At 43.5% G+C, this 72,089-nt stretch overlaps 2 long non-coding RNA genes across 2 annotated transcripts; both read left to right on the top strand.

Moving 5' to 3' along the window:
- Positions 1–3,166: 3,166 nt before the first annotated feature.
- LOC125617195 lies at positions 3,167–34,995 on the top strand. The gene is made up of 2 exons (XR_007348104.1): positions 3,167–4,496; positions 33,887–34,995. It is a non-coding gene; the product is annotated as an uncharacterized LOC125617195 (long non-coding RNA).
- Positions 34,996–39,884: 4,889 nt separating this feature from the next.
- LOC107137332 lies at positions 39,885–49,028 on the top strand. Its single transcript, XR_001502844.2, has 3 exons — positions 39,885–40,597; positions 47,797–47,909; positions 48,458–49,028. It is a non-coding gene; the product is annotated as an uncharacterized LOC107137332 (long non-coding RNA).
- The last annotated feature ends 23,061 nt before the right edge of the window (positions 49,029–72,089 follow it).

Below are 72,089 nucleotides of genomic sequence, written 5' to 3' on the forward strand. Positions count from 1 at the left end.
TTTGGGTTCTCTGCAGGCCACATCTTGTTCCGTGTGTCACCACAACTCCATTTCAAAGGGATGAGGCAGGAGTGGGGAGAGGTCGTATGTTAACTGGCTTGGGAACTGCTAGGTAATGAAGAGGGTTCAATGCCTTTGATTGATGGCACCCTGTTGAGCAGTTTCTGTACTTTGTGTGTGACTGTTGGTGACGTTTGCTTTTCTGTGGCTCATGGCTCCTCTGATAGTCCTGTCATTAGAGAAGACCCTTGAGCAAGGGAAACAGTTGGTGATCAGATCAAGGCAGGATGGGCAGGTTTGGACCAGTCTGAGTAACTTCACCATCATCTCTCTTCTGCAACTGGGCTGTGAATTAGAGACTTCACTTAGCCCAAAATGGGAAAAATGAAATTTTTTACAAGTGGGCATGGCCTTTTGAGGCAGGGGGTGGGGGGGAAGTGTCTTCTGCCAGCTGGGGCAGGGAATAGAGGTAAGTCAGAAAGGCTTGGGGGAAATGGTATTCCCCACTGAGGGTCTCAAGGCCACTTGTAAAATGACTCCTAGGTGTTAGTCTGCAGCCAAGGTTCCCAGCCTTGGCTGCACTTTGGAATCTCCTGGGGAGACATCCAGGTCCCATCTCACACCAATTACTTCAGAATCTCTGGAGGGGTGGGGTTCGGGGTCCCCAGGCTGAGGTAGATTTAAAGGCTCCCTGGGGTAATTCCAATGGACAGCCAGGCTTGAGACCCAGTGATCTTGGACCTTACTAATCATAAGTGTTGTCTGGGGGCAGTGGCACCAGTATGGCCTGGGACTTTAGGCATGCCCAGCCCCAGACCTACTGAGTCAACCTCAGCATTTTAGCAAGATCCATGGGAGATTCAAAGTTTATTAAAGTGTGAGAAGCTATGCTTCTCAAACTTTGCTTCACATTATAATCATCTGGAGAACTTTTAAAAACAAAAAATCCCAATGCCCAGGCCATACCTCATACGGATTAAATCAGAATTTCTGAGGGTGGGATGCAAGCATCAGTAGTTTTTTATAGGTTTTTCAGGTGATTCCAATGTGCATGGGTTCTCAGCCATGGCTACATATTAGAATCAACTGGGGACCTTTTAAATATCCTGATACCTGAGCCCTACCCTTAGAAATTCCAATTTAATTGGTCTAGGATAGGCAGCAAAAAAAATTCCTAGGTGATTTGAATGTGCAGCCAGCTAGAGCCTCTGTTCCAGAATGTTGGTCTAGCTTCGTTGAAGGGAAAATTGGCTTAAAAAAACTTCCTACAAGTCAATGGATCAAGAACAGTTGAAGGAAATAAACATACCTAGTATCAGGACTTTGATATCTGATCTCCTTACATATGATTACTACTATACTTTTATATTTTTATATGAATTCAAATATTCATATGCTCTTTTAGTTTTCTAATAAAGTTCCTTTTGAAAAATTTAACCTCAGTACAGCTGACTTAAGGGACAAAAGCAGTGGTATAACACTTAGTTCACTCACAGGAACTCAGAGCAGTTAAGCGGTGAGGTGGGATGGAGGCAAGTTGAAGGTAGAGAGCTTGGGAAGCTGGATTGAGGTGAGAAAAATAGGAAGGGAGAAGAAAGTGAGCTGATTGCAACTTCTTGTCCCTTTACCCTGTAATACTCTCACCATTTCCAACATAACTGTGGAGTCAAGAAGTTCTATAGTAGGATTGTTGGATTTAGCAAATAAAATCACAAAGTGCCCATTTAAACTTGGATTTTAGATAAACAATGAATAATTTTTTAGTATAAGCATGGACTATGAAATATTTGGGACATATTTTAATTTTTTTTTTTTTTAGTTGTAGATGGACACAGTACCTTTATTTTATTTTTATGTGGTGTTCAGGATCGAACCCAGTGCCTTCCACACGTAAGGCGAGCACTCTACCACTGAGCTACAATCCCAGCCCTTGGGACATATTTATATTAGAAAATCTGAAATTCTATTTTAACTGTTTGTCTTATATTTTATCTTCTATAGGCAATTCTAAATTCTCATTGTTGGAAATATCTTCCCTCTGCATGGGGCTTTCTCCAGGCTTTGAGTTGGCTCTTGCCAACTGAGGTGAGGTCCATGTGCGTTTGTTGGAACCCTGTCCTCAAGAGATCCACCATCCTGTCTTCCACAGAGGCTCCTCCAGTCCTCCAGTGTGTGTGTGTGTATGAGACTCTGCCTATGGACTCTGTCCTTGAACTTCACTTCTTCCAGGTTCTCTTGCAGTCCTTGGTGTTGAGGTATTTCCAGGGAGCTCCTCAGAAGTAACCTCTTCTCTGGCTGTTGCTTGCCTGGTGCAGGCTGTGTGGACCCAAGAGAAAGGGAGCTTGATGGTCTCAGGGGTGACAGTGTTGAGCAGATGGTGACTCAGAAATATATAGCAAGGGAGGGGGAAAGGCAAGCTCAGCTCACCAATTGCAGCCATAGCGTCTCCCTGAAGCGGCTGTTCCATGTCTGAGATCACATGTCTGGCTTTCAGCAGAGGCTGCTTCATTGAAACATGGTCAGAGTCAAAAGCACAGTTTCCTATTCCATTCTGCTCAGAAGAGCTTATCCTGGCTGGCTCAGAGTGGGGAGGAGCTTGCAGGAGGAGTAAAGGGAGGCTGAGAGTGGGAAGAGACAGCTGCCAGCCAGAGAAGCACAGATACAGCTGGAGAGATGTCCAAGATGAGATCGATCTATCTATCTATCTATCTATCTATCTATCTATCTATCTATCTATCTATCTATCTATCAGGGATACCCTGCTGGTTACATGGCTAGGGATATGCAGGGAGAAGGAAGGGTAGCTGGGATTATCTTTCCAGCCTGCCTTTAAAAAGACCCAAGCTGATGCTGGCTTGTTCTCTGGGTAGGATCTTTAAGTCAATGAGCCTCACAAGAAGTCCAGGAGGGTGAGCAAGGTTGGAGCACTGGCTGGTCAGGCTCCAAGGCTATGACTCCTTTTCTCTGGTGCTGTGGAGGCTGAGTGTCCCTGTACGTGGCTCCTCCAGTATCAGACTCTGCAGGCACTGATGGGGCTTGGAGAGCAGCACCTTCTTGGAAGAATCTTGTGTGAACTACCTCTTGTTGGAAATCTCCCTTTTCCCTCTGACATCACCATCTTTCTAGAGTAATAAATCACTGCAGTTTAAAAGAAGGTTGCAGACTTGGCTTTGTGGTTTTTTTCTGGGATTCTGGGCTTGGGAAAGCCAGGCTCTTCTGTCTCCTTTTCTGTGTCCTGTCCTCTCTTGTCCCATTCCTGATGGGCTGCAGTGTGGAATGTCTTTCCAGAACATCTACCCCAGGTACCCTAAAAGCGAAACGGGGGAAGATTTTCAAAAGAAACATCAATATCTCATGGCTAAATAAAATGATGAATGGGCTTTTGCCTCCCTGACATCTTAGTTGAGGGCAAGAGCAGCCAGAGGCTCTGGAAAAGTTTGGAAGAAAAACCAGGCAAAGGGAAGGGACAGCTTCAGAACAAGGAAACCTCCTAAGCTCTCCCTTGCAGGGACTTGAGTCCAACAGCCTCATTCAGATTGTGCTGAGGCAGGGGCAGCTGAGGAACTATACTGACTGGTCAGTAGAGCAGGCCTGGCCTGTCTGGCTCTCTGGGGTTTGACCAGTGTCTGGCCATGAGCTCCAAGTCTGTACTTTAGGACCAGGCTGCTCCTTCCTGAAGGAGGAGTTGGACTGGCCCTCCAAGCTTGCAGCCCACTCTGGAATCCGATCTAGGAATAGCCTGTTGGGGAAGTGACATGGATCGTGTGTAACTGTCACATAGGCAATGTATCAGGTCCTGGCAACTGTGGAATGTGGACTTCGGTGGCCTCTGGGGCCAGGGTCACTGTAACCCAGCTCCAGGAAAGAACTGTTTACTTCATAGAATTCCCCCAGGCTGGCACACAGAGCCTGGTTGGGAGATGGCCTGATGTGGACCTCACTGCCCAGATCCTGGCTGCCTCTTTTCTGTCTACCTCTGACCAGACCCAGGCCTGACCTGACAGCCCTGACTCTCTGCCTGGTAGAGCTGTCAGTGTGTCTAGTGCCTGGGAGAAACTCCCTGGCAAATCTGTCTGGGGGTGGTGATGTGCATTTTTTTTTTTTTTTTGCTGTGGAGCTGGGGGTCTGAACACCTGGCCAGTGTTGGTGGAGGGGACCGGGGGCAAGCTCAGGAGTGAGGCATGGCTGGGATGGCTGGAAAAGAAGGCAGCCAGCTCCTGGAAAGGCCCCACTCTTCATCCTTTCCTGGCCTCTCTATTCCTTACTGGCATTTCTCATGTTCTGGGATAAGGTCTAAATTGGGCACTTGGATGAGACATTCCCTGGGAGCTGCCAACCTTCTGGGTCCAGGGTGGTCACAGGACTGGCTGGCTCCACATGTCCTCCTCTGGGTTTGGCACTTGTCCTAATCCCCATGGTGTCTGATGCCAGTACCTGCTGCCTGCTAAAGTCCTCTTTTACTGTGCCCGTTTCCAGCACGATTTGGAGCTGCCAAGGTGAGTGTGTGTGTGTGTGTGTGTGTGTCTACACATCCTCCTTGGATATTTAACTAAATATTGTTGGCCCCAAGTGAGGCACAAATTCCACAGTCCTTTTCAGCCTTGGACTTGTGATTGGAGAAAGTGCCTGAGTACAATTTGTTAGACGTGTATAATTCTCCCCACCCTTAAGGCCCTGGAGCATGTGTCTTCTCCCTTGGGAAGTCCTTCATTGGGACTCAGGCCTGTGTCTCCCACCCTCTCTGGGCTACTAGGACAGAATGTGCCTTGTGCAGCCAGCTCTGAGCTCTTCTGCTTTTGTGCCATTTTTGAAAGATTCATCTTGTTACCTCACAGAGGGCAAGAACCCATGTTTAAGAATCGGCCAGACACTGGTTCGAAGCCTGATTCTTGCTTACAAGCTGATAGTTAATTCTCTAAGACTCAGTTTCCTCGCTGTGCCTCCCTCTCAGGGAGGATTCATGAGCTCACACACAGGAAGCCCATGGCACGGGGCAGGCACTTCATGCATCTCAATTCCTGTTCTCTGCTTGTCTCTCCTCACCGTAGCTGGAACAGGGCCGGGCTTGTGGTCAGCACCCAGAAAAGTAGTGGTGACTGATTAATGATTATGGAGCCTGCAATTATTGGGAAGAAGTCCCTAAACAGGGAAATAGCTCTAAGCAAACCCATTAATTAGGGGCCTGTTTGCAGTTCTTTTGTGAGGGCTTGTCATGTGTGAGCTCAAGGAGGTCTTTGTAGCCCCAGCCCCCACCTCCCCCCAGAGGTCATTCTGGGAAAATAATGATCAGGGAGAGGCTCAGGCCTGAGGTGTGCAATTCCCACCTACTTGTGACCTTCACGCCCATCCTCCCTCCCACCCCCAGGACCGGTCCAATAAACAAGTTAACAGGTGACAAACACAGCCCTAATAAAGAAGGCCACTGGCTTTAGGATAGCAGTCAGCCTGAGCTAATGGACTTTTACCAGGGAGGAGAAACTCCCCGAGGCTCCGACTGCTGACCTGGAGTGACCTCTCAGGCCAGGGGAGGCCCAGGCTAGCTCCCAGCTACCTCTCTCTCAGTCTTTTCTTTCTTTAACCTTCCGAGTACATTTAAATAAAGGAGGAGGAGGAAGAATACCAAAATAAAATAAAACATTAAAAAATCATGTTATAATTTATGTGTTTATATTTATCAGGTTAACAAACTTAAACCCTAAATGTAATAGGATTTGGTATTTCATGAAATTATAATTATATGAATGGTGTTCTGCAAGCAGGTGCTAGAGAAACTACTGGGATAACATTTGAAGTGGCATGGTAGATGTCCATTTCTCGTGGGTTAGCCCTCATCCCACTCCATGGGAATGGTTCCATGGGGCAGTTCCGAGCTCTAGCTCTGGCCTCTGCTGGTTGCTGAGATCCTCTTAGGGACACCTAGAGATGACCTCATGCACAAGAGGTGGGTCTGGCTTCCTTCTAAGGCTTATGGCTTATGGCTCTTGTCAGGAGGGCATCCCTGCTGGCCTCTGGCTCTAGCATCTGAGGGTCGTGGATGCTGAGTAAATTCTTTAAAATACTTGGTGGTGTAGGCATAGCCAACCCGCTTTCATTCACTTATCTGATGACTTCTGTTTTCCCAGTTAGTTGGGACTCACTTTCCCTCTTTTTCATCCTTAGCACATAAGTGCTTCAAATACATGCTGACATAAACGGTGTTAAATCTTCTCAAGCACCCTGAGCCAGGCTCCTTCTCCTGGAGCTGTCCTTCCTCCATTTCAGAGCATCACACATTGTGCTGTGATTACATTGGTTCTCTTGCCTTTGTCCTGAACAGGTTATGAGCATCTATGAGCATCTTTGTGTGACTGGCACAAAGAAAACTGCCCCAAATCTATAACTGAAGAGTGGCTCAGAGACTGAGTTCACCCTGTCCAGGCTGCCAGAGACAGGCTCCCTCCCAACCCCAGTGTGCTTGGAAGCTACATTTCTTGATGAGTGTTTTCCTGTTTTACGTATCTCTGTCGCTAGAAGCCGATGTTCTTTTTTTCCGGGTATCAGGGCACATCTGGTTGTTGGTACATGTTGCTTAGTTAGAAAGTCTTAAAACAGCATGAAATTGTTAGCACGTTGCTCGGGCCTGCCAAGCTGTTCTTGAAACTCAGGCTTTGGTGGATTTAGTTTTCTGTTTGTTTTCTGTTTTCATGCAGTTTAGAAAATTGGTCTGTGACAACCTTGGGGGAAATAAGCCTGTTTTGAGCTCCGCCAAGAAGAGGCAAGCCTGCAGATGAGGGCTGAGGGAGGAGGGAGAAAGAGCTCAGATTGGAGGGGCTCTGGATTCCTTGCTTGCATAGCCTTTCCTTGTGTTTTTGATTGACACTCAGGCTAATTTGATGTGTGTGGAGAAGGATTGCCCAAAGGAGGCGGGGTGAGCTGGGGAGAGGGTGGTCTCTGTATGGGTCCTCACAGGGAGACCAGCAGGGACCAGTACAACACCTTTGAGTTCCAGAGGAGGCAGTCATTCTTTCTCCAAATAAATGCATGGTGGTGGGGGATGTGAAGGAAGACACCCCTTCCTCTTACATTTGATTCCTCTGCTATCTTTGAGTGTGGGCAGTGCCAGAAATCAACTTTCCCCACATGGCCCCAATATGCCATCTCCCCTCCCTGTTCTCGGTAGCTCTTGTCTCTTGGCAGATTTCCTTTCTGGAAATAATCTCATATGGGGAAAGTCTGGGCTGATCTGTTTCACTTTGGGTGGTAGTTGCTTTCCTTGCTGGGTATGTGGGGCTGGCCAACGCTGCTTCTGGGCAGTGGAACTGGGCATGGAGAAGGACTGGTTGGAAAGTTTTCCGTTACCTCCAGACAGGACTCAGTTTGACTTGACTCCTGGCAGTACAGACAGCACTCAGACATTACTTTCTGGTCAAAATGTCAACAGCAGCATCCTTCCTCCCCCTTTCTGGAAACACTAGGGCTTATCTTTGGTGCTCTCTGTTCCATCTCTGACGGCTATTTAAAAATCTTTCCTTTCATGTTTTTCCACAAAAGGATGATCTACATTTTTGCCTTAAATCTGTCCTCAGATGATGGTTGTCAGCTGTGCTCTGTTCTGCATCTTTATGAGCAATTCTGAAGTTTCTACTCTGGCCCTTAGTGTCCCAAATGGGACCTCACAGCTCATCCTTGAGGACTCCTAGGTTGGGCCTTCTGCCTCCTTAACACCCCCCTGCCACCACAGGGGTTGAGATAACTGCACCCCTAAACATCGAAATTCTTGAAAGGAATGCTTTTTTATTTGATGTCTACACTGTGCCCCACATTGAACATGTGACTTAGATACAATGATTTGCCTACACAGTATAGGCCACTAAGTGACCTCCTCACAAGGAGACATCCAAATGCCTATTTGTCTAATATCAAAGACCCTCCTCAGTCCTCCACACTAGGGGTCCATGAGCTCAGGAAGATCAAAGATGAGAGGGCTTTGATTCTGAATTTTGGTCACCCCACCCCTGATCTAGTACTTCTCTCACATTCTTGGTCTTTTATGCCCCATTCTAAGCCCACAGGAGTGCCCTGTCAGCATCTAAATCAAGGCAGAACTCCCTTTGCCACCACCTTTAGTTTTAGTTAAATATATGAAATGGGCCTTTTATTTTCAATGTGGGAAATGAAGAGAATTAAAAAGGAATTAAAAAAAAGCATTGAAAGAGTTTATAAATTTCAATTTTGAACGTTTGGCAAGGCTTAAAGGCATGAAATGGTGTCATATTCTAATCCAGCCAAATCTCAGGGATCCTTGCCCATTCTTAGGAAATCGTCTTTTCTTTCTCCCATCTCTGCCTCTTCCTCTCCTGAAAGGGTTTAGGGCAAGTCCCTCTCACATAACCTACAATGGGGTTCTGGGGGAATCCATGGATATGCTTCTGGAGCCTGTGAATTTTCAGAAATTGAATGAAAAATCTATTGAATTTTCATATTACTTTCTGCTGGGGAGTGGATTTAATAAGATTCACAGAGATGTCGGAGACTTCAAACAGTCCAAGAAGCACTGGAGGGGAACAGGGAACTTCCAAGTGAGAATTTTATTTTAAAGCCAAGTGCTAGGACAAGTTTCAGTTTGACTGAATGAGCTTGTTTGCTTTTTCCTCCAAAATTAATTTTTTAATGTGTGACACCATTAAAATATTTCCATTTTAATTTTACCAAAATTTTTTTTTCCACTACTGGGGCTTGAACCCAGGGCTGCTCTACTACTGAGGTACATCCCAGCCCTTTTTATTTTGAGACAGGATCTCCCTAAATTGCCCAGGCTAGGCTTGAGCTTGGGATCTTCCTGCCCCATCCTCTCAATTAGCTTGATCACAGGCATGCACTACTGTGCTTAATACTGAAATGATTCCACCTGAATCAATTCAACGTAGTGTAAATGATACAGGAAACGTTAATTAGTTTATCAGTTTTTCCCCCCCTTCCCACAACAGAAGATCTTAGCAAGTGTTTCAGCCGTGGGAAGTTTCTACAGTAGCTATGATGCGGAGTGACAGAGGGAAGAGAAACAAAGGCTGAGGGACATTTTTACTGAGTGTGTTCAGATGTCTCTGTGAGGCAAAAATGTTCCTGGGGTCAAAACATCCTGCTTCAGTGTCTCTACCAGGAGAAAGTAGGTAGGAGGAAGGAAGCCCCTGACAGAGCAGAGCAGAGTAGTTACCATCTGTGGCCTGTTGTGGCTCACTGGGCAGGACAGAGTTAATAGGAAAGTGAAGACATCAGCGACTTAGAGAGACCCCTGTGAGCAGTCCTGTTCTTCTCATCACCACGTGTGACTCATCATGAAGTCATCCTGTCTGTCAGATCTTGTGGCTTCCCTCCATCACTGAGTGACTTAGAACACTAGCTTTCACAGCGGGGCAGGTGGCTCCTAGCTGGGGTGGAAGGGACCCTTGGAGCCATTGCCTAGCTTTAGAAACATCTGTGTTACTTAAACCTCATGGGCCCCATGTATTTATCTGAATAACTGTTAGGAGGATGGGGGGGAGGGCCTGGGGGAGATGGATGGTATGCTGGAAAGTACATAGGATTTGGAATCAATCAGCCAGGTTCAAATCCAACCCCAGCTATGCCACCTTTGCTAAAAGACACATTTAAACTCTGGGGGAGTAGGAGGGGTGGTGTGTTTGGGCTCTTGAGTTAGGGACATTTCCTCTCTCTGTTTTCCATCCCTTCCAAAGATTACTCTATTTTCTCATGTAGCACTTATGGCAAGACAGACCTCATAGAAAGGGGCCAGGGACCACCAATCTAGGTGTTAAGCCTGGTTGTTCTGGGTTCATGCTTGGTCTAACCCATGAGGGTTGGGCTGAAGGCTTCAATGGAATTCAGTTTTTTAAGCTCAGTATTGGTGGTTTTAGAAAGCATCCTTTAAAAGATCAGTGATGTTTGATTACTTGCTAATTACCTGCACATCTTGCTAATGCAGATGTGATGGCTTGAGCTATATAGCAGTCATCTTAGCACAGGAGGGTATAGGACCTCCTTTAGCCATGGCAGAGTTATAAACTAGATCCAGAGGATGGAGGAAATGCCAGATAGCCTTGGACCATCAGTTTCTAGCATTCTTTGAATTCAGAAAGAAAGAAACTTCTGTCTTGTTCAAGTCACTGTTATACTGGGCTTTCCTGTCATATCAGATCTAACCCTAACTAACCCAGGGGTCACACATTTGGATTCTGGAGTCATATAATCTGGATTGAAACGCCACATCTTTCATTTTTAGACCTTAATTTGGGCAAATCTGATAATCTCTGTAAGCCTTCAGTTTTCCTGATTGGGAAGTGGAGGTCACTATTGTACTTACATATTTGTAATGTATATTAACATGATATAATGGATATGAAGTACATGGTGCATGTTCAGTACTCAATAAATATTTGTTGCTATGTTGTTGTTATTATCACCATCCTCCTCCTCTTGCAGCATCTATCACCTTGGAGGACCACCTAGGAGCAGCTATGGAGGACTAGGAGTCATATGTTCTGGAGCCCAGATCCTCTGTCTCTCAATATCTCTCCAAAAGAGAATTAGCTCATAAATTTAGGGAAGTCACTCACCTTCCCTTTACACATCTAAAATGGAGCTAATAATACCTCGAAGGCTTATTGGGAAGATTAAGTGAGAAAGGACCTGCAAGCAGCCAATAGGATGCACAGAGTGTAATTTCACAAACACTGGTTCCATTTCTTTGTCCTACTGGTAGGTGCTTTCACACCTTGGAGATGAATGTGGGTGTCTCCCTAGCCTTACGTTATCCATTTTCTTCTAACCCGGGTAAATTGCAAGTTGACGCAGGCAGCTTGGTGGCTGCAGTTAGATAACCCTTGGTAGAGGGCCAGAGGCCTTACCTGGGCAGAGTTGTGCAACCCAACTAGGAAGATCAGGCCTGCAGGCCAGATGGCAGTGGTGGCAGGATGTCACCAGGGTCAAGGCTATAGGGCAGAGGTTTTGAGGAGTGGAAGGAAAACAGGCATAGTTTAACAGCAGTGTTGGGGACCTTAGCGAGAGGGGGTAGGGAAGCAAGGACTCTCTTCTCCTCTCCTCAAGAGAAACTATTTTCTTTGTGCCAGATCTAACTTTAGAATTTTTCAGGGGAGAGGCAACATCTAAAGAGTAGTAGAACTATGACATGCCCATCTTTCTTCCTCCCTCCCTCCCTTCCTTCCTTCCTTCCTTTTTCTTTTTTTTCTTCCTTCTTTCCTCCCTCCATTTCTTCCTTTTCTTTTCTTTCCTCTCCTCCCTCCCCTGCCCTTCCATACTGGAGATTGAACCCCGAGGCTCTCTACCACTGGGTACATCCCCAGTCTCTCTCTCTTTTTTTGGACACAGGGTCTCTGTAGGTTGCTCAGGCTGATTTAGAACTTGCCATCTTCCTGCCTCAGCCTCCTGAGTCCGGGCTTACAGGCATGGGCCACTACAATCAGCTTATAATGTCATTTTAAAGAGCTGTTTTAGGCCTTTAACTAAATGAGATGATTTATGTTAAGTGTGTGGCACATAGTGTAGTAGTAGCCTTTCTTCGATCCATCCTCCATCCACACCAGCTGGTCCTCACCTTGTGAGTGTACTGTTCTTGGGTACCATCTTCAGGGGCCTGGGCCAGGGCCTTCAAATAGCCCTGTGGGACTGGATGGTTTCATGCCAGGTGAGCACAAGCTGTTGTAGGAAGTTGTGAGACACCAAGGCATGGTGAGGATGGCACCTGGGAGTGCTACACCAGCAGCCTAAGCTTCTCTCCTCTGTGCATCATCTGGATGCCTCCCACTGGCCATCATCCTTTCTGCACAGCGTGGGCGATGGACAGAAAAGAGGCCTTTTCTCTACTCCCTCCTCCATCATCTCTTGAGCAAAAACAAAGTCCTTTTGGATTGACATCCACTTCTTTTAAAACTTTTTAATTGAATAAGAAGTTTAAATTACATCAAGGTATAGAATAAACAGCAGTATTTCACTGTTAGGTGAATAAATGTTAAACCCTGGACATTTGGCCCAGATTTTATTTTTCATTAAAAGAAAAAGCAGGACTGGGGATGTGGCTCAAGCGGTAGCGCGCTCGCCTGGCATGTGTGCGGCCCGGGTTCGATCCTCAGCACCACATACAAACAAAGATGTTGTGTCCGCCGAAAATTAAAAAATAAATATTAGAAAATTCTCTCTCTCTCTCTCTCTCTCTCTCTCTCACACACACACACACACACTCTCTCTCTCTCTCTCTCTTTAAAAAAAATAAAAATAAAAAAATAAAAATAAAAGAAAAAGCCACTACTGATAATGCTGAAATCTTCTATGAATGACTTTCTAATGTCACATGGAGGCAATCTCACAATTTTCATGTGTTTTTTTATACTTATTCCATGAACGTGTATCCTATTGAGATCGTGTTATTTCTTCCTCTGCTTTTAGAAGTTATTCATAGTATTTCTGCGCTTTTGGAAGTTTCTTTTCTTTCTTTCTTTTTTTAAACATCTGTATTCCTAAACACCTTCCCCTGAAGATATACACCTTCTCCTAAAGATGCAGGATTCAGAATGCTTTAGCTTTGTCCCATTTTTCCTGCTACCATGGTCTAGGATTTCCTTGAACCAGTTTTATCCCCCATTTGTCATCATTATTATTATTAGAATCTAGATTTACCAAAGTGTGTGTGTGTGTGTGTGTGTGTGTGTGTGTATGAATCTATACTGTACCTCTCTCTCTCTCTCTGTATGTGTGTGTGTGTGTGTGTGTAGGTACATATGTGTATATATATATACACACAATTGCTTCTTGCATTCCTATTTCTCTCTTTGTTTTTCTGCAGGAATCTTTTAGTAATTATTTCAATGAAAAGCTGTGTTTTGTTAACTTGTAATCTTCTTCTGAAAATATCTTCATCCCTAGTCTTAGATGTGGGCCAGCTGACTTTCTCTAGAGTAACTTCTTTCTTCCCAGCACTTATAAGATATTATTCTCTCATTTTTTTTTGGCAGCTATTGCTACCAGTAAGAACACTGATATCAATCTGATACACAGTTCTTTGAAGATAATCTCTTTCTCTTCTCCAGTATCTCTAAAAATATAATCATTTTCTTTGATATTCTGTGGTTTCACAATCTGTGTTTAAGTATGTATTGGTTTTACTTTTCTATGGACTTTTTCAATCCAAGGCTCACAAGTTTTTCTCAAATCTGGATAATCCGTAACCATCTTTCTTCTAAATATTCCCTTTCACCCCTACTCTTGCTGGCCTCTCTTTCTGCACACCTATTGATATTGGTATTGATTTTGTTATTATCAATATGGATCAACACCTATTGATTCAGGACCATTGAAACATATCCTCCAAGTTTCTCAGTTTCTTTTTCATATTTTAAAAATGTCCCTATTAACCATGTATTGCATTCTGGATGATTTCCTAAGATCTTTTTCAAGTTGCCATTTTTTTTTTAGCCAAATTATTGAGGATTTAGGGGAAAAATTATTTTGGATGATTGTTTTTCTTTTTAGCACTTTATTTTAGTTCTTTTGCGAGCCAAATCTTCTAGCATTCTATGCTTGCTATCCAGGCAACATGCTTCTAGTTTTAAGGCAGGAAAGGTATACTCAAATTCCTTTTCAGATTTTCCATTACTGGAGACTCCTTGGGAGTGAATTCCCCCATTTGTAACACTTGCTGACGTTGCTGGTATCATCTCCTTATGTGCTCGGTGACTTTCGTCTCATCCTCAGCAGGAATCATCTCATGCAGAGTCCTGGGCATTTTCTAGGACATGGGGACAGCCTGCTGGGCTTGTTTCTGAACTTGGAATTTTCTTTTCTAAACCAGTTTCTCTTCAAGCTATTGGCTGAGTCCTTCGATTCTCAGGAAGGAGTATAAGAATTTGGGTTTTATACTAACATTTGTAGAACAAGTGCTCCAATTTCTTTCATGAACTCTTCTTGTTGGCTACCTGTACCTTGAGGTAGAGCTTCTCTGTTATCATCTTGAGCATGGGGAGGGTTTTTCTGATGGAATCGTCCTTTATGAATGATTGCTGCCTAGTTTCAGCTCCCAGTGGTGAACAGAAACTGTGGCTTTGACTTTTGTCTTTTTTTTTTTTAAATTCTCTCTCTCTTTATTTATTTATTTTAGTTTTTTTCGGCAGACACAACATCTTTGTTTGTATGTGGTGCTGAGGATCGAACCTGGGCCGCACGCATGCCAGGCGGTCGTGCTACCGCTTGAGCCACATCCCCAGCCCCTGACTTTTGTCTTTGTAGTCTTATACTAGTCAGCTTTCTGTCTCTGTGACAAAATATTAAAGAAAATCAAGTTAAGGGAGGAGAAGATTTATTTTGACTCATGGTTTCAGAAGGTTTCAGTCCATGGTTGATTGGCTGCATGGCTTTGGGCCTGAGGTGAGGGAGAACATCATGGTGGTGGAAGAGCATGGCCCGTGTCAGCCTGGAAGGAGAGAGAGAGAAAGTGAAGGAGGAAGAGGAGGAGGAAGAGGAAAAAAAGGCGAAAGAAGAAAGAAGAGGAGGAGGAACCATTGCCAGAGACAAGATATAGTCTCCAAGAGCACGCTTCCAAGGACCCATTCCTTCAACGAGGCCCCACTTCCTACAGTTTCTACCACCTCTGTGTAGTTCACTTAGCTATGTATCCATATAATGGATTAGCCCGTTGATGGGGTCAGAGTGCTTGTGATCAAATTACTTTGCAAAAAGCTCCACTTCTGAACATTGCTGCACTGGGGACAAAGCCTTCAACACACAAGCCTTGTGGGGACATTGCAGATCCAAACCATACTATTAAGGCTGCCCTAAAGCAGTGTTTCTCGCATTTCAGTATGAGCATAATTCATCTGGGGAACATGTTAAAATGAAGTTTGTGATTCAGTAGTTCTGGGTGTGGCCTGAGATTCTGCATTTTTTTTTTTTTTGGGACCGTGGATTGATTGAACTCAGGGGCACTTAACCACTGAAAAACATCCCCAGCTTTTTAATTTTTTTTTTTTAATTTTGAGATAAGTTCTCACTAAGTTGCTTAGGGTTTCACTAAGTTGCTGATGCTGGCTTTGAACTTGCAATCATCCTGCCTCAACCTCCTGAGCTGTTGGGATTACAGGTGTGGGCCACCATACCGGGCCAAGATTCTGCATTTCTAACAAAGTCTCAGGAGCCCCACCCACCCATCCACCCAGCGATGCTGATGCAGGTCCTGTGTATGGAGCAGCCAGGGGCTCTACTTCCCACTCTCTGTTCAATATTTTGTTTTTGTTTGTTTATTCTGTGGTATTGGGGATTGAACCCAGGGCCTTGTGCATGCAAGGCAAGCACTCTACCAACTGAGCTATATCCCCAACCCAATACTTTGTTTTTGACAGCTGAAAATTTCCCTCTCTTGAGGATCCCTAGAACCTTACACTCTGAATCCCATCTCTTCTCAGTTCCATCGAAACCCCATTTACCCATTATTTGAATTGGGACAAAGAATGTGTGAATTATAGAAAAGCCCAAAATAACAGAGGCTTAAACAAAGAGTCACAGAGAAGGGTTCATTCAGAGTTAGGAAGGCTAGGGTCTGTGTTTCTTACGTTTCACTGCTTTGTCATTCTTGGTGTGTCACCTCATGGTTTAAAATGAGTACAAGAGCTCCAAATATCACATTCATGTTCTGATCAGTAGAAAGTACCCTGGAGGTTGCAAATGTTCCACTCCCATCTCACTGGCTGAACTTAGTCACATGTTGGCTTCTGGTTGCAAGAGTCTGGGAAATGCAGTATTTATTCTGGAAGGCCGGATGGGTGCCTGCTAAAACCTGGGGCTTCTATTGCTAAGGAAGTAGGGAAATGATACACAGCCGCATGCTATAATTAGAATGCGGTTTTCTAGAATGTTAAGGTATTCATGTTAGCCTTGGATCTAGAAGATGGTAGCGTGGTGCAAACCAGCAACCAAGGAACACACACACACACACACATTCCAAGACAATATTATGCCCTCTGATTAGTCTAATCCTTGCACAGAAGGAAAGCAGATTCTTGACTACTTAGTGATGTGCATAAATGCCAGCATTTCCCCCTAAAGTCTTGAGAGAAATTTGCCAGAAACAGTCAGGCAAGATAAAAGAAAAGAGAGGAATGAAGAGACCCTGGGTAGCAAGAGCAGTGGAAAATGAGTCAGTGGCAGACCTTGTGTGAGTTGAGAGCAAAGCCAGGCTGTGAAGATGGAGAGACCCAGCAGCCACACAGGTCAGGCAGGAGCTGCTAAAGATCCAGACATTCTCCTGCGTGTGTGCCTGGGTGTGTGCACCTGGGCAGGGCAGACCTAGATGTGAGAGGAGTGAGGTGGGAACCAGAGGGAGACCTGCTGTAACTGGACTGTGTCAGTCCAGTCACATTCTAGGACCTCTGAGTCCCAGAGTGGGTTAAAGAGAAGCTGGTCAGTATAAGGCAGAGGTCTAAGGGTGGGCAAAGAAGGACATTTTCACAAATAGACACCTACATCAACTTTTATGTTTAGTACCCAACACAAAAATGGCCTATTATGAACCTCCCCAGACCACAGTAAATGTTATACTTGGTAACATTATATAATGCATATTAACTGCTCAGAGAAATTTTGTAGTAAGTAACAAAACAACAACTGGTGTTGCCATGTATAAATATGTGTACACACACACACACACACACACATACACACACACCCCTTTACCTATGAAATACTTTTTTCACAGAAGACCTATTAACTGCCTTTGGTCCTGGTGTTTCTCAGAGCACCCTCTGGGAAAGCCATGCCACAGATGGATAAACCAATTGCCTGGAAGAAGGATTACTATGTTTAGCATTAAATTCAGACAGAAGTAGCCCTGACAGCACTAAATAAAGAGAACGCTATGTGATGTAGTGACAATGTCTTCAACGACCTTAGTCCAAATATAATGATGCAGTTCATGGGACTGTTTCTTGTAATGACATTTTAAAAAATGCTGATGGCATCACACCAAAAACAGTGTAGCAAAAGTAATCCTGCTGGGGCCGGTGTGATGCACTCCAGGTATCTGTGTTTTAGCTGCTCTGGCGGCATCCAGGGATTGGTGTTAGAAAATCTGGAAGAGTGGGTGAACTGCTTATCCTTCAAGCAATCTTCTCTGAATAGTGTTATTTCTCAGCGGGGCTCTTATATAAATATTTAGTAGTAGGACATTCAAACTGTACTCCCTAGATGGCTTGAAGACAGTGTTCTATGTTATCTTTTGAGGACCTATTCATGTACCTTCACTGAGTAGCTAGCAGGAGCCCTCCATCACTGTCCACCAGCAACACCAGGACTCTCTTCTGAAGTTGCCTTGAGTCTGTTCCAGTGTGTCAATGAATATGCAAACCAGCCCCTCACCCCCCCACCCAAGTCAACTTCATTCAACATGGCTGAGGTAATGCCCGTGGCTAAGAATGTTTAAGATTGGTATAGCCAGACCCTTGCCATGGCCAAATAAAATCTTGGCAACACCCCTGAGAAAGCCTGGCTTTGAGCAATGCTACTGTCAGGACCCCATCCAAGACAAACTCTATGTTAGTGCCAAGGTAACTGAATGAAGTCACTTGTACTGGGTCATTATTCATAAGTCAGTTAAAATGTGGAATGCCTATCAGAGATAATATATTGACTTTTAGGACAGTTGACTTGTGGGCTTGCTTTCTGGAAATAATTGGCTAGCATGGCAAATTTATTTTCAGGTCACATCTAATTTGTGATAATAAAATGTCATCTCTCTATAAAAGAATGTCTGTCATTTTGCTCTGCATGGGGAGTTGGGATTGACATCCAGGATGTCTGAAAGATCATTAGGAAACAAGCTAGAAAACAGCTAGGGAGAAAAAATTAAGAACACATCTTTAAAATACTTGTCTGGATGCTTTTTACAGTCGAAAGCCAAATCCCACTGATGTGGACCATCTTTTGGAGCTGCTTCTAGACTGGTATCAACAGCCCACGTTCTAAGGAGAAGCCAAGGTCAGGGTCCATGTCGGGTCATTTGATATGCTCCTGGGTTCAAGTGTTATGGTAGAATGGGATGGAGTAGCTGTATGTAAAGCCTGAATGCTCCCTGACATGTAAGAATTTGATATTTTGCTGAAACAGAAATTTTATTTGCTGACGGTGCAAAGCTGGAGTGGAGAAGGAAACCCCTTACCAATGGCCTCAAGTGTTTGTCTTTCATCATGGAAATGCGAAGAATCCTGTCTCTTTCTCTCTCTCTCACTCTCTCTCTGTAGGTGTGTGTGTGTGTGTGTGTATGAGAGAGAGAGAGAGAGAGAGAGAGAGAGAGAGAGAGAGAGATCCATCTTCTCCCAAAGCTGATTCCTGGTGCTAGTGAAAGAACTGAAGAAGTTTAAGAAAAGGGACATTTTATGTTCTACACACACACACACAGTATTTTAGTATGTGATAAATATGGTATTGCCAATAAAAGGGGAAAAGGATAGATTACTCAATAAATGAGATTGGGTTTATTGAAAATTTAGGAAAAAAGTTGGCTCCCCCTTTTTCTTTCTGTAAAAATTCATTCCAGATGGAATAAAGAGTCAAATTTAAAAAGCAACTTCAAAATATTTGAAGAAAATACAGCTGAATATTTTATTAATCTTGGAAGTAGCAAAGAAAGCCACAAAGAAAACATTTGTTATATTTGACTACATAAAAATAAAAAACTTCTGTACAAAACAAAAGGCAACAATGAACAAAACCCCAAGACAAATGAGAGCCTGGGAGAGGATTGGTAACATACAGTAACAGACACAGGATTGATAACTACAAAATAGAGTTTCTAGAAGCTAACATCTAGGCAACAAATAACCAAATGGAAAAAATATGCCCAGAAGAGAAAAGACAAATAATTAGATGGAAAAATACACAGAAAACAGAACCAGATCATTGGTAGAAGAAATAGATAACTTGATTGGTAACCAAGGGAACTAAAAGTTAATGAGATTTTTCTATTATCAGATTGATGAAAGTTTGGGACGGCTTAAAATATCTTATGGGGTGGGGAATAATCTTGGTAGTGCATAAACTGACTCTGTCATTCAGTCCCCAATAAAGACATATCCCCAGAGTGTTAAAAATTGGACAAGACAGTGAGATACAATAGTTGTGAAATTACAAGGTTAAATCATCACTGGCAGAATGTTTAAAGGAGAAAGGATTCTTGACATGCCTTATCCACCTTGAGAATATGGAATGGGCGAAGCAGAGGAGAGGGAGACTAGATCAGGAAAGAGACTTCTCTGGTGAGAGCTGTCGCACTGCTGTGACTTCCTCCCATGGTGTGTGTGTGTGTGTGTGTGTGTATGCGTGGTGTGGGATGGGGAGGTAAAAGATACATGTGGCAAATAGAGGCCAGCCTGCCCTCCCTTGCCTCCACAGGCTTCTAGCCTGAAGCAAACTGGAGCAGGAGCAGGGTGGAGGACATGCTGTTAAATCAAATTAGAAAGTTTAATTATTGCACAGAAATGGCATTCAAGGCACCACATTGGGACTGTTGTTTGTCACTTCAAGTGACTTAGTGTGTCAACCACACAAGGCAGAAGTGAAAAGTTGTGGACCTGCCAGAGCTTTTAGTCAGCAGTAGAGAAAGAGTAGCCACGTGGAACCGGTTTAAAGGGATAATGGGAGACCAACAAAACAAAAAAGCCCACAAAAAGACAAAACACTATGCTTAGACTACATCAGAAGTCATGCGTGATCAATATACTGGTTACATATAATTGCTCATTAAGCAAGAGGCAAAATGGAGAGTCCCTGGGAAGGGAGGTGGTGTATGGTGCAGGGCTTCACAGTAGATGACTGTGGCTTTTCTTGTAAATGTGATCCTGGAGCAAGCCAGGAGTCTGTCCAGGCCTGGCTGAATTTGTGAATTTGGAGATTCACCAAGACCCCCTGGTGTGCCCCTTGCAGATGCCAAGGGTTTACTATGGTATATTTTGGAAGGTTTTCCACTTTAAAATATCCAATTAAAATGATGCCTTGGCACCTAAAGGATTAGTCTCCATTTGTCCAGAAAATGAAGCTGTCTTGTTGGAATTTATAGTATAGTGTTTTGAGGTTTTGCTAACCCATCATAGTCCCTGGAGATGCATGCATGCTTCTGAGGGTATGGAGAAGGCTTGTAGAAGACCTGCTGACCCTGCTTCTCAGCAGAACTTCTCTTCCTCTTTCAAAATTCAGCTCAATTTTACTTTGTGATGCTTCTCCCCTTCCCAAGGCCAGGCTGATTACCTCTTCCTAGATGAACTATCTAACACCTGCTAAAGTATTTGTATTGTAATATATATATATATATATAGTTTGCTTATCTGCCTCTCCTGGAAGATCTTCAGCTTTCTGAAGTTAAGAATATTGTATTTCATCATTTTTAAAAAATCTTTACTATTTTTATGTGCTGCTGAGGATCGAACTCAGTGTTTCACATGTGCGAGGCAAGCGCTCTGCCACTGAGCCTCAGCCCCAGCCCCTGTATTTCATCATTTTTAACACACATTTTTATATTTCTGAAATTAGGATTGCTTTTGATGTCAAGCCATCACATAATTAGCAATATATTTTCTCAGTGTTACATACTTTTTATTTTAGAGGTACATATAATATGTCTCTGTTATGGTTTGGATGTGAGTGTCCCCCAAAAGCTCACATGTAAGACAATGCAAGAAGATTTAGAGGAGTATAACCTTAACCTAATTAGTGAATTAATCCCTGATGGAATTAACTGAATGGTAACTGGAGGCAGATGGGATGTGGCTGGAGGAAGTTGTTAACTGGGAAGCGTGGCTATGAGGAATATATATTGTATCTGGAGAGCAGAGTCTCTCTCTCTCTGCCTCTCTCCCTCTCTCCCCCTCCCTCTCTCCCTCTCCNCCCTCTCTCCTCTCCTCTCTCTCCTCTCCTCTCCTCCCTCTCATCCTCTCCCCTCTATCCCTACCTCCCCTCCTATCCCTCTCCCCTCTACCTCCCTTTCCCTCTCCCCCTCCCTCTTCCCTCCTCCTCCCTCCCTCCCTCCTTCTCTCTCTTTCTCTCCTTTCTGATCATCATGTGAACTGCTTACCTCTGCCATTCTTTTCTGCCATGATGTTCTGCCTCACCTTGAGCCCTGAGGAATGGAGTTGGCCTTCTATGGACTAAGACCTCTGAAACACTGAGCCCTTAAATAAACTTTTCCTCCTCTACAGTTGTTCTGGTTGGGTCTTTAAGTCCTAGCAGCGAACAAAATCTCACTAAAACAGTCTCACAATTGATAGCGACTTAGAATTAGTAAAAATGCAACATATTTAATTCACCCATTGTATTCCTATTCACCTGTACATGACCAGGTATGCAGCAGGTACTCAACAATGAAATGAACAGATTTTATGGAAGTGTGTTTTACCAGTAGGCATCACTTATCTAACTCTGGAAAAGGAGAGCAAGGCAATAGGTAGTAGTCTTTTGGAACTGTAAGCAAATTCCTGAATGGTGGGGGGAATGTATTAGTGGGGATGGCCTCAGCTGCTGTAACAACTAGATCCCTAAACTGCATTAACGGCATTAATGGTTCAAACTCAAGTTCATTCCTTGCCAATGTTAGCTGTCCAGAGCAGGTGCCCTTCTTTGATGGTGGCATCATCCTCAGTGTGATGTTTGTGGGATATAGGCTCCTACACTGAGTCCATCATCCCCTAGGACCACAATCCAGGCCGAGGGTATAGAGAGTGTGGAGAAGGCAGGCCCGTTTTGAAGTCTTGTTTGGTAATGACTTGTATTGCTTCTACTCATGTTCCACTGGTGCTAGGAAGTATAATCCTTGACTGGATGTCCATTTTCCAGTTACAACCCTGAATGATGGAGAAGGGAGCATATATCTGAGTGAGCTCCTGGCTCGCTTTATATTAGGGAGCCACTGGGCTCTTGCATATGACAGGTAGAGTTGTCTGCTTCTTATTGCAAGTTCAATTTTAGCTTCAGTTGACTTCAGTGGTAAATGAGGCAAAACTCCAACTCTGACCAGTTTTAGTAAAAATGGAAATATTCTGGTTAGGTAGAGCTGAGCCTAGGAATGCAACTAATGTCAGTCTTCTTTCTCCTGTCTGTTTTTCCTGTGCTGCTCTTGATTCACAAGCAGTGACTCTCCAAAGAAAAAGATGACTTACTGGGTCCTTTCAGCCCAGGATCTCAGAAGGAAAGGGTTAGCTCTTTCTCACAGAACCTCATTAATCTCCCCACAAAGTACTCTGCATGTCTCTAACCAGGTCATGTGACCACTCTGGGGCTGATGGCTGTGTCTGAGGATGAGGGGAGTACTCTGAAGGGAGAGCTGGACAGCCCAGACAGTCTAGATGAACGAATTCCCTGGAATGAATGGAGGAGGGGCGCTTCCTAAGAGGAAGGAATGAAGAAGGACAAGGGTGAAAGTTGTCCCATGTTTGCAGCCACCACTACAGCTTTCTCTCCAGTCTCTCTCCATCGTGTGTCCTGTTCTGCAGTCACCTGAACTTGATGCCATTCTCCAGTTATCCCAGATCCCTTCACAGTTCCATGCTGGTCCATCTTTCTGGAATGGTCTTTCCATATCTTTTCCTTGTTTACCCACCAATTCCAGCTCATCATTATCTCCTTTGGGAAGCTTTCCTCAACCCTGATTCCCACCACCTAAAGGGGATTTACATTCAAATTGACTGAGCCATGAGGCCATAGCAGAGGCTCAAATAAAAGCAGGCTCTGTGGTTCTGCCACATTAGCAGCATGGTGTCTGAGGGCGCATCTGGGCTGGCCTTGGAGGTGTAAAGTGCCATCTGTCCAAAACAAAACACGAGTGCTGGGGAACTCCTCATCCCCATCAAGCAGGGACTGCATGGGGGGAGAGGGCTGCGAGGAGTTGGCTGCCCACAAAGCTCCAATTAGCCCCCAAATTATCTCCTGCGTCACGTGTGCAAGGATTTCTAACCAAAATTTGCTGGAAAATGGATTCTCAATGCTTCTGTCTATTTACCTAATACTTAACCCAAGGATAACAACACACATACAAATTTAAAATAAAACACATGTTGGTTTTTTTTTTAAATAAAAATTTGAAACAGATGGTCTCTTTTAAGACAAATATTTATTCCCCTGACATTTTTTTTCACTTACATGTTTATATTTTTAAATATAGGCTTTATGCAGAGACCTTAGCGATGTCACGATAATAAAATCCATGTTGTTCATAATTGTCTATTTCCTAGAAATGCGGGGCTGGGAGCAACCTCAAGAAGCTATCCCTGGCATCCCCTCCTCCAGGCAGGCCGACGTGCGACCGACCAGCTGAGACCAACTGGTGTTTATTCTGTTTATCTTGGAGCCTTTTGAGGAAAGAGGCTGTAAACTCTTTCTTACTGACTCATGGACTCTCCACCGAGTTGCGGATCCCTGGGCTGGGTGAAGAGTTCCTGGATCGGGCAGAGTTCAGGGCAAAGTTACCCAGGGTGTTTTCTTTCCCAGTGTCTCCCTTGTTACCTTCTTATTACTCCTTGGCCAGGGTTTGCAATGCAGCCACTCTGGCTTTGTTACTGTGTCCTGTTGTGACCCGTTTCCATCCTTTATACCAACCTCCTATAGGCTTAGCTCTCATCTTGGTGGGGGCCATCAATTTTTCTTCCCCCTAAGGTAGGTGAGTATTCAAAGGAAGAATCAACAGGAGTATGAGATGTTAGGCAGGAAAAGATGGATACTTGTCATTGACAAGAAGGAGCTAATCTTTAGTCTGAGGGAGCTTTCCTTTGTGAGAGGTAAAGTGACCTTTTCTGTATTTTTGTATCAGTTAGCTTTTGCTGTGCAACAAATCACCCTTAAAATGTACTGACTCAAAAATAACAAAATATTATTTTGTGCTATTTTACTGTGGGTAGGGTGGGCAGATTGCCCAGTCTGGACTGGCTTGGCTGGGGTTGAATGGTCTAAAAAGCTCACATTCCTGTCTGGTGTTTGGTCCTATGTCAGCTGGAGTGACAGAGAACACTCAGCCACGTGTTTCTCAGCGTGCAGCAGGCTAGCATGTGTTTGTTCTCAGGATGGCAGTTGCAAGGTTCTCGAGAGTATCAAAAGGGAGCAAGTCCTAATGTGTAAGTACTTTTCAAATCTCTGTGTTATGGTAGTCATTGTCCCATTAGCCAAAGCAAGTCACAGGGCTAGCACAGAGTCAGAGAAGAAGGGATAGCAGGAGGCCATCTTTGTAATCTTCTTGAAGACAGAAGGGAGATGTCCCCGTCTTGGTTCCTATGAAATCTACATGGCCTGATAAGTTTCTCAGAGAAAGAAAAGCTTACATTTCCTCATTCCAGTTGAGGATAAGATTCAGTGACATTCTTCTGTGCTACTCTTCCATGCAACATCCTTGAGGACAAAGACTTGTATATCTCCAACTTTCTGCATAGTGCTGAGCAATTAGCAGATGCTCAAATAGTTTCAAATGAAAGAATGAATGAATGAAAGAATGAATGAATGAAAAATTGTCTTCCTAAAAAACAGAGATAGGCTAACTTGATTTGAGTTCACCTTAACTCTCTTTATTTGCTTAATAACTAAATACATATGAAATAACTGACCTTAAACCATCCTAGGTAGTGAGTAGTTTGAAAACATAGGTCAAATCAAGTCCCCGTCTTGCTTAAATGTCTTCAAAGGCTCTTTCTGTTAGTCTTATAATAAAATCCAGGCTCCTTATTGTGACTTACAAACTCAACATGATCTGGTCTCTGCGCTTCCTGTTCCATCTCCCTATTTCTCTTGGCCCCTCTTACTTACTACATAATGGTCTTCTGTCTATTCTCAGAACACATACATATGTCACATTAAAGCTTCCCTGCTCTCACTTGGAACTTTTCTACTCGAAATGCCACCCTTTCTGGCTCTGTTCTTCACAAGGCTGGCTTCTTCTTTTCATTCAGACTTTAGTTTAAATGTCATTGTCAACCCTGAAAGAGACCAGTCAAGCCTGATCACCTACACTAAGGTAGCAACTCAGGGATTCTTTACCTTCACATCATTTCCACCTTCTACAAAGCTCTTGATTCTCCCTATTGTTGTCTCTGCTTATTTATTTATTTATTTATTTATTTATTTATTTATTTATTTATTTTTAAAGAGAGAGAGAGAGAGAATTTTTTTTTAATATTTATTTTTTAGTTTTTGGCAGACACAACATCTTTATTTGTATGTGGTGCTGAGGATCGAACCCGGGCTGCACGCATGCCAGGCGAGTGCGCTACCACTTGAGCCACATCCCCAGCCCTTATTTATTTATTTTTGTTCACAGTCTGCCCACGTCTCCCACTAGAATTTTATTAGTTCTAGGACAGTACCTCATATGTCCTGTTTACTATTATCCATCCAGCATCTAGAACATTCCTTGGCACACATGTATGTGCTCAAGAAACATTGGAGGTAATAGAAAACGGTTGCCTACTCTTTTTTATCTTAATTTCTTCTTTCTCCTTGATTTTATGGGTAAACAAAGAAGCTCCTCCACTAAATTACTTCGGGGCAATTGAATCGGATTCCTTCTCTATAATATTTCCCCAAACATAAGCACTTGCTACCTGATATAGAAACACATGAAAGACCTGCTAGAGGGTCTCCATTTGCATGGGTTGCTTGAAAAAAAGAAACAAAACCAAAACTTTAGACTTGGAAAGTTAAGATCACACAGCAATTATTCTGTGATTTCCTTTTTTGGCCACAACATTTATAATGTGATTTTTTTTCCTTAAAAATATTTTAAAAGTTAAAAAAAACAGTCAAATCAAATGATACCAAAGGACTTATAATGAAAAGCAATGATTTCTTGTCCTTCCTGCCCTGCTCCCCCGTCTCCCATTCTGCTGCTGAGAGACATTGCTTTTATCTGTTCCTGTTTTTCAGTTCTAAATAATATGCTTATGCCATTCCTCTTTGATTTATCAACTTCAGGCACGATCTTCTGCCTTCTGGTTCTGATAGATGAGGATCCAGCTCTTGATAGCTCTCTTTCATGTTGCAGACTTTCCTCAGTGTCTGGTGAGCCTTGGTTGTCTGTTGGTGGGTGAGAATGAGGAACTGGAAAGTCAGTGGGAGCTCTGGTTTATGGCTGGTCACTGGGAAGCTTTGGTTAGGGTGAATGGGTACTGGGTACTGGGGTTGAAACACCAGGATGTGGGGACCTTCCTTACTCTGGCCACTACCAATGACCCTTGCTGCTCCTCTTCTCCCTGACAGTGACAGTTCTCTATTTCCATTCTCCCCTCCTTCTCCTTTGTTTCTCTCTCCTCTGCTCTTTTCTTTCACTGTTGCCCAGGGCCTGGTGCAGAGGCTGCAACTGCTTCTGCCAGCTGAGGTCAGGGAAGTGGTAAAGTGCCTCTGACCAATCTGTGTACAGAGTTTGAATTACTCTCCCACTTCTCATTTCCACCACCCACCTTGTCTGCTGACACTGAGTTGAACCCTCTCCCAGGAATGACCAGGTGGGGCTGCTACAGCCCCTTCTAGAAGGTTCTAGGTGGTCAGGACTCCTATTCTGCCACCTAGTTTTCTTTGTTGACTAATTCTGTTCTATTGGTTTTAAATTTTCCAGAAATGGACTGACATTTTACCTCTGCTGAAGGACTCCTCCCATTTTTTTCTTATTAAGGAGTTTTATATTTTTTAAAAATTAAATTTGAAGATTTCTCATGAAGGAGAGAAAGTGAAGGCTCATCTGCCATGGGACAATCTTGACTCTTCTTTCACTTAAAATCATTCTATGCTGCTCAATTTGTATTTTCATCATTTTTCTTAAAAAGATATTTATTTTGTAGATGTTTGCTCTGATAAAGTCATGACATCCTTAGTCCACCTACAATAAGATATATTTTTCTCCATTTGTTCCCATGCTGCTGTCTTGTAGGCCCAGCCCAAGCAGTTGGTCCTAAGGTCTCCTCCTTCCTTTGCAAATTCTTGCTTATTTTCACATGCTGATTTGCCCGCTTGATGCCATCAGCAAGTTCTCTGAGAACCTTTGATCAGGGCAGCAAACTGGGTTTCTTTCATCAAGTCAGAGGCTCCCTGATGGTGGGGTCCACCTCCCTGTCAAACCAGGGACCCCTAAGGCTGTGAATGAGGACTGCTTATAAAAGGGACTGCCTCCTTCATCAGATTGGAGGCAACCTACCTACTCCTCCATCTCTCCTTGGACCAGGAGGATTTTATAGACATATGTAACATCTGTATACATTTGCAAGTACAAATAATGGTGAACATGGGGTTGGAGATGAGACAGTCCAAGGAAACAAGATGAGACAAGCCTGAGGAAAAATAACTGTGGTGTCCAGGCTGATTGGGTCTTAGCTGGCTGTCATTCTCTCTGTTTTGTTAATTTGTTCTGATTAGTTATACATAATAGAAGAATGCATTTCGATTCATTGTACACAAATGGAGCACAACATTTCATTTCTCAGATTTACGTGATGTAGAGTCGAACTACGTGTGCAGTCATACATGTACCTAGGGTAATGATGTTCATCTCATTCCACCACCTTTCCTACCCCATGACCCCCCTCCTTTTCCTTCCCTCCCCTTTGCCAATCAAAGTTCCTCCATTCTTTCCATGCCCTCCTTCCCCCATTATGGGTCAGCATCCACTTATCAGAGAGAAGATTTGGCTTTTGTTTTTTTGGGATTGACTTACTTCACTTGGCATGATATTCTCCAACTCCAACCATTTACCTGCAAGTGCCATAATTTTATTCTCTTTTAATGCGGAGTAATATTTCATTGTGTGTACGTACCACAGTTTCTTTATCCATTCATCTGTTGAAGGGCATCTAGGTTGGTTCCAGTTTAGCTATTGTGAATTGAGTTCTATGAACATTGATGTTTGTGGCTGTTTCACTATAGTATGCCGATTTTAATCCTTTGGGTATAGAACGAGGAGTGGGATACCTGGATCAAATGGTGATTCCTTTTCTAAGGAATCTCCATACAGCTTTCATAGTGGTTGTACCAATTTGCAGTGTCACCAGCAATGTATGAGTGTACCTTTTTCTCCACTTCCTTACCAACACTTATTATTGCTTGTATTTTTGATAATTGCCATTCTGACTAGAGTGAGATGAAATCTTAGAGTAGTTCTGATTTGCATTTTTCTAATTACTAGAGAAGTTGAGCATTTTTTTCATATATTTGTTGATTGATTGTATATCTTCTTCTGAGAAGTGACTGTTCAGTTCTTTAGCCCATTTACTGATTGGGTTATTTACTTTTTGGTGTTAAGTTTTTTATATATCCTGGAGATTAGTGCTGTCTCTGATGTGCATGTAGTAAAGATGTTCTCCCACTCTGTGGGCACTCTTTTCACATTATTGATTGTTTCCTTTGCTGAGAAGAAGTTTTGTAGTTTGAATCTATCCCATTTATTAATTCTTGATTTTATTTATTATACTTTAGGAGTCCAGTTAAGGAAGTCAGGACCTAATCTGACATGATGAAGATTTGGGCCTACTTCTTCTTCTATTAGGTGCAGGGTCTCTGGTCTAATTCCTAGGTCCTTGATCCATTTTGTGTTGAACTTTGTGCATGGTGAGAGATAGTGATTTGATTTCATTTTGCTGCATATGAATTTCCAGTTTTCCCAGCACCATTTCTTGAAGAGGTTATCTTTTTTGCCAATGTATGTGTTCGGCACCTTTGTCTAGTATTAATGTGGGTTGGTCTCTGTGTCTTCTATTCTGTACCATTGGTCTACATGTCTATTTTGGTGCCAATACCATGCTGTTTTCATTATCATAGCTCTGTATATAGTTTAAGGTCTGGTATTGTGATGCCTCCTGCTTCACTCTTTTGCTAAGAATTGCTTTGTCTATTCTGGATCTCTTATTTTTCCAAATGAATTTTATGATCACTTATTTTATTTCTACAAGAAATGTTGTTGAGATTTCAACTGGAATTGTATTAAATCTGTATAATGCTTTTAGTAGTATGGCCATTTTGACAATATTAATTCTTCCTATCTAAGAACATGGGAGATCTTTCCATTTTCTTAAGTCTTATTATTATTTCTTTAGCTGGCTATCACTCTTAACCTCAGAGGTACTCTCTCTTGAACTCTACTAAGGCTTTCCTGACTTGAGGAGCCTGGCTGTTACCTTTCTCCAACAGCTCTGGCTTCCCTTCAAGAGGGCCTCTACAGTTGGGTGATGGTGCCTGTCTGTAGTCCCAGCATTTTGGGAAGCTGAGGCAAGAGGATTGTGAGTTCAAAGCCAGCCTCAGCACCTTAGTGAGACCCTAAGCAACTTAACGAGACCCTGCTTCAAAACAAAATATAAAAAGAGGTGAAGATGCGGCTCAGTGTTAAACACCCTTGGGTTTGATCCCCAGTACTGGAAAAAAAAAAGAGGGCTTCTATAAGTCAGGTGTGGTGGCACATACTTGTAATCCCAGGATTGGGTGGCTGAGGCAAGAGGATCTCAAGTTCAAAGTCAGCCTCAGAAATTTAGTAAGGCCATGAGCAACTGAGACCCTATCTCAAAATAAAAAACAGACTAGGATGTGACTTAATGGTTAAATCCCGTGGGTTTACTCTCTGGTATCAAAAAAAAAAAAAAAAAAAAAAAAAGAGGGCCTCTATAGGTGAATGAACCAACCAGAGACCTTCTCTGATCACACAAAAGAAATCTGTTGCCCTTACAACAATAATAATAACTAGAGGACCAGAAAAACGGAAGTGCTAGTCTTACTGGGCTCAAGAAAGGCCCATATATTTGAGTCATTTTTTTCCCATCCCTTCAGTGCATTACCAAAGTCTAATTTGAATGAAATCCAACTGCACTGGAAGCTGTAAGTAAAAACTCAGTTATGGGTATGTGACACTATGAATAATTACATGGCTATGGGTAAGGAAAGGATGGAGTCAGGACTGATCAATAATTCAAAAGGGAAAACTCAAATTAGCAAATTAACTAAGGTAGTTATATCACAAATATATTATAGGATGACATGTAACCATTATAATTTCTTTTTGTGAAATACTTTTATGAGAGACCTATACAACTTTCTGTGTAGTATAATTGCATTTTAATTAAAAATATCTGATAAGCAGATGCTCCTCTACTTGCATTGGGGCTATGACTTGATAAACCCATCATAAGTCGAAAATGCATTTAATCCACCTGCTTACTGAGCCTTGCAGCTTAGCAACACAGCACATGGCACAGGAGGGTTGTCTCCCTTCATGATGCTTCCTTAACTGGGAGCTATGTCTTGCTGTTGCTGCCCAGTCCTGTGAGAGGATGGTACTGCATATCCCCAGCCTGGAAAAAGATTAAAATTCAAAATTTTAAGTACAGTTTCTACTAGATAATATTATTCTTGCACCATCACAAAAATAAAAAATATAGTAAGTTGAATTATTATAAGTCAGGGACCATTTTTCTCTATTCTATAAGTTCATTTTTTTTGGGGGGGGAGGGAATAAGCACCCTCATTTGATAAGATAAACAATCCTTTTTTTATATTTTATTTCAAAAAAATTTTTTATATTTTGGTACCGGGGATTGAACTCAAGGGCACTCGACCACTGAGCCACATCCCCAGACCTTTTCATATTGTATTTAGAGACAGGGCGTCACTGAGTTGCTTAGCGCCTCACTGTTGCTGAGGCTGGCTTTGAACTTGTGATCCTCCTGCTTCAGCCTCCCGAGCTGCTGGGATTACAGATGTGAGCCACTGCGCCCGGCTCAGTCCTTTTTTTTTTTTTTTAATATTTTTTAAGCTGTAGATGGACACAATACCTTTATTTTATTTGTTTATTATAATTATTTTTTTAATGTGGTGTTGGGGATTGAACCCAGTGCCTCATGCATGCTAGGCAAGTGTTCTACCACTGAGCCACAACTCCAGCCCCAGATAAGCAGTCTTTATATTCTGGATTTTCTGTTTTCATCATTAAGTGAGCATTATTATTTTTCAATGATTTCTTTTCCCCCAGAAAATAGCATATAGAGGGGCTGGAGTTGTAGCTTAGTGGAAGAGTGCTTGCCTAGCATGTGTGAGGCACTGGGTTCAATTCTTAGCACCACATATAATTAATAAAATAAAGGTCCATCAATAACCAAAAAATATTTTTAAAAAAAGAAAATAGCATGTAGTATATAGAAAGTATTTACCAGAGCTTGCACACTCTGATTCTTACAGAATTCAGAAAGGCAATGAAAAAGAGTAAAGTGGACTTGATATAAGAAAAATCAACTACCAGAAATGTAATCAAGCATTCTTTCATTTCTACTTGACCGTGGCTTAAGCACATATAACATAAACACGTAAGATATTGGAGATTACATATTAAGTTTGAAACTGAAAAACCTAACATTTGAAAAAATAGAAATATGTAATTATTAATTTTTTTTCTTTCATACCTCATTACTTCTTTGCTTTAGAACCGAAATGTGACACTTTTTCTTTGGCCTCAACATGTCAATGTTGAGTCTTGCATTTCATATTGTGAAGTGCTGTATAGAATTCAACCTTGAATCTTTTAACTGAAAGCAATAGTTTTATTTAGTTTCATAATGGAAAACAGCTGTTCATGGCTGAACATGGATAGAATCTTTGTACGATGGTTTTTATATTTAGGGTAACCACTCCTGAGATATTTGTAGAATTCTGGCATTCTAACATTGCAAATTTTAGTTTTTAGGACTAAATTGTAGTCCAAACATTCCATTTATGGCACAAGGTTAATTGAGAAAGACAAATTTTAAAAGTTCCGTGTATGTACAATATTAATTGAGAAAGGTGAATTTTCATAAAATTATAATCTTTTTTGGAAATCTGTCTTTAACTCCACAATTTGTGGAAAATAGTTGAAGTAACCTCTTTCATTTCTGAAGATTGATTTCAGCATAGGAAAGTGGGCCAGATTATTCTTCACTAAATGAGTTTCCCTAGGATAAAATTCCACTAAGAATGAACAAACTGAAGAGCCCACTCGAATACTTGTGAAGATTTTTATAGAGAAGCACCCAAAAGTGTTGGATGGCTTGTGATATTTATTGAAAAAGTTAATCTGTGATCCAATATTTGCTGGTTGGGTGAGTATTTTTGTTGGCTGATATGAACATGCTACTAATTTTTCCACTGTTCTCCCCATCCCACAAACAAGAGACCCCAACATTACTATCTTTCATTTATTAGATCAGATGAATGTCACCACTATTGCTTATCTAATTCATCAAATAAAGCATTGAAATCTATCCTTTGACCATTGGGAGTGTCTCCAGAGGCCCATAATATGTTCTATTTTAACTTTTTTAGCACTTCTTGGCGAATTATTTAGTTTACATGATTGTGTGAAATCTGCCACCTTGGATTTAAGTTTCATAACAAGGTCAGTGTTAATGCTGACCATCTCAGGAGCTCTGTTTCATAGCCAAGCTTACTAATCTTGACCTGTCTGTTTTAAATTTTTCAAGACTTCTCAACACACAAAGCTAAGTCATTTCCTGAAATTGTGCCTCTGATGGACACCATGCCCCAAAGTTCTCCAATCGCATTGAAGTCTCTTTGGAACCATAAATAAATATAACTGACTGGGTGGTATTATTTAAACGGGGCTCTCTATAAGCTTCACTAGGAAATGCCACAAATGATTTAACTTTTTCACACAACCTGTCCTGTAAGTTCTCAGCCATGTCGTCATCTCGTTGAGCAACACCGTTTCTGTTTAGTCTTCCATTTGAAAATACTTGTTTTTGTTCAAGGCAGGAATTTCTGTCCTTAGTAGATATTCTTTTATAAACTCACCATTCATAAGAGGTTGTAATGCCTGACTGATATTTTCACCTTCTCCATAACTTCATTTCACAATTGCATCACTTGTTTTATTTGCATTGAAAAAGAAAACATATTGAAACATCAGTCCTTTTTTTTTTTTTAGGTCATTAAGTTTCCATATACCAGTCATGGCCTCTTTGGTTAGACTGTTTTGATAGATATACATTTCATTTGCATGTCAAACTTGGAAGATTGTTTTTAACTGATACACATAAGAATAGATATTTTCCAAATTTCTTTGCCAACATGCAGACACAACAGCCCTCTTTGTTGCTTCTTGGTTCTCTCTCTCTCTCTCTCTCTGTATGTATGTATGTGTATATATATATATATATATATATATATAATATATATACACACATATATAGTTTATAACTTCAAAATGCATGCACATGTGCACATACATATACATAAGTTTACTTGCTTCTTAAATCTATTAAAGATAAACATAGTTCAGGATGATGATTGATAAGTACTGACCCTCAGACTCAGTGATGGGTAGAGAATAGGTTTTGTAGGGTGTGTAGCAATATGGAAAATTGCTCAGTTCTAGTGAACTTATTCCCTGGTGAAATGTGATTCCATTCCAGAAATTCTAAATTTCTAAAACTTTTTTATAATGTATATATAAAAATGTGGTTTTATTTCAAGGATATGGCTTGATGAATTTTCATAAATAGAACATGGTGGAATAGCCTGCAGCTAGGTCAAGGAACAGAACAATATCAGGATTCATAGGGCCCCCTCACACTCCCTTCCAGTTGGATCTTTTACTTTTTAAGATAAGAGCATGTGAATTCCTATGTGAACTGTTCAATTCATCTTAAATTTTGTCAAGTAATTCAAAACACTGAAAACCAAACCACTGTGGGTCAAACCCATCAGAATGGGCCCAGAGGACTCCAGTTGAAACTTTGGGTGTCCATGCTTTTCTCAGTGTCTGGCAGCTCACACCACGCTTCCCCTCTGGAGGGGTGGGCTCAGCTTTGTGCTTCATGATCCCAAACATGGTTGATTGGTGTCTTTCTTTGGGATTTAGGAAGCAGGAAGGACACTGGAATACTCTTCAGCCAGTGATGGTGTTGAACGTGGTGCTGCTGTGGCCCCAGGACTGGAGTGGACCCTATTCTACCTTGTCAGTGACAGCAAGAAAGCTGGTGTCTACAGAGAAAAATGGAGCAGATGTGCAGAGGAGGACAGATCTAACACACAGTGAGAGGGACTGAGAGAGTCGGAGAAGCTACCCACTTTTGCAATTTCCAGTCCTTGGTTTCAGACCCTCCTGAGACCAGTGTACACTAGAGACTGTGGAGCTAAATTAGGCTGTTAATACTTCTCAAAGAATTCAGGAGAAGCAATCAGGTGTGTTAACCATTGGTGAGAGCCAATGACTGGCCCTCAAGTGGGCAGGGGTCTCTCTGTGAAAGGAGTCTGTCCACTTAGAGCTAACCCCTAAGCCAGTGAGCTGGAGTAAGGGGTAAGCAGAAGATGGAAGTTCGCTCAGGTGAGCTCATAGCAGGGTTCTTATTTAAGGAATGATAGAGATTGAATGATTATTCTTAATTCTTCACTCTCTCCCTGTAATAGAATTACATGTTCATGCCTTTTGCCATATAGCTTTGCACATATCCTACTAGAATAGGTGAAAAAAATATTCCCATCTCTTCAATGGTGGACGTGGTCAGTTGACTTGCTTTGGATAATGAAATACAGATGAACTTGACAATGAGGTGAGGTGAGGTCTTCAGAGTCATGGAAAGTTGCCACTGGCTACCAACCTCCCTTTTTTTGATGGTACTAGAGTTTGAAGCTCTACCACTGAGCTACATCCTCAATCCTTTTTATTTATTTATTTTTTAAATTTGAGACAGTATTCTCTCAGTTGCCCAGGCTGGCCTCAAATTTGCTATCCTCCTGCCTCAGCCTCTTGTGTTGCTGGGATTACTGGTATGTGCCACTGCACCCAGCTCCACTAGTCTTTTCTTGTATCCTTCCATCCATAATGAGAAGAGTCTGCCCCAGGAAGTTGAGGGTCCCAGAAATATATGAAACTGATCTGTACTTGACCCAGTGCTTGATTCAGAGCCTCTCAACCCAACCCACAGATTGTAAATGGGAAAAATAAAGATTATTTTTTTTTAAATAAGCCACTAAGACTATGGGATTGTTTATTACTTGGTAATGGCTGACTAATACAGAGAAGAACTGAATCCTAGGAAAAATGTACAATAGAAGCCAAGGAGCCTGGTAGTACCCAAATGGGCCCAGCCTGGAGAAGGGGAGGGGAGAGTCAGACTCAGAGGCAACATGAGTAGTCATGTGGATTCTTAGAGGTCATCCCAGAGGGCACCAGACCCATGTATGATTGGAAGAGGGAAATGAGAGTGGTCTGGGGGAAATACCTGTCACCTCATTGATCATCTGGCTTGAAGGGAAAATCAGGAGGAACACAGGAGCCAAGCAGCTGTAACTGAGCTGGTGACATTATTCTAAGCCATTGTGTCAGCTTGGGCTTCATACACTCCCCAGGTTGGTCAGCACTGACCCAGAAACTGGGCACAATGGTGGATCTTGTTGTGAAGGACCTGGGAAGGCATGAGCAGAAAAACAAATTGGAGAATATACAATCTCAGCTCCCAAATGCTTCCAGGTGTCTCTGTGCACGGGTGTGCATGTGACGGTTTATCTCTTATAATAAATCTGTTGGTTGCTGTCTACCTTCTTGCTGTGTTCATTTACAGCTCAACCCAGGGTGGGTTTGAGGCTGGGAGACCGATACCCTTTGTGACCCTTTCACTCAGTTTCTGCAAACCTGCAGCCTTGAACGATGCCTGCAGAACCACAGACCCCATAGAACAGCTAGCAGAGCAGGGCATAATGTGGTGGTCAGTGGCTTGTGTTGCCATAGTGGGGGATGCTGGGCAGGAGCACAGACAGAGGGTGTTTCTGATTTTCTATCTTGAAATTCCTTCCCTCAGGGGCTTCCAAGCTCAGGAAGCTCTTGTCATCTCCTAATTGAGGCAGATGAGGATGCGCGTTCTGTTGGGAGGCATTTCCACTTAATCAAGGCCAGCCATATTCACGCTCTAGGATTAGGCAGAGAGCTGCAGGTCTGCACAGTTGCTCAGGCAGCCTGTTTTCTGTCTTCGCTACCTTGTTATCTGGCCCTTCTCTGAATTCCTGTAGCTTTTCCAGGACTTAAACAATGAGATTAACAGCTATCATTGTTTGAATGCCTACCATATGCTAGGCTCTCATGTGAATCTTTTACAAATATTATTGATAACAACAACAGCAAAGATAACTAATATTTATTAAGCATTTACTATGTGCCAGGCACTGTGCCAAACTCAGCCCATATATTAACTCATTGAGAATCCTGACAATAAGGCAACGTGGGCCTCATTATTTTTACATACAAGTAATAAATGGTGGAGTTAGGATTTGGATGTAGATTGGTCTGAGTCCAGGGCCTCTGCTGTTTTAATTTGTGATGTGCTCTTGCTTGGTCTTGCTCTCTAGTCAGGCCAGGGCACTGTTAGCTGAGATAAGCTGGGGCAGACACAAAGGGCTAGGACATGAAATTAGAGCAGGAGGGTGAACAAAGTGTGATGATCCTCCCCAAGAAGTTTAGTAAGCAGGTGGGAGCCCTGGCCCATGCCTGTAACCCCAGCAGCTTGGGAGACTGAAGCGGGAGGATTGTGAGTTCAAAGCCAGCTTCAGCAAAAGTGAGGCACTAAGCAACTCAGTGAGACCCTGTCTCTAAATAAAATGCAAAATAGAGCTGGGGATGTGGCTCAGTGGAAAAGTGTCCCTGAGTTCAATCTCTGGTAACTAACTAAATAAATGAAGAAATCCAGTAAGTTGTTAATAATAGGAACAGGATAGGATCCAACAGGAAGCACAGGGAGGCTTTGAAAGATGAGATGAGCAGAGAAATGGAAGGTCCCCGAAGTCCTCAGGTGTCCCGACAGGCAATGGGGCTGTGCAGGGTGCAGGAAGCCTGACAACAGGGGGCAGACCCTGGGTATTGGACAGGGGTTCAAGGGCAGAACAGCAGATGCTGGAGCAAATAGAGCTGGCTGGGGCACAATTCACAGTTCTGGCTCTGCCCTTTCCAACTTACCTCCTGAGTTTCAGTTTCTTTATCTGTGAGATGGGAATGATAATATTCCCTTCTTCAAAGGTAGAAATGATAACCAAGATAAAAATGAAGCACCCTCTGTGATTCTCAGTGTTGAGGAAACGTCTGATGGGCAGATTGCTATACTTTGAAGACACTGTCTCAGGCACAGGGACTAGGTTATTACCACAGGAAGCCAAATAAAGAGTCCAAGGGGCAGCATCCTAAAATTCCTTCTGAGATCAGTATTTGTTAGAAACTGAAGGTGATTAAATGACATCAGTCTCATACAGAAGGGTGGCTAAAGCAGGGGGGACAAGCAGGTACTGCTATTTTTATGGATAAGTTTTAGAATTCTGACTTTGTACAGCCGAAAGTCTCATTCAGGGCTTTGACTTCCAGTCTGATGCCTTTTCAATGACATGGTGCTGCTGGCAAATAAGCACTTGACAAAATATGTATCACCATGTCAATGGCACATGCACTATAGTAATTTTAAAACATTTTTGCAAATTCTTTGACATTCCTCTCATTAAAGGGTAGCATTGATTACTCTCTCTTGAACATGGACCACCCTTGTTCCTCATGTAGAGAATGCTGTAAAAGTGGTCTTCTAAGATGGTTAGAAAGGGTGAGACAGCTGCTGCCCACCTCCCTCTCTCAGGATGTTTGCCCTTGGAACGAATCACCATGTTAGGAGGGAGCTCAGGCTACTAGAGGAGCCACATGAAGTTTTGAACTAACAGCCCCAGCTAAGGTCCCAACTGACAGGGTCACTTGCCAGACAAATGAATGAATGAGAGAGACCAGATGATTTGGTTCTAGCATTCAAGCTGCTCCAGCTGACATCAACTGGCGTAGGGATGAGCTGTCCCCAGCAAGCCCTGGCTAAACTGATGTTTCTGAGAAAAATAAATGCTGTTGTTTTAAGCTTTTAAGTTGTGAGGTGGTTTGTTATGCAGCAAGAAACAAATGGAACATGCGCAATGGCCGGCTGAGCACAAAACAGAAGCAGCCGGCATAGTTTTAAGAGCTTGTGTTCTGAAATCAGACACTCACTTCTCAAATTTTGGCTCTATTGGCAAGTGTCATAGCTCTTGAGACTGTTTTGTCCTCTGGAAGATGGTGATAATAGCCATATTAAACTTATGGGTGTTGCATTAATTTGCTTGAGAGTCAGCAAAATACCACAGGCTGGGTAGCTTAAACAACAGAAATTCGTTCATTATGGAGACTGAAATGTTATGTCACACGACTAAACTGATCAGGCTCACTCCAAATGAATTTGGGGACTAAATAAAGACACAGACACAGAAAGTACCTTTTCTTTGGGTTCAGTGATGGCTCCTCAGCCGCAGCTCCCACAAGGTGGGCAAGGCAGGCTCAAGAAAGAGAAGAAGGAGCACGTGCTAAACCCTTTTATTGGGGAGAAGCCATTCAAATGAATCAAGGGGTCAGGTTTCAGAGAGTTGAGTCTAGCCTTCTGATATCTTGCTGTCAGCAGGTTGACTGACATCTAGGAAGGCCACGGCCATCTCGTGCTAGGTGGGGATCATAGGCAGAACAAGAGAAAAGAAGCTTACGTTGCCCGCCCAAACAGAGAGGCAACGTTGGTGTAGGTTCAGTCCACCCTGTGCGCTCAGTGCTCACAGTTCATACACACACAGCCCACGGCTGGCTGGCCACACCTCCACATTCTCATTGTTCAAGGCTGAGGGGCGTGCGGTTCCTATGCTACAGCTCCCAACACTGAAAGTCCAAGATCAAGATGCCAAGTCCAAAATGGAGATGTCAAGTCAAGATCAGTGGTTTTTTTTCCTTCCCAGGACTCTTTCCTTGGCTTGCAGATGGCCTCCTCCTTGCTGTGGGTCTCTTCTCTCCGTATATACGTCTGTTTCCATATTTCCTCTTCTTATAAGGACACCAGCCATACTGGATCAGGACCTAATTCTAACCTCATCATATTTTTAAAGAGCTTATCTTCAAATACAATCACATTTCAGGAGTATTGAGAGTTTAGGACTTTAATGTGAATTTTGGAAGGAACATAATGTAGACTGTAATTGCTATTATATGAGGATTAAATAAGGTAAAAAAATATACATAATAGGTTAGTGGTAAACCCAAGGTAAGTGTTTAATAAATAAACACTTATTTTATATATGTAATAGGACACCTATATGGTTATACCTGGCACATAGAAAAAAGAGTCAACACTACCCTGTAGGTCCTAGTGGGAATCCTGTCTTTGTCTCATTTGGATGATAAGAGAAGGCCAGTCCTCTACTAAGCATAGTATGTCTCTCTGTTATCCAGCCTGGCCCTCAGCTTTGCGATGGTGGCAAGAGAGAGGCTGAGAAGTCCCCTCTGAAGGGAGGAAACAGCTTTATTTCCTGACTCTCCAGAGACATCTGCTTGAATTGTGGGGCCCCGGGAAGCGCACTCCTCAAGCCTGGGAGAAGGGATCCCAAGTGAGGGCAGGCCGTAGTGGTGTGGAAGCCAGAAGCTGCTGTCTGACGTGGCCTGGGTGTTCCAGAACTGACCCTTGGAGTGGTTCCCGCTGGAGGCAATTTGGAAAAGGTATTGGAGAGAGAAAAGTCCGGATTCAGAAAACCTTTCTGCCAAGTCCTTTGTTTTCCTAATGTTGCCGCAGTGTCTGGAGCTGAATTTTTAAAATGGCATTTTCCTGGAAAGGAATTTTTGGTCTTTTTTGGAAATGTCTCATGTAAAACAAGATCACCAGTGAGCTGTGGGGTCTGATCTCCTGGGGGCAACCCTGGGAAACGGCAGGTTGGGGAGGGACTCTTGGGGGTGAGAAAAGAAACAAAAACAGAGTTGGATGGAGAGCAAGACGTGACGAAGGGGCCAACATTCCCAAGTTAGAAATAGACTCAGGGCTCAGATTCATTCCAAGGAGGTCAGGCATCATGGTGGGGAGGAGGGAGGGAAGGGGTCCTGGCATGAATCTGTGGGAATGTCCCAAGAGCCCTTGGCGTAGCGCTCACAGTCTCCATCCATCCCAGAAATGGATCTGCTCCTGGGTCTGCCATTTCCTTCCCTCCCTGGTCTTGTATGTGAGAGGGCGGAACCACACAGCAGGGGCCACGTCTCCACCATCAGATTGAATTTTCTTTCTAAAGAGAGGAGTTATGCACATTCCTTCTAGAAGCTCCAAGAAGGCTGAGTTGTGTCTTCCCATCCAACTGGAGGGTTCTCGAGGGCGGAGACCATGTCCCTCCTCTATCTAAGGATCCCTAGAGCTGGAGACTTTGAACCCTTCCTCCCCTGTTTTGCTGAAACAGAGAAGGGCCTGGTTTATAGGTCTGTCTGACCCAGTGACCGGCTCCCCTCTGCTCCCACTCTTGCCTCTCCTCCCTTGTAAACATCACAGGCAAGACGTGCTGACCAAAAGTCCTGCTACAGGCTGCTTTGTCACCACCTCCCTCCAGGCCTGGGGCCAGAGCAGTGACTGTGGCCAAGTGGAATTGCTGGGGCAGGAAGGATCTTGGAAGTGCTCTGTGGAGTTGGCTTCCATCCTCTGGGCTTTGCTGTTACTCTTCTGTCTTGGCCTCTCTTTCCCAGCCTCTGATCTCCTGGGTCTGCGGTGACTCTGGGACTCCAAATGGGGTAAGAGTCAAAAGCAAGAGAATGGGCATCTGAATCCAAGCCACTTGAGAAATGATTTTATCCATGTTCTTGTCTGTATTGTGCCAGGCTGTGCTTTAGGCATGGGGTACATGGTGTTGAACAGGACAGATGTGGGGCTAACTGTCTGATATGCTGATATTTGGACAATCGTCTCATTAAGTGATTGTATAAATTCTGCTTTAAGCCTTCATGCTTTTGGAACTTTCCCTCCCTCCTAAGGCAACCTGTATAAATTTTGGAAAGGTTTGAAAATCAAAGAAGTTCCTCTGTTGATTGAATCAACATTGTTCCCCTCTGTCGCTTCCATTCATGGTCACAACCTGTTTTCAGACCTACCCAGGACAAGTTCTTTCTCTTTCTCCTGAAAATCTCTATGATAACAGATGTTGTGGTTTGGATGCAAAATGTCTCCCCAAAAACTCATGTATTAAAAGCACGGTTCCCCAATAAAGCAAGGTTCAGAGGTGACATTTTTAGGTAATGATTAAATTGCTTTCTATTATGTTGGCTAGTTTATCATTTTCTCTTACTGTTTTAAAAGTCACATGCATTTGTAATTTCTTTTAATCCTTTCATTTTTAAACATGCTGTGAATGTTACCAGTTTTGAACTGTTTTGATTCATAACACTTCTGACATCAAATGGGTGGGTTTCCCCTACACTAATAGCCATGTCCAACTCTCTGGACACTAACTGGTGTTCCAGGCTTAAGGGCTCAGTCTCAGAAGATGGCCCTCACTGCTGATCCAGTCACAGTACTGGGTGCCTAATGGACCCAACACTTCAGTCTTACTTGGTTACAAAGTTGAGGTTTCCACCATCCTAATAATTTGCTGAAATAACTCACAGAAAATGGGAAGTCGTGTGATTTTCTATGACTTTTTTATGTGAAGGAAACACAAGTGGTCAGATGAAGAGTTACATAGGGTGGCACCTGGCAGGGTTCCAAGCCAGAGCTTCTGTCCCTGTGAGGTTGCTGTGTGCCACCTCTCTGCATGTGGATGTGCTTGGCAACTCTGAAACTCTCTGGACCCCTTTGTTTATGGATTTTAAGTAGAAGTTCCATTATATAAGGAGGTTTAAGTCATTGGCTGTGGGTAATAGAAATCAAGCCTTGGCCCCTCTCCCTGGAGGCTGGGGGTGTGTGAAGCTGAAAGTACCACCTCTCTAACCACACTTTGGTCTTTCAGGAGACCTGACATCCTAAAGCTATCCAGAGGCCCCCAGCCACTGGGTCATCTTGTTAACATACATGACATTCACCACTCGGGAGATTCCAAGGGTTTTAGGAGCTGTGTGCCAGGAACCAAGGACAAAGATCAAACATTTTTTTTTTTATTATATCATACTGTGCAATTTAGGATTACACTTGGCTGAACATAATAGAAAACAACAGATTAAACATCTAGGGGGTTATTTTGGAGCAAGAAGGCTAGAGTTAAGTAGTCAAAGCACATCAAGTACAGGTTATTTTAGCCTCCTTTTCTTTCATACTTAGTGTGTGACTTTGTCCTCTGTTCACGGTCACAAGGTGCCCCTGCTCCTCCAAGCATTTTGTCCTTATTCCGGGTAGGAAGATGAGAAAAGGGAGATGGGTAAGGGACATAGCACACTTCCCAGAAGCCCACGAGTAGGCTTTTGTTTGTCTCTTACCGGCTGGAACCACAGCATATTGCTACGTCCGTGGGAAGGGAGCTTGGGAAGGAAATAATTTTACCTGAGCACATTGCTCACCTGCGGAAAATCAAGGTTCTACTGTAAGAAAGGAGCGAAAGAACATATTATGTTAGCCACTACAAGTATTTATAATTCATGCATACTACTGTAAGAATTTTACAATTATTCAGCCTCTTAGAATGCTCTTATTCTAACCACTCCCTTAAGTTTCATGTTTGTTTCTGGATTTATCTATTTCTTTACTGTCCTTTGATTCTTCCAATCCATTTCTTCCTCTCAGCTCAGTTTCCTTCTGTGAGTGATGTATTCTCTTGTCTTTTTCTGAAGATGTGATGCCCCTACTCTGGAGTGACAGTTGAGCTTGGCTTGGTATTTTACAATGACAGTAGGGTGGGTTCCTTCAGCCCAAGAAATCACCCTCTTGGCCACCATAGTAATGCCAAGTCTCCTGTTTGTGTTTTTCCTTTGGTGATCTCTCTTTCCTTCCTGGTGATTTTTCTCAGTGAATGATGTTTTATAGTTTCTACAATGAGCCTAGATGTAATTTTCTACTTGTCTTGCTCAGGTAGTGCTGTGAAGATATTTTTAAAGATGTAATTAACATTTAAATTAATAGAGTTTACTTAAGTAGATTACCGTCCATGATGTGGATGGGCCTCATCCAGTCAGTTGAAGGCCTCAGTAGAGAAAGATGGAATTTTGCCTCCAGACCGACTTTGGACTTGAGTGGTAACCTCAGCTCTTCCCTGGGTCCCCAGCTTACTGGTCTGTCCTAAAGATTTTGAACTTGCCAGACCTCACGATAATTACATGAGCTAATTTTTAAAAGTGTCTCCTTCTTTCCCCACACACATCCTGTTGATTGTATTTCCCTGGAGTTCCCTGACCAATACAACAGGTAAACAATGGAAATTTGTAGAACACACTTGTGTTTGGTACTGATTTGAGGTTTTGTTTCTCAGGGGTGATTTTGTTTTCATCTGCAACTCTGGAAAGAGACAAGTATCACTGGGGATCCCTGGGTCCACAAGTGGAGCTCATAAATTGTTTCATAATTTGAAGCAAATGTCTGTCCGTCCTCCCAGGGTCTTCAGATTCTCTTTAGGGTCCCCAAACTCTATCTTTAGCTCTTATGTGGACACCAACACTCCAGCCACTAGCCATATATATTTGGTAAATATCTTCTTGGACCATTAAAGCTTCAACCCAAGGTTCCCACTCTAACTAGAAGTTTCTTCTTTTTATTTCTTGCATACAAAGGTTCTATTTTTATAAGCTCAACTATATCTGTAAAATTATATATATATATATAATGTATACATGCATATATATGTATATATCTCTATATATTAACCAGTAATTTTATGGGTTTGCGGAGGGAGTAGAAGTTCATGTTAGCTCAGACTGTCTTATTTCTGGAAACTTAGAACAGAATAGCCCTTCATGTTGGTTGAAGACATGTCTTAAGTGTTTGTTCCTTCCTAAGCCTTCTCAGTTGACCCTCACACAATAAGGTGCCTCATCCATTCTACTTCTCTTCTGCCAGTTTGTTCATGTCCTTCTTACAGAGCAGGACTCCAGCCAGAGCTGGGTTCTCTGCTATGGCTACACCAGGGTCAGAGGCCATTGTCAATTCATGGTCTGGATCTTTATCCCTTGCAGAGATTTGAGGTCCCAGGAACTCTTTAAGCTAAAACATCACTATATTGCTAAAGACTATGCTTCCCTAAACCTATAGGGCATGGGGAGGGGGAAAGAACTGTTAAGAGAGGCTTGGAGGGTGTCAAAGCAGGGCAGTGGAGGGGAGTTCAGGCACCTGAGTTGTGGCCCTACTTGTGCAGTCTTGCAGTGACATTCAGCAGCCCTTTCTCAGGATCAGTGACTTAGGGCAAAAAGCTGCAGGAGTCTGCCCCAGTGTTTTCTTAATTATTTGGGCTATTATTTGCTTTTGATCTACTCCCCCCGCATCCCCACCCCAGCTTAGAATTTTCTTTTGTTTAGGCTGTTCCGTAAGTACCTCAACTCCATGAGAAAACTTGCCAATTTTCTGTTGGTATTCTGCTGTGATAAGCTTGGATTTTATAACTTCAGGTCTTTTGTAGAAAGGTGGGAGCAGGGACCTGTAGTCTAATGGAGATAGTTGCTAAGTGATCATTTGTGTAGCGTAGATCAGGAGTCACAGGAGTTATCGCCTCCAAAAGGGAGGGGAAGGGAGAGATCAGGTAGAAAAATACCTGCCATGTGACCTTTTCCAAATCCTTAATCTCTCTGAGCCTTGATTTCTCTATCTGTGGAGAGGAAGTGCCTGACTTTGATGCACACCCCTGCCACAAAAAGATCTGAGCTTTGATTCTTCTGAAAGTTGGTACTATGGGGTCATGCTCTTGGGATTAGGTTGCATTTCTTTCTTACTTTGTAGCTTTAGGTCTCAGAGTGGCTTTTCAAAATTCTTGAAGTAAAAATAATAGCAAAACTTTTATATGGTGATCACGACTGGCCCAGCACTGTTCAAAGCACCTTCTAAGACTGTCTCACTTAATCTTCACAATAACCCCATGAGCTAGTTATTATCTTCATGCTGGGGCTAGGAAAACAAAGACAGAGAGAAGTTAAGTATCTGCCCAGGATCATCAGGGCTAGAGTCAAATGTGGGCTGTTCTGACTCTAGAGGCAGGACTCTTATTAGCCCCTAGACTCAAGCACTCAGAGGCAGGGAGCTTGGGGGTTCAGAAAAGCCAGGGAGATACTTTCAAAGTGAAAAAACCAGAGGGAAGAGGGCACACAATGGGGATATGACTCAGTCTTGGTGGGAAGATTTCCCAGAAAATATGTACTAAGCTGAGATCGGGGATGAGAAGCCTTAACTAGAGAAAAAAGATGAAAGGAACTTGGCAAGCAGCGGGATCTGGAGATCCCGAGGAAACAGTGAGACCAGAGGGTGTCTGTACACTTGGAGTTCAGAAGGTGACGGGGAGCAGGGTCTAGTAAGGCTGGGGAGGTGGTCAGGGTCCTGCCTCTGAAGGCTCTTTGTGTCTCTGTCTCAGGATCTCTCAGCCTTAGCATTGTTGACATTTGGGGCTAAAGAAGTCTTTGTTGCGGGTCTGTCCTGTGCATTGTAGGATGTTTAGCAGCAACCCTGGCTTCTACACCCTAGCTACAAAAGTACCCATGTTCTGAGCTGTGATAACCAAAAATGTCTCCAGACATTAGCACATGCACCCCTGGGGACAAAATTGCCCCTGATTGTGTATTCCTGAGCAAGATATGTCACTGTTTTGGCGTCTATTCTTATTATCCAGATGGACACTGAGTTATGGCGTCACTTTCTAGACTGAGTATTGGCTTACAGCTCCTCTGACCAGGTCACAACCAGACCTGACAAGGCAGGTACAGCTTCCCTGATTCCTTCCTTGGCAACGGCCATGCTCAGATGGAGTTATCACCATCCAAGTGGAAGAAGATCAGAGAAGCACATCAGGGTCAGAGCAGAAGCAGAGGTGTTCCTCCCTCCCAGTGTTTCAATACAACACGAGAATTTCCCAGCTTGCCCCGTCCTCTTCCCAAAAACACAAGCATCAATGCACAGTGCTCAACAAAGCATTTAGTTTTACAGAGTAAATGACCTTAAATCAGAAAGAACCGAAACGAGATTCTTGGCATTAATGGGAATAATAAGCTGACTGCTCTGAAGGTCTTAAATACTGCTCCTTTATTTATGGGAATTTGTACTTTTCAAACTCAATATCAAGCTTTTCTGAATTTTTTTGTTAAGTGTTTTCTGCTGCTGCCAAATGGCCCAGGAAATATGAAAAAGAGTTGTATTACCTAGCACATTTCTTTATCACCTGTGAAATGAAGTTCTAGATGCTCTGCCTGTTCTTTTTATTATATGGTGGGAAGATTATGTCAATACTACAATCTGGTCTATTGAGGAATCTTGGAAAGGTGACTTTATCTGGGCCCTTTGTCTTCTTGTTTGTTGTAGAAATTCTGAGTTCCTTTGCCCTCAACCTGTAAGTCTTTCAAAGGAGAACACCATTTGACTAAAAAAACATATCATAGTTCCAGAAAGCTCATCCACAAAGCAAACTGTGCAATAGCTTTTTTCACATTTAGTGGCCTGTTCCCCTAATTTCCTGTACCTCTGATCTGCTATTGCCCATGAACCCTTGTAGAAAGCTGGGATCCTGGGCTGGGAGCCACCCCTCAGAAAGAACCCTGATCAGAAAAGCCACCTTGTCTCCTAGCTGTGAGCTCACTGAGGGCTGCCTGTGGCTCTGAGAGCCAGAGCTCTTTGTCCAGGTCATAATTAACATCGAAGTGTCCAACTCTCCTGTTAAATGATTCTCTGTTTCACATCAGAAAAGGCTGCAGAGTGGTCAACCAAAATTTAGAGTTTGAACTTAAGAAAAAAACCCAGAGGTATCATCCACAACTGCAAAAATAGTATTTATTGAGAAGCTTCTAGTAAGTCAGCCCTATGCTTTATCTACTTTAATTATTACATGTCCTCTATGAGGTAAATACTATTGTTGTATTCATTTCACAAAAAGGAAAATTGGGCTTAGGGAAATTTAATAGTTTTCTCAAGGTCATGCAACTTCTAAATGGTAGAGCTTGGGAACCTAAAGCCCAAGTGCTACCTCCTGTCCTCTACATTTGCTGCCTCTTGGTACTTTTAGAGACTATGGAGAAATTTAGAGGGGTTTCTTGGTGTTCCCAGAGAAATCTATCTTTGGGGCACAGAGAAATCTTGAGAAGACCACATCGTAAGTATTTCTGAAAGAGTTGATCTAATGCACGTCTTTTGAGCTGTGCTGGGATGGGCACATTCTAAACTCTCTATTTAAAACATACTGTTATTCAGCCAGGCACAGGGGCCCACACCTGTTATCCCAGTGACTTGGAAGGCTGAGGCGAGTTTGAGACCAACCTGGACAACTTAGCAAGACCCTATCTGAAAATAAAATACAAAGGCCTGGGGTGCAGCTCAGTGATAGAGCACTGTGCCAAGCCCTGGGATCAATCCCTAGGAACCTCCCCCTAATTTTTTTTAAAGCTTCATAGCTGTAAATATCAGTTTCATTCATCAAGTTTTTCATTGTCTTTGTAAATGCTATTTATAAAGACCATATGGATCCTTCCCCTTTGGCACTATGGTAAACGAAGGTGGTGTCTCTGGGCTTCAGTTTCCTTATTTTTCAATGAGGAATTTGGGCAGCTTGATTGCTAGTCTCTCTTGCTTTAAGGCTTGGTTGTCACACACGTGTGCACACGTGAAGCCCAGTTAAAGGCCTGGTATCCTAGTCATGAAGCATCCGTCATGTTCCGCTGACTCCCATTATGTGGAATTTGGTTTCCAGGTGGTTAATTACGATACTTGAGATTTGCAAGCCCAGTCATCTAAACAGCTGGCCTCCTTGCATAGTTCCCACCCCTCACTCCCCTGGAGCTCTAACCAGTGACCATTGTGGTAAGCCAAATTATCTTGCCTGTTCTAGGGGGTACTCCTGCTGTCCCTGGGAGAGCATTTGAGCAAGATTTCCGCTCTACAGGCTGAAGAAGGAGTCACATCCATCCCTGCCTTCCTGACCAGGGCTGAAATGGGCTACAGGTAGACCTGCTCCTAGAGGTCTATTCTAAGGCATGAATTTCTGTAGGACAAACTTGCTATGGTGAAGGTGGAGAATACCAGAAAGAAGGGAAGCTGGAAGGATGACTCATCTGGGTCAGCCCCAGGGGCCTCAGGAGATGTCCTGCCTCCTCTGAGGTCTGTTGGAACTGATCTCACATGCAGCGAAAGAAGGATTCAGGGGAGGAAGGGTGGATCTAGGTGGGTGCGTTCACATATATGAGAGAAGTGCGTAGTGGGAACTTAGGTTAGTTATTGTCCCAATAATACTGAGGCTTAGAAACAAAAGGGAGAGGAAAAATTAGAATGATTTAATATTGACAAAAGTCAAAATTATGGCATCCTGGTGGGAGGTAAAGTTTGATAGACTATATTATAAAGATGGGGAAATGTTATTGTGTGGTGTAGAGCAGGGGTCGGTTAGCAAAGTTCATCCCATGGGCCAGAAATGTTTCTGTAACATAACTTACTGTTATACCTGCTCATTCATTTATGTATTTCCCGTGGCTGCTTTTGTGCTTCTATGGCAGTGTTGAGTTGCAGCAGAGACCCTGTGGCATCCAAAACCTAGGATATTTACTATCTGGTCCTTTAGAAGTTTGCTGGTCCTTGAGGTAAGAGGAAAGAATTCATTGTTCCAAGTCCTGGATCTACACTTGCTTATCTAATCTGCCTTCCCGAGTCTTCATTTCTCATCTGTGAAATGGGAATCAATTACCTCTGCCAACTAACCACCAAACTCATGGAGGACTTACGATACTGAATACCTTAACGGATATCAAAATGTAAAGAGTTAAACAAAGACTACCTATTATTAGGGCTCTTTCATAAGCATATGGTAAAAGGGAGAAGACAATGAAAGTTGTTTTTTCTCAATAAAGGTCAAGAGGAATTAAATAATAGATGATTGCTAAAAAGTACATTGATTTGTGTCAGCTAATGTATACTTTTGAGACAAGCTAAGCTGAATTATTAAAATTAAAGGGAAAGAAATAACAGTCATAGCTGTCTTGAGAGAGATTGGAGACTGTCAAGTGTGAGGTCCAACGGTGTGTTGGGGCAGCCAGAGGGGATTCAGGTATTGGCCGAGCCACTCAGGAGTGACAGGGGGCTGAGGGGAGGATTGGGGAGACAAATCCAGGAAGCGTTGCATGGGATATGTTTATACAGTTATTCATTGTTTATCTGAAATGCAATCTAGCTGGGCATCCTGTATTTTCCTTTGCTCAATCTGGCAACCCTCCCCTAACCCAGAATGGATTTGTTAGGGTGGCCAGTAACAGAGCCGTGCCCCCGATCACAACAGTGTGTCCAGATTCTAGGTCCAGAAACTGAATCTTAAGCAGAGACAAATTAGGATAGAAGGCAGAAGGAGGGGATCATCGGATGGCAGGGTTCTAGGAAGATCTTCAGAGCCACCTTGTTCTGTCTTTTCAGGGCCCATGGATCCATTTTTCTTTGAATCCTGCAGACTGTGCTTTTCACTTCTAATCTGTCCCTTTCTGTTCCTTAAACTAGTCAAGTTAGTTTCGGATGCTTCTCTTCTCGTCAAAGAGTCCTCACTCATGTATATCCACACACCCCAAAGCATATTTGATAAACTGCTGTGAGGACCAGCGCTAAGTGGACAGAGTGAAGGGAAGGCCAAGTAGTGAAGGCCTTTTTGAAAGAGTCCCCAGACCTAGGCAGAAAGGAGGAGAAGAGGGCACGCTCGGCCTGGAATCTGGTGCTTTTTACATCTGCTACAACAGAAAGTAACAGGAGCCACTAAAGAAAGGCTCTTGAGTGGGAGAAGGACTTGATGACAATGACATTGCATTTACAAGTTATTTCTAATGCTAGCTTTTAAGTGCTCTGGTAGGGAAGCTGACTGGGGGGTGGGTGCTGCTTTCATGGCCCAAGTACAGGCTGGGAGTCTGGACTAGGAGAAGCTGACACAGTGAGTTCACGGGCATAATCGGTGCAGAGGAGATTGCTGGAGTCAGTGCCTTTCTGGTCACAGGGAGTGTCCAAGTGAGAGAGCTCCAACTGGGTCATGAACAGCAGTAACTCAGCCCAGGGAAGGGGTGCTGCCAACGCACGGGCCTCCCAGGGCTCACGGCTGCAGGGCAAGACCATGAGGGGTGCAGCAGGAAAGGAACAACCCATTATTCTGGCTGGCGCTGTGTCTCCCCCGCGGGGGAGGGATGTGGTGAGAGTGGAGACTGCAGCAGAAAGTGACAGGGATGATTAAAGGGATGGAAAATCAGGCCCATGAAGAAAGGTTAAAGGGATTGCAGCTATTTAGCCTGGAGAAGAGGGGTGGCATGTAATAGCTCCCTTCATGCCCATGCAGGGTTGTTAATAGACACGCGCTAGGCAGCTGCCCTGCATATCCGCATATCCGGGGAAGACAGCACCCCCCCAACTGGCTGGGCACCTCGAAGGGCGGGAGAGGCAGGCTCCGGAGGCAGGCAGAGGCATAATTATAAAGGCTCTTTTGTGGTCTCTGAAGGCTCCTCTCCCCTCCTCTTTGTTTTCTGCATCTGTCATTATGCCCTGCAAACCACAGCCAGGCCTCTTGACAGTCCCAATATCTGCTTTCCTGCACACTTGGAAGGTAATGTGGCTATAAAATTGACAAGTTAGATAAATGCCAGTACAAAGGGTGACTGTGTCTGGCTGCTCCAAGCCTTCTGACTGGTCTCAAACCTGGACTCGTCCCCGCTCTACACTTCCCGTCAGCCTCGGCCTCCTCTATCCCATCTGGGCTCCTGATTGACTCCCCAGGAGTTCACATTTGCTCTCCTCCCTGTCTCGTTTGTCACTCTGGCAACTTGTGACATTTTTAAAGTTTCTCCCCAGGTCAAATATGTTTCATTTCACTTTTCTTTTCCAATGGAAAACGCTCCTTCCTTGTTGCCAGGGCCATCTCTGGCTCTCTTGGCCGAGCTGCCATGACCCATACTCAGGCCAAAAAGCCACAGTCTATCCTGGAGAAGGCCCAGAGGAACTGACCTGGACCTCCTCAGATCCTTGCTGGGGTCACTGAGGGCCTCCTTCTGTGGTGGCTGAATTTCCTGATCTTCAGCTGCTGGAGGAAGCAGGTTATGAGCCACACAGTCAGACACTTCAGCAAGAGGAGAGAAAGGTTCAGAGCTAAAATATTTTGGTTTTAGTCCTGTGGTTAATGAAGGGCGGATGTCAGTGAGCTTCACCTGGTGCTGGCATAGTCCTCTGGGTAGGTGAGCAGAACCCAGAGGCCAAATCCCCACCAAGAAGTCCTGTCAGGAACCAGGAGCTCAACTGTCCCCATCTGGCTTTATTACCATGTCAGAGATCACATCGGCCATTGACAGACTCGTCCCGGGTAGACCTAGGTATCCATGTGTCTGGGACCCGGGGCCAGGCAGAGGCTGCTCAACCCAGGATTCAGGGACAAGCTGAGCAAGGCCCTAAACAAGAGTCATGCTCTGTCCCCTTTTCCCTGTGGCTAGGGGGCTGTCCAGAGGGCAGGTCTGGCTTGTGTTCACCCTGTGACTCTGCAGTGCACAGCGCACGGATGGACACCCAGCAGTAGATGAGCCCTGGGGCAGTTGGGACGATGGCCTCAGGAGCAGCGGAAATGCTTGATGTTCTCCAGCCGTTACTGCCCCCTCCTTCCAAGGTGTTTGTGAACATTGAACAGCACAGCCACACAAGTCCTTGCCTCGCACGCTCTTTCTGGAGAGGACACGCATGCGCCCTAACCATCACTCTAATAATTGACTCTCAACATGACTTATCCGATGGAATTGATGGAGCAAAGGAAGGGACCATGGAAAGGCTGGAATTCTGGGATCTGGACATTTCTCATTTTATGCAGCTCTGCGTTCTCAGCTTGTGATCTCTGCGCCCCTGACCATGGCCAGCCTGGGACAGAACAGCTGGCCTGGACCTGGATTTTACCTTTGTTGGTTGCTGCCTTTCTTGGTGGCTTATCTCCTTCTCCTCCTCCTCCTCCTCCTCCTCCTTCTCCTCCTCCTCCTCCTCCTCCTCCTCCCATGCAAGAGAGCACAGGAGCCCTTGGATCTGCAAAGAGGCGGGTCCATCTCTCTGCTCCATTCCACTGGAAAACTCAGAACAATTCCTATTATTTTCGGTTCCCAGACCTTGAATGTGTCAGGCTTCAGGTTCACTTCCTACATCTCTCCCCGTCGCCCGGATCTGCAAGTAATTTAACCTTGTTTTCATAGAGCGCAAAGACGTTCAGCTTGTTTACACTGGAGACAAATTTTCCTCAATTGACGCAATCCTATTGATTAAATAATGACTTTCTTCCTCATTTAAAGGTAATTTCAGTTGGTTTCATGACATGGAGGAAGAAGCTGAAAGCCTTTTCTGTCTTGTGTATGAAGGGCAGACTCTGAGGGCCGCCTCTCAGAACTCTGAGCAGGGCTTTCTCACCTGTTCTAGAACCTCCACAGGCAGGCGGCGGAAGGAGGCAGTGCCTGGACTCTGAGGATGTTGGCTGAACACGGTCAGATCATGATTGGGGGAATTAAAGGGTGGCACTGGCTCTGGAATGAATGTCAAGGCTAGGGCTGAGTAGATGCTGCTTTGTTTTAAAAATGCACTTGATTTGCTTTCAAGATTATTAATATCTATTTAAAATGGATCTGTACATGCACAGTTTTTCAAGGTCACGTCGCATGATAGATAGGATGTGTCATTTGAGCCAAGGACTTAAAATCAAAGGGAAAGGAAGTGGTGTGTCAGGAAGAACTGCAGAGAACAGCACATGTGGAAGAGGCTCCGAGGTGGGGGATGAACAGAGTTGGGAGCACTGGGGAAGCCCCTACTTTTGTCTGGGCCTCGTTCCCCCTCGTTGGTAAAACAGGGACAACTGGATCAGATAATTTCTTAGGCACTCTCTCCCTTCAGTGTTCTCTGATACAATGAAATCTGGAAATTAAAAAAAAACAAAACTGTTTCATTCCAAATCCTTCTGCTGTGTATTCTGATAAGGAAAGAGTAGAGGATGACATTTAGGAGGAGGAGCCCTCTCTTCCATCGCCTGTTAGTGAGGTATCTGCAGTGCTGTTTGAAACTAGGTACCACTGTGTTCTAGGTGGGAAGGTATATTATGCAATGGTTTTTTAAAAAACTTCCTAGGGACTAGGGGTAGAGCTTAGTGGTAGAACACTTGACTAGTATGTGTGAGGCTCTGGGTTCGATCCCCAAAGTTTTAAGTACTCAGTGCTTGCTGAGCACCTAATACATGCTGGGTCCCAAACCAGGAGCTCCCACATATATGATTTTCTTTTTTTGATTCCTACAACGGGCTTCTGAGAGGGGACTGTGCTCCCATTTGCCAGATGAAGAAACTGAGGCTCCAAAGGGCTTCATGTTGTTTGAAGTGTTACCACTAGAGAGCAGCGGAATCAGTCCAGTCTCCTCTCTGCTTTCATCACAGGCCCCTACGTTGGGCTGGGCAGTGGCATGGGCTGCAATTCTTGCTCAGCCCCTCACTAGCTGTGTGGCTTGAACAAACTACCTGACCTCTCTGAGTTTCAGTTTCTTTACCTGTGACCGGTTGACTTACCTTTGTCAGTTGTCATGAAATGCAAAACAGTATCATATGAAGGTGCCTAAAAACACTGCCTGGGATGGTACAGGTCTGTGTCCATTGCTTTCCTCCTTATCAACAAGATGCTTTGGTTTCGTGAAGTTGACAGATTAATCGGTCTTACTGGGTTGGGATCCTCAGGGCCCAGTGGAGAGCAGGGCATGGAGCAGACACTCAATAAATATTTGTTCAATGAACAGATACGCAGTGCTTGTATCTACAGATGCCAACCATCTGGATACTTCAGAGTGATGGATTATTGACTTTTCATCTGAATGCTGGATGTCATCCTGGAATATATACAGCCAGAGTCATCTGAAATGACAGGAACACAGTCACATCTCACTGATGCAGATTCATTGGGGGGAAACATGTAAATCAGTGAGAATCTGCAGGTGATTTATTCTTTTTATATAACTCTGGCTATGTCCCTGAGGTTATTTATTTACCCTCCCCTCCCATCCATCTATCCATCCATCTGTTCAGTCATTCACTGGTAGCCTAGAGGTGGTCTCAGGGGCTCTTTTAACAAAAGATTATCTGCATCAGAGCCATTATTTGTAGATAAATAGAGCTTCTGAACTGCTTATAGGAGCTCGCAAACTGTTTGTTCTCCAGTATGTTTGACCTTCTTCCAGAACCCTGAGGATGTCCTTCCTGTACACCCCTGAGGAAGGATCCCTGTGCTAATTTACAGCAATGTTCTTATCTGCAAGGGAGTGGGAGACCCAGGGCCTTGGTCCACTCCTCTGAATGTGTGACCAGGATGAGCTGCCACAGGAGCCTGGACCCTGAGTTGGGGAATGTGGGAACAATCTACTGGACCTATAGGAATAAACATCCTAGGGTAAGGCTGGACCACTGTTTGAACTCAAAAGATTAGTGGAAAGTATCCATTTTTATTTTTTTAAGAATGATCTGGGAGGGGCTGGGATTGTGACTCAGTGGTAGAGCGCTCACTTAGTACAAGCAAAGCCCTGGGTTAGATCCTCAGCACCACATAAAAATAAATAAATAAAATAAAGATAAAAAAAGAATAATCTGAGGTTGGCTGGGCACCGTGGCACATTCCTATAATCCCAGCTACTCTGGAGGCTGAGGCAAGAGGAACCCAAGTTTAAAGCCAGCCTCAGCAAAAGCGAGGTGCTAAGCAACTCAGTGAGATTCTGTCTTTTAAATAAAATACAAAATAGGGCTGGGCATGTGGCTCAGTGGTGGAGTGCCTATACATTCAATCCCTGGTACCCCACTCCTCAAAAGAAAAGACTGATCTGGGGATACTGAGATGTACATGATTATTTATCCCTACACTAAAATGACTGCAGGATCTATGTCTTTAGGACCCCTGTTTGTATGGTGTTTGCCACCCTGCGTTTTATAGCCACCCATCACTTTTCCAGCCCCCAGTATGCCTGTCACTAGCAGTTCAAGCCTTCCTGCTGACATGCGGTCTGCTTCTAGCATTCCATGGGCAAAAACCAAACCAACCAAACAAATAAATAAAAAACAACTCAAAAAAGGTAAGTTGTTAGGGCTGTTCGTGAAACAAGAATTTTAAAAATCGGAATGAGTCTGGGGGACCCTTCGGTGAGCTCCTGACATGAACTTTGAAATCTGGACTTCGTGAGGTCTACACTGGCTGTTTGGGACCAGTGTTCCCTGTTCTTGGTGATAAGCTGGAGCAGTATTCAGTATATGAGAGGTAACCATGCATGCACATGCCTTATCATGACACCCTATTGACAGCCATCTGGGGAAGGGATGCGCTTTATTTCTCCAGGTGAGAAAAACCGAGGAAGAAACAAAAGGTCAGCCATGGTTCTCCTCAGGCTTGGCCCTCGGGGTCATGCTCAATGAACTGGTGTGTTGGTGTGTTTATCTGAAAGCAGAATGCACTGGCTTATTCACAGTTTTGAAGTTTATTTATTTATTTATTTGCAGTACTGAGGATTGAACCCAGAAAGAGGCACTTTAACACTGGACTACTTCTGCCCTTTTTACTTTTTATTTTGAGACAGGGTCTTGCTAAGTTGCCCAGGCTGTCCTTGAACTTGTGGTTCTTCTGCCTCAACCTCCTGAGTCGCTGGGTGGACAGGTTTGTACCACTGAGCCAGGTTTGAAACTGATTTCTATGTTTTGTCCAGAGCTGCTTCTTTCTTTCTGGAAAATGCTGGTGTCAGAGAAGGAGCACTCAATTAGACCTCAGCAGTCAGGAGCTGCAGACTTAGACCTCGCTCGGTGAGGTTCTTAAACTCTTGGAACTCTGTGAAACGCAGGGCTTCTGTTAAACCTGATATCTGCTAGGATCCTGCTAACAACACCTTCTGTTCCTTTGACTGTCTGAGCTCCGAAGGGCTGACCATCTTCAGGACTGGCCTGGTGGCAGGGCAGGTGATGGTCTTGCACAGTTTCTTCAGCACCACGGTCACAAGACTGGCTTTTGCGAGTGACCTTCCACGCCCTTCCTTGGCATGTGCCTGGCATCTGGGAAGACCTGCAGTGGGTGGGACCTGACCTCAGCTCTTCTGGTCTGTGTGTCAGTCCCCTTGGATGCCCTTCTGCCTTTGCCATTACCCACCTTCGAGCCTCTGCATCACTGGGCAGGCCTGTCCCATTCCGGAGCCAGTTCTGGCCAAGGCAGGAAATAGATGTGGAGCCTCAGCCGGAGACTGGAGGGAGGAGGGGCTGGAGTTAGGTCTCATGTTTTCAATCAGCAGCGAATCGTGCCTCGGTGAAACCTCAGAGGCCATGGTGGCAACACCACTCAAAGCTGATATTAAGTTGTGTTCCTCAGATGTGGGATCCAGAGGCTCAGGCACGACTCACAGGCTCCTGGGTGCCTTCCCCCTGTTCTCCAGTCTCTTTTGCTTAGCTTCAAATGACAACTGGGTGTGTCAGATGCACCCTGGCTTCCAGAATTTCCTATTTGCCCCCATCCCCCAATGGTGGCTGCAGCAGTTCCCAAATCCATTATCTGACTACAGACTTGCCTGGTATCCCAGACCCTGTTCCCCTTCCTTAAGCCTCCATTCAAGATTGGGGGGCCTCTGGGACTCTGCAGTCTTCCCCTGGACTGCTGGATGGAGTCCTGCTGAAGGTGGGCAGCTTAGGGCTTTACACCATGCGGGGTTTTTCACGGAGGTGGGAGGGGCTGGACCTTCCACAGTCACCTGCAGAAACTATGACTGAGGTTGCCTTGCACAGCTCAGCACCCTCATGGGAGTGGCTGCCCAAACACACAGTTTGAACATTCTTGGTTCCTTAAGCCTGCCTCTTTCACGCCCCTCGAAAAGCAAGAGCAGACCAATACATGTCTTTGGAAAGAATCTCTGAGTTGGTGGTAGATCCATTCCATGATGTGAGCAGGACTCAGGAGGCACAGGTCTCTCTAAAATCCTCTCAGGAGACATCGATTGATCTGAACTGTAACTAAAACCTGCTAAGTCCTAGTCTTGGAGACAGCGATATGGGAGAAGTTATAGTGATAGGGGTTTTGTTGTCTGAGCAGCAGAACTGAAAATGGAGAAGCCAAGGCGGGTATAGAATTTGTCAGGGTGTCTGTGCACGGGCGAGAAGGCACTGATCCTAGACAACAGGTGCTGAGCCTCAGACATGGGGAGACCAGGGTTTGCTGAGAATGGCCCAAGGAACACACAAACCCCAGTCTCAGATTGGAGGCCTTTAAGAGCAAGTCCAAGCCACTGCTGGCTCTAGGGTGTCCCTCTGTGAACCCTGGAACTCAGGCTTATCTTTTCAGGTTGCTGTTTGACAAGGAGAGCCAGGGACAGCAGTTCCCTCCTGAATACACTGGGAGCCAGAGCTTTGGGGTATGGGAAAAGAACTCTGCTGTCATCCTGGCCTCTGCCTTAGCCAGCACCGTGTGCAACCTGCAACAGAGAAGTCTTCCTGTCTCCACCTCTATGGTGCCAGGTCTCATATGTTGGGAGCAGAATTTGGGGGACAAATTGAGGACCCCAAGCCCAAAGCCTAAACAAGACCAGGTTATTGTGACTAATATGAGTTGTAGACACCTGGGTGCAGGGCAGGCAGGACATGGAACTGTGTCCACATTCTACTATAACCAGTGCCTCCATCATTCCTGTGGCTGCCGTGTGTTGCCACTGTCAGGAAAAGGTTCACAGGGGTGAGAATCTCTAAAACTCTTTGGTACTATTAGCAGAGAACAAAGAAGGGATATCTCAAAGTCTTAAGGAAGAGTCTGGGGTTCAGGAAGTGGTGGGAACCGCACCCTCTTCGCCAGCAACTCATAAGACTGCTGATGGCGCAGCAGCGCCCCCTGGTGGCACCCACATCTGTGATTTCCTCCACCGCCCAGCTTCCATGGCTTTCCCAGTTCTCTTCTCCCCTGAACTGCCACTCCAGTTGCCCAGAATTTTTTCCTTATACCCCTGTTCTCTATCTATCCCTCCCCTCCTTTTTTCCTGGCAGAACTCAGCTTTTGTCTTTTGGAGCATCACTGGCAAAACATCCTGCAAGGAAAAAAGAGACTGATAAAGTACCAATAAGGTGTTAACAGCCACTAGAGCATAACCATCAGCACTGCGCAGGGCCAGAGCAATGTATTCCTTTCAAAGTACAATTTGTCCCTCAAATTTCCTCTATTCCACTTCCAGCCTCAACAGCTACAGATGCCTGTTTTGAACCAGTGTCTATTTTGGGGGTAGACCATGTGCCTTGTTTTTCTCCCAGGTCAAAGGCTTCACATTCATGGCTGGGACAGGAGAGGAATGGTTATAGTAGAATGTGGACACAGTTCCATGTCCTGCCTGCCCTGCACCCAGCTGACCACAACTCATATTAGTCACAATAACTTCGCCTTGTTTAGGCTTTGGGCATGGGGTCCTCAAGCTTGGCCACCTCATTTCATACAGTAGATAAGAAATAGCTACTCAAGTGGGCTTCCTTCAGTCTTTCCCAGCCTTGGCCTCTTAATGTCATGGTTTCTTATCACTTGCCATCCAGCTGTAGGGCTGGTGAGGGATGTGGGTGGGAGGGAAGCAGCCCCCACACTTAGGAGGTCCAGTATGGGAGTCCCCCTACTATTCCAAATAGGCCTCAGGGACGGGTTAAAGTCAATACTTTAAAGTCAGAAGTATTTATTTTTCTAAAAGACAAAAAGTTAAAATGTCCAAATAAAGACGAAGCTTAAACTCGAGCAGAAAAGCTCTGGGCCTGAGCTCCAGTCCTGATAAATAGGCACTCACTTCCTGCCCCAGGCCTTCATTCCCCCACTCTGTGGGGGCTGGGATGCCCAGTGAAGGGTCTCCTCTGCTCTGGAGTTCCGTAGCTCTGCTTCTCTGGTGGTTGCATGGCGGGCTGGCGAGGATACAGCTGCGAGAATGCAGCTTTGATGGGTGCAAACTGGGTCCTGTCACCTAGTACCAGCTACTCATGCAGATCCTAGGCCTTTATTTTTGCTGGTGTAATATTTTTCTAGTGTTTATTTTGAAAGGTTCTGCATCTGTGGTGACCGTCTCCCATTTGGAAAATTAACTGCTTACAGATGTTGGTGTGGTGCAGCATTCTCCCAGGCGATGGAACCGCTGGGGTTTGGATATCATTTCAAAAGGAAGAGGAGGGAAGAAAACTGCCCGTCGCTGATGTAGGTGGCAAAACATCTTGACCTTCTATAAAACACCCAAATGTGATTTGCATTTAGAAATTGATGGGTGGAGAATGACATAAGGTTTGAGAGCCCACGTGTTAAAAAGCCTGAATTGAAATGGTCATTTGTGGGATGTCTGTGGCCATTTGTGGGATGTTTGTAGAGGGCGGGTGCTGGCTGTCCAGCTGGGATGAGCTGACTCTGAGCACTATGCACAGACCTTAGAGCTGAGCCCTCACTTGCACCCCGTGTCCTGGCCGTACAGCCACATGGTCAGGCCTTGCCAGTCCAGGAAGACATTTCCTTTGGGGTCCAGGGGAGAGTTTTGGTAAGTGGTGATGCAGCCTAGTACAGAAACCCACAGATCCTTCTGACCCCTGGAGTCCCAGGATAATCACTGCTCTTTACTGTCCGCCATCTTGCCCTCCCACACTTCCTGCTTCTGCTTCTTGGTTTCTGCCTCCCCAGGAGCTCGCTTTTGGCCTCCTTGAGGCCTCTGTCCCCAGACCTCACCCCAGCTCCTCTTGCCCATGCACAACCAAAGGACTAAAAACACACTTGGTGGGACCCAAGGAACCTCACACAGAGCTCCTCTCTGTTTTCTTATTCCCTGGCTACCACAACCCCAGCTCCTTAGCAGCCCCCAAGCCCAGGCCCAACAGGAAGGAGGAGGCATGACCTCCTCTTTGCAAGGTGCTTATGGCATATGCACAGGTGTGTGTGGCACATGTGCTTGTATCATGTGCACATACATGTATGGGTGCTTGTGGTGTGAGGAGCAGAAAGGAACAGCTCCTTTGCCCAGCTGGTGCTGTCCCCTGGGCCAGACCTCTTTCTTACCTGGTTCTGGGACAGCTTCCTCTCTGCTACCTGTCCACGTCCCTCTCTCAGTTGAATGACTTCTTTGGTCTCCCTTTCTTCCCTCCAGCAGACAGATTCCTGTGGCTTTTCCCTAGGAGAGTGACTGAGGAGAAAAGAAAGTTTGAGCAGTAGAGAACCTCAGAGGCCATCTGGAGTTGCACCTCTGTGAATATGAGAAGTCTGCGGCTCATGCTGTGTGGTCATGTGACCAGCTCCATGGAGGTAGATTTAAACATTGCATGAATATTATTTTGTATCTTTGGAAAGACTTTGTTTATGAAAGAAGCACTCAAAAAGGGCCTGGGGAAGCCGGGCATGGTAATCCAGTGGCCTATAATCCCAGTGGCCTGGGAGACTGAGACAGGAGGATTGGGAGTTCAAAACCAGCCTCAGCAACTTAATGAGGCCCTAAGCAACTCAGTGAGACCCTGTCTCTAAATAAAATACAAAAAGGGAGTGAGGACGTGGCTCAGTGGTTAAGTGCCTCTGGGTACAATCCCCAGTACAAAAAAGGGTGGTGGGGGGGACATGTTCTGTACTATTCTAGGGCTGCTGGATTGGCTTTAGAATGTGAGGATTTAGAAGACAAAACTCAAAGTAGATAAATTTTTTTTGTTTTTAAAGAAAGGTTATCATCAGAAAGTTATGTCACTTGTTCAAAATCCTGGGGAATCAAATATGGGAGGAATGAATTGAGTGAAAGGTAAATTCATAAGAAGGGATAGAATTTTCTCTTGGAACATGGTAACTATTTTAAGAAACTGTACACCAGAACACCAGTTGGGTAAGAAACGTTGGATAAGGAGTACTCTTTTGTTCCTTTTGGCTGTGCTGGGGTTTGTACCCAGGGCCTTATATACCCTAGGCAAGTGCTTTATCACTGAGCTACATCCCTAGCCCACAGTTGAACTCTTAAATAAGGAGAGATGAGCCAGATGAGGTGGTGCATACCTGTAATCCCAGTGGTTCAAGAGGCTGAGGCAGGAGAATCGTGAGTTCAAAGCCAGCCTCAGCCAAAGTGAGGTGCTAAGCAACTCAGTGAGACCCTGTCTCTAAATAAAGTACAAAATAGGGCTGGGGATGTGTCTCAGTAGTGGAGTGCCCCTGTGATATGATATATTAATGTGATATGATATGTGATAAAGATATGTTCTCAGTGGCTTCAGAGTAGGTCTGGAGAAAATAAGAGCCAATCAAACCTGGTACTCCCACTCACCCCGCCCCCCCACACAAAAAAATAGGAGAGAAGTGATGAATTCCTTTTGAAAGAAAGAATGTGAAAAAAAAGCAAGCATGTCTATCATTTGGAGGAGCTATGTATAACACCAAGTGGGAGAAACATAGAGAAAGGGAAAAAGAAAATCAGAGAAAGGTCACTGATGGATAATAAGACCTTGTGAATTAGGGTTCTTTTGTGTAATTGAACAAAGCTGGAGAAAAAGTTGTTAGAAGAATGCTTTTGGCTGTACAGCATTTGCATATTAGCATATTAGAGAACAAGTCTTTACTTCATGTCCCTTCATCATAAAATAAACAGAAGATCCCCTTATAGCTCTAAGTCCAGGACAAAGACAAAGATATTAACCATTGCTTTCTGAGGGATCACACAGAGAGAATCTTCTCACTGTGCCATCACCTTTCTGCATTAAAGTGGGAGCTTTGGTTGTGGATTCATAACCTCTGTAGGGCAAACTGGTCAGACCACAATCCAGTATTTAATGCTCCTGGTGTTTCTCTAAGATACTAGACCTGGCTAGGGCTCAAGGTTTACACAAATGTGTGACTTCGCTTTCTTCTGGCCACCATTTGTTTTCTAGTTTATTTGTCCTTGGTCCATATGATGCCAAGCAATTGGTTTGACTGGTTTTTGTTTCACTAAATGGATGAGACTGACCTCTTTGGTGTCCTGGGGAGACAGACCCCAGACTGGGGCACATGGCTCACAGAGGGAACCAGGCTCCTTTTTCTTGAAGACCAGTTTGAGTGTGACTGTCTGTTTGAGGTATTTTGATATTGCAGACCTGTAAAGATATGTTCTCTGTGGCTTCAGAGTAGGTCTGGAGAAAATAAGAGCCAATCAAACCAAAACTAGACTAGAGGCACTAGAAACTGGGATTTAGGAACAGACCCCAGAAGGCATGTAGCTCTGAAGCAGAACACTCAGGTGCTGTGGGGTCTTAGAGGGCGCTGATATGATCCAGGCCAACCCCAGGGTCATGGGCAACTGTAGGCAGAGCAGGGTCTATGAGAGAAACCAGGTCCCAGGCAGGCTGAGAGGCTGGCAGTCTGGGCCTGCTCCAGTGCCTGTCAATAGGGGACAACAGACATCCGTAGGTCACATTGGAAAAGGGCTGCCAGTTAACTTAGGTTCCTACATGTCCAAATGTGGCGTTCTGTTTGCATGGCATGTTTAGCTACCCCATGTTAGTGGCTACCCCACCAACCTTGAGTCCAACTGCTGACAGGTGCTTGATGCTGAGTTTTATAGTTACTACAGTTCTAACTAAGACAAGTTGGCCCAATCCATTTGCTAGTTATAAATTATTTTACTTTATTGTGTTGATTTAAGACCATTTCCTTTGTTCTCTTTTCCTAGTAAATTGGTTTGGAAAATTATCTGTGATAAATATCATGTCCTAAATCTAAAGAAAGAGGTGTAATATTTTTAATAGTGTAACATGAAATTGTTCCCAAACATCTAACCGAATGTTGAACAAACACTAAAGCAAATAGCTATGGTGTGCTTACAAAGTACCAGGGGCTTTAAGTATATCCTTGTTTATCTGACCCACAACAATGCTATGAATCATTTTATAGAGAAGAAAATTGAGCTATAGAAGAGACAAATAACCTAACTTCAAGAGCCAGATAAGTAACCTGTCTTTTAAGAGTCAGAACTGGAATGCCAACCCGGGCAGCAGGACACCAATGTTCTAGTTCTTAACCACTCTGCTATTCTGTTTCCTGCTACTAAAATAACCACAAAAATGACAACAAAACATGGGCTTCAAGAGGTGTCAAATTGTCAGCCTGTCTGTGTGTATTGCTTGGTCTGGTTCTACAAGGCAGAAATGCCCCAGCAGAATCTTGGTGCAGTGACACCATCTGGAACGATGTTAATATTCTTCAGGCGAAGTGTGCAGGATGGAGAGACTCAAGCAGAGGCCAGTGGTGGTCTCAAGTGGACCCATAGCCACTCCCAAAGAGGGTGTCCTGAAGAATGCTGTGTCAGGGTGAGGAAGGGTGAGGCCCTTTTCTGGGACAAGAAAAGTACCTTTCTCATTAGGAAGTGCCTTTCTCATCTAGGAGGCAGGGCCAGAGATCTGGGTAGGAGGGCTCTAGAGGGCCCCCCATGAGTGTCACTAACATGAAGAGGATGTCACTCCGGTATGTCTCTTAGCAATGGTAAATGTGACCTGCAACTCCAAACTTTTACTTTCTAATATCGTTCAGGCAGTAGCAAAGTCTTCTCCCTTGGTCCCCAGTGGGACCTTGATGACGTTAATGAGAGGTAGCTGGGTTCTGATGTGAGGAAGGCTTGTGAGCCATGTAGACACAAGTATCAGGGAAGGATACTGATTTGAAGCACAGGGCCTATGTCGGTGGTGGCAGAAGCACTTAGACAGAGGAAAATAAAAACAAAACACAAAACAAAACCCGACTGAACTTATGCAAACATTCATTTCAGCATAAATGTTATAAATTCTTTTTGGGTGTGTGTGTGTGTGTGTGTGTGTGTATGTGGGGGTGGTTACCAGGGATTGAACTCAGGGACACTCAACCACTGAGCTACATCCCCAGCCCTGTTTTGTATTTTGTTTAGAGATTCTTACCAAATATTTTTCCAGGAGTGCTAAGCACCCATTTTCTTGGTGCTTTCTAAATTTCCATTCCTGGTACCAGAGGCACTCAGGAATCAGCACAATATTCACTATGATTGCATCTAGTGGCTGAGGAACATTTGCAATCCTAAACAACTGATGTCACTCTTACGTTTGCGTACATGTACATCTAAATACAATTTGTGTGGCAAAGCACCCATTCTTTACATTAGTGGGTGACCAGATAGGCTCTGGATGCTAGGGTTGAAATGCTTTGTTGCAATTTAAACACAAAGGATGCTTTATTTTTGTGAAAATGTTAAATGTGGTCAGATTGATTTTCAGAAAATTAATGTCTCTATTACTTAAAGTTTATACTCACTATCATTCACATTCCTCTTTTAATTTGAATGGATAATTTTGAATATTAAAAATAGTGTTAAAGTTAATAGAGATGTGAAAATGATTTTATTTTTTTCATTTTTGATGAAATATATTCAAAGTATGTAAATTTGGAATAGAATTACATTTCATGTTAACCTTTTTTATTGTTGAGGGTAGATACAAGTTGAGATTGTAAAATAGGAAAGTGAACCTCAGAAGCTGAAAAGAAACAGAAACTCATCCGTGAGAGAAATAATAAAACTGGAGAATAACAGAAGTGAGTAGGCTTCTTTTGGACCATCCCACAAAAAAGTTTTATTCAGGACTTTGCAAATTATTTACTCAATGAAGATTTAATTAATGATCAAAGCAATGAGAGTGTAAAAGGGAATGATTTCTATCAAATTCACAACTCAGAAACCACAGAGGCAACTGGTGCCTGCCTGGGAGACAAGAAAATTCCATTCCTGAAATTACCCAATGGGAGAAGAAAGCGAAAGGAAAACCTGGGGTCTTTGCTGTGCTTGTTGGAGATGGATTCTGGAACATGGCTCTGTTTGTCTTTCTTGCAGCAGGACAGTGTTTCCTTAAAACACAGTCTCGTCCAAATAAATGATTGCAATTCTTGGATAAACGTGGCAAAACGTTTAATATTTCATTTTACACCAGAATGCCTTCAGTTGGAGAAAGATATTGTAGAAAGCTGTTTTTTTAAGTTCAAAGGTAAAAGTTTTTGTAAATTCTGTATTAATTGTCACCCATTTTGAAGACCAGCTTTAACTGGAGCAGGTATTTATGACCAGAAGGGAAATTCACTTGTTCACAGAAAAGCACACAAAATTGTTTGACAGGAAAAAAGGTGAAGGGTGAATAAGCAGGAAACAGCTAATAGGATTCATCAACTGCAAATGAACACTAATTAAAAAAAAATTGGCATTTTTTTTTTTTTTTTGGTACTAGGGATTGAACACAAGGGTGTGAAACAACTAAGCAACATCCCCAGCCTGTTTTTTTTTTAACATTTATTTTTTAGATGTAACTGGACACAATACCTTTATTTCACTTATTTTCTTTTATGTGATGCTGAGGATCGAACCCAGGTTCTTGCACGTGCGAGGCGAGTACTCTACCGCTGAGCCACAATCCACTGGGATTACAGGCATGGCCACTGCACCCTGCAGAATACTGGCATAATATTCTTAAAATAAAAATGCTACTTCGCCAAACAGAATGATGCTTTTCAGTAGTAATAGGCTCTTTATAGAAAAACAATGAATAGCTTCCTGAGTTTTGAATAAATGATTTAAGAATTTGCTGCTAAAATGATCAATCCTGAAAGAGATTAAAATGTGATTTTTATAGAGGATGGAGAACTAAAAAGAGATTATTAAATCCATGGATAATAAAATCACAAAATATATTACATTTAATACAGTAATAACTCCTCGGTTCAACTAGATTGTAGCAGAATCAAATGATGTAGAATAATTTACCTTTATAATATCCAATGCTAAACTACTAGAAGAAGAAAATAGGAATTTGGAATTAATAAATATTTTATTGGTTTTATACCTGTCTTGAAAATACAGCTTTTGTTTCAACTTAAGCTATGGTTTTAAAATTTGCCATTTTGATTTAAAGGATTGTTGAGGTGAGTTCATAATAATGAGGCTCATGATTGTTAAAGAGATATATGATCCAGAACTTTGGCTGGAAATAGGCCTTCTTTGAACTGTTGTTTGAATGTTAACCAGGAAGTGCAGAGCTTCAGCTGTTCGGATAGCAATGGCATTCCTTGCAAAAGTTCAGAGATGATCATTGTTCCCCCATATCTCTCTAAAGGCGGAGCTTCTTGATGAAACACATTCCACATCTGACCTCCGGAACACTCTGGGTACAAACAAGGGGAATTCCAATGAAAATACCGTTAAAGCAATTAAATTTAATTAGACAAGATATGCAAGACATTAGCAAAGAAAAACAATAGAAGATCGTCAAATAAAGAGCAAATCTTGGGCTTTGGCAGAAAATGAAATTAATTTTGCATTTTGAACTGTTTCTAAAACTAATATGAATTAAGTTTTACAAAAATAAAAGCCAAGACAGTGAAGTGCTTTGTTTGGCTTGTTAAGAGATTCTAAAAATATTTCTAAAAATGTCAAGAAAAATTGTTAGTCCAAGCAGGAAAAAGCTACGTGGTAAATATGCCGCAAAAGTTAAATTCTAGTATAATACATGGAAAATTGAACAAGGAAACAAGGACATTTGCATTAAAGGAGAAGGTTTATATTTGTACCTTCTGGAAACTGGTTTCCATAGACCATCTGCTGGCTATTTTAGATTAAGGAGTCATCTATATTGAAAAGAAATAAACAAACATGAACATATTGCTCTATTTGGTTTTCTTTACTGTAACCCCAGTCAGAGAAACCTAAAAGAAGAATTTATGTATCCATCTAGATATTGTGTTGAGAAGCTAACATTTTCTATTCAAGTGATAGTAACCTTTACAATAAAATTAAAATGTGTTTTAGTGAAAACATGAATTTATCATTATATGTCCCCATTACAGTGTTCAAGGTTTGTAAAATTATGTCATTTCCAATCTAATTATTACTTTAAGGGTTTTATTGATAATTCCAATGCCTATTGGCTTAGCAGAGTCTTTCTGTAAACTGAAATTACTGAATCTGGCTTGACTGAAAAATTTTGATTATAGCAACATAATGAGTGATTTTCTAAAATAAGGGACAATAAATATAAATTTTATAGAACAAATTTATAATAATGCATTAATGATGGTATGCCTTTATTGTACTATCCACCTAAGACATGCAAACAGACCCGTGTCATTAATCAGTGGTCTTATTTTACCAACGTTTAGTCATTAAAAAAAACTCACAATGCTTTGCACATATTTTCCATCTTGATGTTACAAAAATTAGATTTGTCAAGTAAGGAGGAAAGGACAAACTATATTTGACAGTTTAAACTTAATTTATAACTTTTAAATATTTAGACATATGGTATCTTGGGTGGGCTTGAATGCTGGGCTGACTTCCAGGTGGATGGGCATATAGCTTGGAGGAAAAGGTTTGGAGCTCACACCTGGAGGGAAGATTAGGGAATGAATTTGAGGTTGAACTGAGAATTCTTCCCTGTGTAAAGGCAGAGCAAACCCAAAGCTCTTTTCTGCTAAGGTGGCTGCTCTCAGCCTTGGTGGCCCATTAGAAACACTCAGGGGGCTGGTAGTTTTCAGAATGCTGATGCAGGCCCTACTCTCTAGAGCTTTTGATTTAGTGGTCTAGTCTGAGGCTTGGACATTAGCATTTCCAAAAAGCTCTCCAGGTGATTCTAAATGAGCAGCCAGCATGAGAATAGCTGTCAGTAGCTGAGCTTGCAAATGACATCCTGACTGGGTGGAAAGCTCTGCAGCCAGGTCACACTATGGCCAGATTTTGGTTGCGTTATGTCAGGCCTGGGTGAAGGGAAGCTTGGCAGGATTGAAACAAGAGGTTGCCATTAATAGAGAAACAACAAAAGGGCCTCAGGTTCATTAGTTCAACTGACATTTAATGCACTTTTACAATGTTTCCGGAATTGAGGATACAGAAAGGAATAAAACACTAATTCCAAAAATGGGGAACAGATGTATAAACAAAATCAAGAAAGTATTACACATATTATGGTCAAAGTGTCTACAGGGTACAGCGGAGCATGATTCCACGGGGGAAGGAAGGATAAATGGGGACCTAGGTTGCATTGTGAAAGATGGGGTGTTCAGGAGGCTTTGGGGTTGAGGACCAGGAGGTTAGAGGAAGACTTCTTGAACTGGACAGGTAGATCCCAAGGGCAGGGAACACCTTGGGAACAGACATAGTACGGGTAGTCAGGAATGTGGGAGGCTGTGCTAGGACCATCAGTTTCTGATCCCTAACCTCTTTTTTTTTGGTACAAGGGATTGAACTCAGGACACTCTACCACTGAGCCACATCCCCAGCCCTATTTTATATTTTCATTTAGAGACAGGGTCTCACTGAATTGCTTAGTGCCTTGTTGTTGCTGAGGTTGGCTTTAAACTCGTGATCCTCCTGCCTCAGCCTTCTGAGCTGGGATTACAGGCGTGTGTCACTGCGTTCAGCCTGAACCTTTTTTTAACAGGCCCCAGAGCAGTATCTTAGAGATGTTTGAACTGGGTTCATTGGAGGACTTTCCAGAAGATTTGGTGACGTGGAAGCAGTCTGTTTCTAGAATGTTAACTTTTTAAAAAAAAAAAATGTTTAATTTTTGGTTGAAGTTGGACACAATACCTTTATTTTATTTACTTTTATGTGGTGCTGAGGATCGAACCCAGGACCTCGCACGTGCTAGGTGAGCGCTCTACCACTGAGCCACAACCCCAGCCCCTCGATCCTTAACTTCTGTATGTATTCTTCTGAAAATCTCCCTGCTGAAGAGCAGACAGTTGAACTATCCTCTCAACAGCCTCAAACTCTTTCTCCTCTCCCACAGTCACGGTCCAGACTTGCCACAGGTGAATGGTACTTCTCACTTTTTGGAATCTTCTTGCTCCCCAGGGTGTAAACACAGTGGCACCAAACTAAAGAATTATTTGAAATAGTTCCAGGGACCTCCTTTGCTGATTCATCAAAAACCAAAATCCACTTTCTGGTTCTAGAGCTCCCAAACATCTCCCTAATAGGAAATCCTACTTAGAGTTAATATGCCACCCCTCTACCCCTGTAGAAGAAGTGATATACAAGTATCAAAACAACTAGATGGTGATCTTCTCTGGCCAAGCAAGTCTTTCCATGTGTTTCATCACCTGAAATCAGGGCAGAGAAGTTAAATCTCCAAGGTGTCAGTTCTGCTCTGCTAGAAGATGAGCTTCTCTCTGACTTCCATTATAGGTTTAATAGGGGAAAATTCAGCAAACCACTGATAGAATAAGTGACACCTAGTTAGGTTAAATTATAAAGGATGTCACCACAAAGCTCCTTTTACCTTTTAGTTGTCATATTATTACATCTACATCATCAAAAAATTCTACCAGATGTTACAATTGCTGATTTCAACATTTATACTTATTATAAAGAACTTTAGAAAAAGTGTCTTCCATGGTGCATTACATCCCTTATCCAAATGCTTTGGACCAGAAGTGTTTTGGATTTTAGAATATTTGCATATATACAATGAGACATCTTGGGGATGGACCCAAGTCTAAACACAAAATTCACCTGGGTTTCATATACACCTTATACACAAAGCCTGGAGGTTATTTTATACAGTATTTTAGTGCACTCATGTTTTAACTGTGGCCAGTTACACAAAGTCAGTTATGGAATTTTCCATGGTGGCAACCTTTTGGCACGCAAAGAAGTTTCAGATTTTGGAGCATTTTGGATTTCAGATGGTTCAACCTGTTCTCTGTTGAACCTCACTGTAACCCAGGGTTTTTGTTAGGTGACCCTGGAGCTATCATTCCCAGGGTAAGAACAGGAAAATAATGTCCAGACCAGAGAAATAAAGAGTTTTATCCCAGTCCCCTGTTAGTGGGTGCTAAAACTGGGATTTTTACCCAGCTTTTTTGAAGTCAGATTTCTAAATCCAGTATTCTTTTCAACACACCATGTCACTCCCCTGGTAGCAGGCCTGTGATTTTGCTTTAGAAGCAACACAGAAGAGATGCACATTATTCCACTGTGTATTAAGGAGAGAGATCCAGAGCATCCCCAAGGGTACTCCATAAGAAGTGACAGCCATGAAGATAAGGGATCTGCTGGAAGAACCAAAGTAACTTCCTAGAAAGTGAATCTTGCTTGGGCAGGGGACTCCCACGCCCAAATTGGAAAACACCTACATGCCTTCAGCCCTGTGCTGTGTCAGGCACTGCCCTTACGCTACCACTTGGTGGTAGGGAGTGCAAACAAGAGAGGGTCACAGGGAAGAGTCTTTCACTTCCAACAGCAGCTGTTCATCAAAGGGCCTCAGTATGCAAACTGGTCTGACTTAATTTTTCTGGGTCATTCTAGGAAATGAAAGACCTGACTTGGCAGTAGGAAGGGGGAGGAGGGGCCTGTGGATGAACTCCTCACGGGGGTCTCAGAGGCCTTGGAGATCTGCAGGATGACCATTGCAATGAATGTCCCACATATTTGGGGATACTTTCTATTTCCAGTATTTTGGCTGAGACATATAAGAAAGCAGCAGATGTAGCACATGATCCAAATGTGAATCCCTGATCCATCCCTTATTTTACTGTGATCTTAGACAGCTAAGCAATCTCTCAAGGCTGTATTGCCTCATCTGTAAAATGGGGACAACAGTACTCACCCTGAAGGACTTGCTGTGGCACTTGGTAGGGCACCCTCATCTTGGGTTTTCCTAGGCTGGACACTGCTTGATGATTAGGACTTGGCATGGTCAGTGACTAGCACAGTATGTGACTTACAGCAAGTGCTGCTCAACACATGGCTGCTGATGACAAGTGACCAAAGGGAAGCACTAGGTGTCAATAGCTGGAGTCAAACAGACCTGAGGCCAAGCCCTAACAACTTAGTAATTGTGCAAGTTATTTGACTTCCTCTCCTCATTTTCCTTATCTGTAGAGTGGGGATAATTGAAAGTATGTCTCATAAGTTGCAGTGCAGATGAAACAAGGAGATCCACAGTTAGTGAATGCTGGAGAAATCACAGCTGTGATGACTGTAGGTTGGCAGGAGGGAAAAGGTACCTGCACCTGCTGGAGTCAGGCAGCCTGCACCAGTTCCTGACCTCACGAATCACCAGCCCTCTGGTCTCGGACAACCTTTCTGGGCCTCATATTCTTAACTGTCACACAGAGATATTAATGGTCAATTGCATCAGGAGTATTGTAGCCTTCAGATGAGGGGACACATGGGAAAGTTTAACATCCATGAACCACTAATTAAATATAAAGAATTATGCCCTGATCCCTGTTGTTTCAAATGCCTCAGTAAGGGTTCCTTGTGGATCCACTTCCTTTCTTGGCAGGAAAGTTTCTTTTCATGAGTATCTTCTGCCCTCTGGTGGGAGATATTGCCTCATTGCAAATAATTTTTCTGGAAAAGATCAAGCATCTTGGCTTTGAGGGTTGGAGGCCCTAGTATACCTGGGAATGTGGGCTATGGGTAGCTGCTTTTGGCCTCTGTCCTCTAGGGCAGTGGTTCTCAAAGTGTGGTCCTTGAGCAGCAGCAGCAGGTGTTTGTTAGAAGTATAAACTCTGGGGCCCTGTCCCAGATATACTGGATCAAAAGCTCTCTAGGCCCATGTGCACTGAAGTCTGAAACCCATGTTCTAGGAACTCTAGGATTTGAGGTTTGGAAGGGTGGGGCCAGAGAAGAGAGAGGAGGGGAGGTGACTTTGAGGCAAGTAACCACATAGCTGGGTGGGGCACAGTGACCCACACTTATAATCCTAGTGGCTCAGGAGGCTGAGGCAGGGGGATTGCAAGTTTAAAGCCTGACTCAGCAACATAGCAAGACTCTGTCTCGAAATGAAAAAGGGCTGGGGATGTGGCTCCGTGTTTTAGTACCCCTGGGTTCAATCCCTAATAAAAAAAAAAAAGTTAACACTGCTGAAAATTTTGAAGAATGGTGAAATGAATTCATACTTATCTTTTTCTAGATTTACTAGTTGTTATCATTTTGCACCATTTCCTGCTCTCTCTCTACATTTCTTTTATGCTGAACCATTTGAAAGAAAGCAGTGGGAATCCTGACACTTTGTTCTCAAATATTTAGCCGTCTTTTTTTTCAGGGGAGTGGGGGGCAGGACTGGGGATTGAACTAGGGGCACTTTACCACTGCACTTCATCCCTAACTCTTTTTATTTTCTTGTTTAATTTTGAGACAAGTTCTCAT

This window comes from Marmota marmota, unplaced genomic scaffold (assembly GCF_001458135.2).
Source record: "Marmota marmota marmota unplaced genomic scaffold, marMar, whole genome shotgun sequence".
NCBI classification, from domain to species: Eukaryota; Metazoa; Chordata; class Mammalia; order Rodentia; family Sciuridae; genus Marmota; species Marmota marmota.